This window comes from Polypterus senegalus, chromosome 13, assembly GCF_016835505.1.
Source record: "Polypterus senegalus isolate Bchr_013 chromosome 13, ASM1683550v1, whole genome shotgun sequence".
Lineage (NCBI taxonomy): Eukaryota > Metazoa > Chordata > Cladistia > Polypteriformes > Polypteridae > Polypterus > Polypterus senegalus.
The window spans coordinates 82281763-82335616 of NC_053166.1; the positions used below are offsets into that span (position 1 = coordinate 82281763).

General features: G+C 39.5%; 1 protein-coding gene across 1 annotated transcript; it reads right to left on the reverse strand.

Moving 5' to 3' along the window:
- Positions 1 to 12318: 12318 nt before the first annotated feature.
- LOC120542590 (U8 snoRNA-decapping enzyme-like) lies at positions 12319 to 34621 on the reverse strand. The gene is made up of 3 exons (XM_039775158.1): positions 34444 to 34621; positions 25677 to 25940; positions 12319 to 20770 (listed from the first exon to the last, which is right to left on the reverse strand). Exons 1-3 carry the CDS (start codon positions 34576 to 34578, stop codon positions 20591 to 20593), a joined length of 579 nt encoding a protein of 192 aa, XP_039631092.1. The 5' UTR covers positions 34579 to 34621; the 3' UTR covers positions 12319 to 20590.
- Between the last annotated feature and the right edge of the window lie 19233 nt (positions 34622 to 53854).

A 53854-nucleotide genomic window follows, 5' to 3' on the forward strand; every position in this document is an offset into this window, starting at 1 on the left:
AGCAGATGTGAATTCAGATCACTGCCTGGTAGGACTAAAGACAGACAGACAGTTACAGTACACAGAAACAAGAAATGTTTCTGGAATATTAGGGTGTCAAAAGGAGTAAAACAAGATGAAAGTACGCAACTTTATCAGGAGACATTTGCAAGCAGAAGAGGAGAGTTGGAGAGAGATTGAAGCGGAACCAATGGAAATAGAGTAGCAGTAGTCCAGGTAGTGGTAAGAATGAAAAACAGAGGGAAGAAGAGAAGAGATTGGTTTGAGACGGAATTTGAACAGTATGTAGCATGTGCGTCAAGAGGGTCATCATCCAGGTTCTTCCCAGGTATTTAATCGCACCGCGGGTCGAGAGGGGGCACTGCTGCTAACTGTGTCATCTTCCTTTGCCTCCACAGTACCGAGAAACTGCTCACTGAGTGCAACTGACTCCGCCCCTTCCGGCCCTTGGTCCATAAAAACCCAGCCTCTCAGAAGGAGGCGTCACTTGTTGATGAGAGAGCAGGAGACACAGAATTCCTTCGAGCTGTAATAAGAAGCCTTACTAGAAGCCTTGGTAGGCATTAGTTTATTATTAGAATGATGTTTGTAATTGCGCTGTTGAACTCAGTTTTATTTTGTTTTGGGAGTAAACGGGGACAGCCAGGTTGGCAACCCAACACTTCACGTAATTACGACCCATTATTACCTTGGATGACCACAACTCGTAAGACAAAGAAAAGAGGCAGCCTACAAAAAGAAGCAAGAGGGACAGTGGAAGATTACAGGCAGAAGAGAAGATTAGGGAACAGAATGTGAAGGAATAAATAAAGGGGCACACCGGAAGAGATCGAAAGAAATGCAAAAGTAAGAGAAGTATAAGAATTTAAACAAAAAAGGAAAAAAGGAAAAGACAGTACTTCAACCTAAAGTGATGTTTTACTATCATAAAGATGGCATTTTAATTGGAGACCAGTGTCAATATTTATTATGCGTCAAAAATTCAACCGGGATGTAAATTTGGTCCTAGTCTTAGGAGTCGGAGTAAAAGTAATTTATCAGTTTTCCTAATTTAGGAAACTACTCCAAACTTCATTAGAATTTAGGAGATTTCATGAGCTCTCCTAAATTACTAGAAGCTGCCAGAAGATTGCATCCAGGCCGAGACTGGCACACACATCCTGAGAAAGGGAGAATATTTTGGAAACCATAAAAAACAATACACTCATAAGATATCAATTTGGCAGAGATGGAGTAATATTTATAACAAATCTTGTACATTACAACCTTTTTTGGTGCACTGACCCACTTTTACCCCACATAAGTGTCTTGCCCCCTTGGTGAATCAACACACTACCATTATAAACAACAGCAACTAACAACCCGCCAATAGCAGCTCACGACCAAATGAAGGTAATGACAGCGAAATATCACACAGGTATACTGAACTTTACATTCCACAAACCCGTGGAACATTCGTGTTACATTTTACAAGCCCAGGAGAGTTCATGAAGTCGGGCACAGACTCCCAGGGCATTAGATAAATACAGCCTCACAGAAGATAAGGGGGAATCACAGAGAGGAGCACAGAACACCACACTACACTGGAAGAGTGAATGACTGCTATAGCTGTATCTAATTTCAGTATAACTGTTGCTTTTCTTCTAAAGCAGGGGTGTCAAACTGTGGGCCTGGAGGGCCGCAGTGGTTGCAGGTTTTCATTCGGACCCTTTTCCTAATCAGTGACCAGTGCTAATTCACTTCTTTTCCCTTCATTTTAATAGCCCTATTTTTAAGGATTCAGTCCTCTGAATTGATTTGTTGCTTTATTAAATGCCAGCCAAACAGAAATGAGACGTGAAACGAGCCAACAGATGACCAGCTAAATTGGGATTTCAAACTCCAACCAATCTCTTAATGAGAAGCCGATTCTTGTTGGTCATTGAACCCGTTATTTAATTCCATGGCTTGCTGCTACTCTCGTTCTGCCACAGCAGACATTTCCAAAAGTGATGATTTTCTGTTTTTTCTAAGAACACCGTCAAAATGTTTTGGTGATCTGAGAGATCAACCTTACCGAGACTTTCATCTTTGTACATTTTCAGATATTGTGCGGTGGGCACAGGTGAGCTGGTCACATGGCAGCTCTTTTCGTGTCACATTAAGGAAGAAGAGACAACTAGGGGGCCTGAGACAAGTTAATTAAAATTAAGGCAAAAGAAGTTAATTAGCAGTAAAGTCTAGTCACTAATTAAGAAGATGGTTAGAATGAAAACCTGCAGCCACTGTGGCCCTCCAGGACCGGAGTTCGACACCCATGTTTTAAAGGGACGGCTGTGGATCATTTACTCTTAAATAAATGTGCCTGTTACTGAGCTTTACTTTTATTTGGTGTGTACACCTCGGTCTTTTGCAGTAATTATGTGCAGCTCAGCACAATATCTTACCCTTCTATGAATTCCTTCTTCTTTTAATAATATTTTTATTAACATTATTACTATCTTTGCATTGAAGTCATAGTGTAAGTATTATGAAACTACAAAGCATCATCATGATTTCCAAGGAAACTTTATGTCATCATGGGTACCATATTGTGGCTCGATCTTTCCAAGGGGCCTGAGTTGCATCGAAAGCTTGCATATTGTAATTTTTTTTAGTTAGCCAATAAAAGGTGTCATTTTACTTGACTTCTCGCTACATTCATAATGGCTAACACGGTACAACACCCTAGTACTACACCCATGGGATTAATAAAGTTTATCTAATTTAATTCTCAAACGTGAACTGGACGCTTCATAAACACTTCTCATGTCTTACTCTGTCAAAATCAGGGCCCGTATTTATCAAGCGTCTCAGAATTACTCCAAGGGACTCCACTGATATTCACTCTAACTAGGATATGAATTTATCCCACCTCAGAGTAGGAAATAGGAAGCACTGCCTAATCTTCTTAGTCCCAGTCCCTGCTAAGAGTAGAATGAGTCTAGGAATTAAAGAGGTCATGATTGTATGGCACCACTTGCTACAAATTGACACTTTTTATGATGTTTTGTAGTTTTCGGATACTAACACTGAGGATTCATCACAAAGATAACAATAATATTAATAATAGTGTCACACGCATGCACATATGGGGACAGCTGAATGGTTTCCCCCAGAAAGCCAGAGGGTACTGTCGACTACTTCATTTTTTCCTTCTCTCTCCGCAGACAACCATGACACTTCTGATGTCACTTCCGGTTCACACCCTCCTGGAGCCGCCTCTTCCTGCCAAGAACCTTTATATCTGGAAGCAACGTCACCTTGATGAGTCTATCTTAGAGACTCACATCATTACGACGTTTCTTTTTTTCAATGCGCTATACCTTGTGTTTTGTATGAATATACGGTGTTAGCTTTCATGGTGCCCCAAAGATTTGTTATCTCTTTTTGTCCCTTACAATTGCCATCATCAAAAAAGAAGGAAGGACAATGCGCTAAGCTGAATGGAACTGTTGCTACTTTGCAACATCATAAATAATACTGCAATGAACACCGAGGTGGAAAGACTGGGATATTGACAACGAACGAGAGTAAAGCCTGATAATGAGCACATTTACTTAAAAATGAATGTTCCTTCCTTGCATCCAGAGCCTGTTGGGATAGACTCCAGCTTCCTCTCAAATTTGTTCAGGGTTTAGAAAATGGATGGGTGATCATCAGCCATACTCTCAGATGAGTCACCTTCACATTTTAATGTCAACAGGAAATGCCTCATAAAGTAACAGTTTTACGGAAACCAGCCACAGCTATCGTTGTGCTGCTTGTGAAGTCATGTTCACTCTTCAGTGTCCTGATCGCCTTCCAGTGTGCCATAACTCTCTTCTTGATCCCCTGAATTTTCTACAAGGCTCTATTTTTCCAGTGCCCTGCTTGTCTTCAGGTTAATATGCTGGCTACTACAATACAGTCTGCACCCATGACCACTTGTCCATTGATATTGTAATATGGCTTGAGATTCATACATCTATGCTTATCCACACTCGAGGCAATGATCTTTCTGTGCAGCTTGTTTTAACATTACCTCACAAGGAGTAGTGGGGAAAACTATAAAGTTGCATTATTACCTCACGTGTTGTAAGGGTGTTTAAAGTTTGGTGCACAATTCGAGAAACGCTTGGCTGTGACATACTGTACATAAATCATCATTATTGCAAAGCTGCATTTTACACATAATGTTACACTGGCAATTTGGCTGAAACAGCTTTGGTTCTCTGCATAGGTGGAGCGATCATGTAATAGATAGATAAGATAGAATTCTTTATTGTCATTATGCATACACATAACAAATTTTTTTGTTGGTAGGACTCTGCTTTAAAGCAGAATACTTAAAATACACAATGCACTATAAATAATAAAATAAACATAAGTAAAAAGTCCAGACTTTTCCTGAGATAGTACGCCTGCAGAGACCAGTAATCTGTGTGCGTGGGTCTGCAGGGGAGGAATACGAGTGTGTGTGTTTGATTACGAGGGAAAGTGCGTGTGCATGTCTACAGGGGGGCAGGCTAGGGGTAGATGTATGTGTGTGTATCAGCAGGGGCAGATGGACTTCACAACTCTGGGTAAAAAACTGTCTTTCAGTCTGCTGGTACGTGTTTTTATGTTTCTGTACCGCTTTCCTGAAGGCAGTGGTACAAAGTCCATTTCTCGGATGGGTGAGATCCGGAGCTATACATTTGGCCCTCTTCTGCACCCTTCAAGCATATAGAGTCCAGGTCTAGGAGAGGACTTCCTATGATCCCCTGTGCTGTTCTCACCACCTGTGCCAAGTCTTTCCTGTCCTGTGCTGTGCAGCTGCCATACCACACTGTCACACTGTGACAGAGAATGCTTTCTATAGAGGATCTGTAGAAGTTTGTGAGCAGCCGAGAGGAGAATCCAGCACGTCTCATCTTCCTGAAGAAGAAGACTCTTTGTTGGGCCTTCTTAACCAGGTGAGATGTGTTCAAAGACCAGGTCAGATCCAATGTGATGTGGATACCCTCCTCATGTATGAATATAGGAGCATGTTCTGTTTTTCTGGAAATTCCTACAGTCCACAATGACTTCTTTGGTCTTACTGGTGTTCAAGATGAGGTTGCTGGCTAAGTACCATAGTGCTAGGTGTTATATCTCCTCTCTGTGGTGAGTCTCATCATTGTCTGATATGAGACCCACCACGGTCATATCACCCGCAAACCTCGCAACCATATTTGTGGCATGGATGGCAGAGCAATCATGCATAAATAACGTGAGGAGTGCTGGACTGAGCACAAAACCCTGTGGTGTGCCTGTGTTCAAAACCAGTGTGGCTGATGTACGATCTCCAATTGTAACCACCTGAGGCCTGTTAGTGAGAAAGTCCCTGATCCAGAGACACAACGATGCGGACAGACCCAGATTATGAAGCTTTTGTATCAGCTTGTCCGGGATTATGGTGTTAAATGCTGAACTAAAATCAACGAATAGCATCTTAATGTAAGTGTTAGGGCACTGCAAAAGAGTCAGGGCTAAGTGAAGTACTATTGAGACGGCATCCTCTGTAGATCTGTGCCTCGTGTAGGCGAACTGATGGTTGTCAAATCCAGCAGGAAAGGCATCCTTGATGTACTTTAGGAGGATTCTCTCAAAGCACTTCATTATTACTGAGGTAAAAGCCACAGGGCGGTAATTATTAAGGCAGGTGACTGCTGATTTTTTAGGCACTGGCACAGTAGTGGGGGATTTGAGGCAGACAGGGACCATTGCAAGTTGTAGAGAAAGGTTGAAAATGTCCAGAAAGACTCCTGCCAATAGATCAGCACATATTTTCAGTGTCACCTTATCCGGTCCTGCAGCTCTGTTGGTGTTGATCCTCCTCAGGGTGGACCCCACTTGGTGTAGTTGCAGGACTAGAGGCTGTGACAGATATTATTCAAATCAATCTTTTATGAGTTCATTGTTGTTTAGTGTTTCCAACACATTCAGCTTTTCTTGGGATTTGCATGATGATACAGTATCTATCTGAACACCATCTTCTGCCAACTCTTAGCAAGTCAGGAGAGCTCACAAGCTCTCCTAAATTGCAGTGAAGTTAGGAGTAGCTTGTAAATTTAGAAAAACTGATAAAACGCTTTTACTCTTATTTATAATCAAACTCGCGTCACTCTATAAATTTTGAGGCAGGTAGTTGTTTTCCTACTCTGAGACACTTCATAAATACGGGCCCAGACTTTTAGCGAAATTCCTAGGAGTAACTCTGAGATGTTTGATAAATGCAGGCCAAAAATGAGGTTCTACAGTAAGAAGATGGAAAAAATAAATTTCTAGAATGCATTAGGTCTGATGGAGATGGAACAGGAGAATACTGAGGAAAGTGAAGAAGGGCAGGATGAGATGGGAATGGGGCAGCCCGAGAAGAACTGATAGCAACACCAATAAGAGAAGGAAGGTCCAAGGGCGGCTATTTAAAAGCCCAAGAATAACAAGGCACTTCAGTTTCAATGGGTGGCTGTAGATGGTTATGGTTTTGCTAACATTTTGCTTTTTCTTTTTCACTTCCATACTATTTCCTTGTTTTAAATGTTTACTGCATATTTTATCACTATTTTGAGGCATCATTTTGTTTTTGTAATGAGCAGTTCAATCTCTCAGCTTTATAGATCTGACAGGCTTCCGTCGCTATGTCCTACCACCAAGAGTCGTGTCAGGTGAATGACGTGATGCTATTTAAACTGGCACTGTGTATTATTTAGTTGTCCAAGTTTGTGGATCACTCTCAAAGACTTTAGCTTGCATATCTTAGATTTTGGGTTAATAACTTCTTGCTTTTTTTTTGTTTCACCTATTTGTTTTGGCAATGGGCAGTGGAAATTGATCTATCAAATAATTAATCTTCATGTTAACCAAAGTCTTTCACAATGTAAACCACCCTAAGGCACTTTACAGAGAAAACCAGCAACTTAAAGGAAGATTAAAAACGTGCAACATTAAAACAAAATGTATTTTTCTGAGCCTGCATACATGTAAGTAAGCATTGACTAATGAAAATGGCAAAGAAGAGAAGGTCAGTGAGTTGTTGTTCATGGTTTCAACTTGACTAATGATAAAAAATCACTGAAAAACCTAAATAATCTAAATACATTAATGCATCCACATATGACCAATAGGTGGCATTGCAGCACCCCAAACCCCTGACACAACCACCGAAACACAAGTCCTGGTTCAATAAAAACATTTCCCTTACAAAAGGCTTTTGACAGTAATACTGTATAATCACAACACAATTCTTCTCCTGCTCTTTTTCTCTCCTTCCATTCCTCCAGACGAGCTTTGTCCTTCTTCCACTCGACTCTGACTCCAGTTGAAGGTTGCCTTCTGCCTTACCTTGTGGAGCTCCTTTTATACTGGACCTGGGACGGTGACCCAGCATGACTTGTGGGGAGCCCTTCCAGGTTGTTTGAGAAGCAGGGTAGTACTCCCCAGGGTAGTAGCACCCTCATGTGGCACCCCAGACCCCAACAGGACTGCACTTTCAAACTCCATTTCCCATAAGCCCCAGCGGGTGTCCAAGCTGAGACAACCCCAGCGATCTACTGCCACCTAATGTATTGGGGACAGAAGACAACTCCAGCAATCCACTGCCACCTAGCGTATTGGGGATGAAAATGCTCCTGGCCTGCAGCTTCTTGGCAGGAGGTCATGCCATCGTCCAACCAGCAGGCCTTTCGGTCCTTCATGGCACCAACAATATAAGTGTGAAAAAGCTTCATTAAGAAACATGAAGGTGATCAGGTAATGTTGGAACTAATAGCTCTCTGTCAGTCTGATTCTGGAGTTTAACATGATGAGCCCACCTTCACTTCCCTTCTCCATTTTCTAGTGTTCATATTTTGAGCTTCATTTTTATCAGGCTACAAACTATTTGCAATTCTATCCTTCTTTTGTTCCCCTGGAACATATTATGGTACCAAGACAAAATACTGACAGAGACATTTATAAAGCTATAAAGATCTGTGGCATGCTGCTTGCTGTTCTTTTCCTCTCCTCCATCTGGCAAAGGGCTAAGATCTATCAAGACTAAGACTAGTGGATTTCATAGCAGGTCGTACCACAAGCTGTGACGTACTTGACCTGACCTTAATATTCTTCACTGCTAATTTTATAAATATGTCTCAGTGTGGTCTTGTTGAATTTATCAGTTTATTTAAGCTTTTGAAGAGTGAGAACTACTGCTATCTTTAAATTACGTATTTCTATAAATGTTTTACTGTTTTCACCAGGTCCGTGCAAAAATTGGGTCTATGGCAAAAAATATAGCTAGTTGGTTACATAATTCAATATATTTTGAAAGATTTTATGCATCTACATACAACATTCTTTTTTCACTTTGTATTGCATTGTGATCCCCATAAAAGGTGCTAAATAAAATACAGTAATGGCTCAAATGTTTGGTAAGATTTCTTAAAATAATTTCCTGTTTATATATTTTGAATATATAAAGTAACCGTCACAAATCCCATATATCTCAAAATGCAAATATATTTTAAAAAATAGGTACCATTAGAAATCACAAAGTGTATTTATAATACCTTCAGCTTGCACCAGGCAACCAACAAAAACAAAGTAAAGACTATTCAAAAAGAAGGAAATCAAGTAAAATGTTTATAGGCAAATAAAGAAATAAAAAATGATATAAATAGTAATACATTTTTTCAATGGTGCCACGGACTTTAACTTAAAAGTCGATCCATTCTTGAAGTAGAATAAATAGCAGAAATAGTATAGTCTGTTACAGAAACTAATACCCTAATTGTTGTTCTCCCATTTTGTGTGCATCATACATCTTGACAGGCAGCAACAGTAAAGCAATTAAAAGGAAACAATCAGTTCTTCTTGTCCCACTCAGTTACCATTCTAACTTTCTGGCAGCATTAGCTGTTCCCATCAGCTTCCCCAAACTCATTAGCAGTCTTCACTTCGGCTATGCAAACTGTAGCAGAAACACACCATTAGACCTGGGGAAATACTGTTGAGGCCTGCAAGTTCCAGACACAACTGTGCGGCTACACATCAAACTTTTTTTTTTTTTAAAGAGGAACCACGACTAAATTGACTTCTGTATTTTATTTTTAAAATATGCAGCACACAAACAACATTAACTGAACAACAGATGAAGGATCCTCTCTACCTAAAATCTACATTTTCTTCATACCTGTCACATACAATTTAATCAGTTTATACTTGGTGGCTAAATACTCTTTTTTTCTGTTCTTATTTTTGATATTACATTGGCATGCAAAAGTTTGGGCACCCTTGCTTAAAATGTCTGTCACTGTGAATGCTTAAGTGAGCAGAAGATTAAAGATGACACATTTCTTTTAATATTTTAAACAAGATTACACTTTTATTTTTATCATCCACAGGTAACAAATTTCAAAAAAAGATTAAAAGGGCCTAAAGCAAATGTTTGGGCACCCGAGATGGTCAGTACTTAGTAAGACCCCCTTTGGCAAGAATCACAGCTCGTAAACGCTTTATGTAGCCAGCTAAGAATTGGTCCTTGCAAAAGGGTTCTAATTCTGTAAGATTCTTGGGCCATCTTGCATGCACATCTCTTTTGAGATCTAGCCACAGATTTACAATGCTGTTTAGGTGAGGGGACTGTGACAGCTTGCTCCTCTCTAGGTATTCCATTGTAGATTTTGAGGTGCGTTTTGGATCATTATCTTGTTGTAGGACCCATCCTCGTTTTAACTTCAACTTTTTACAGATGTGTGATGTTTGCTTTCAGAATTTGCTGATATTTATTTGAATCCATTTTTCCCTCTACCAATAACATGTCCCCTGTGCCACTGGCTGCAACACAAGCCCAAAGCATGATTGACCCACCCCTATGCTTAATAGATGCAGACATGTTCCTTTCCTGGAATTTTGTATCCTTTTTTCTCCAAACATACCTTTGCATATTGTGGCCAAAAAGTTCTATTTTGACTTCATCAGTCCACAGGACTTGCTGCCAAAATGCATCAGGCTTGTTTCGATGTTCACTTGCAAATGTCAGGTGGTTACAACTGGAAAAGTTTCTTCAGCTGACTCTATCACGAAAGTCATATTTGTTCAGGTGTCGCTGCACAGTAGAACAGTGCACCACCACTCCAGAGTCTGCTAAATCTTCCTGAAGGTCTTTTGTCATCAAAAGGGGATTTATTTTTATTTGCCTTTCTAGCAATCCAACAAGCAGTTATTTCAAGATGTATTCTTGGTTTTCTCAGACATCAACCTGACCTTCACCGTTCTTGTTACCTGCCATTTCTTAACAGCATTAAAAACTGAGAAAACAACTGCTTGAAAATGCTTTGCTATCTTCTCGTAGCCTTCTCTTGCTTTGTGAGCATCAATTATTTTATTTTTTTCAGAGTGCTAGGCAACTGCTTAGAGGAGCCCATGGCCGTTGATTGTTGCAACAAGGTTTGAGGAGTCAAGGGAATTTATACAGCTTTGCAGTTTGCATCACTCGAGGTTTCTTAATGATGACTGTGAATAAGGCATAGCCCTAACAAGCTAATGAAGGTCTGAGACCTCAAATATCTTGGCGTGCCCAAACTTTTTCATGGTGCTCCTTTCATGTTTTAATAATTGTACAAAACAAAAAACAATACACTAATCCTGCATAAATTGCTGAAAAGAAATATGTCATCTTTAACTTTATGCCTTTTGGTGATCACTAAACTATTCACAGTAACAGATATTTTAAGCAAAGTTGTCCAAACTTTTATATACCACTGTGTAACAGGATATCCAGTTGGGAAGAGCCAATTGTCAGATCCAACAAGAAACATGTCAAGACGCAAAACGACAGAGGCAGTAACAGAGTGCTTCATTACATCAGTGTAGGAAGGAAGTAGCAACTAGGGAGTGCTGCCCCCAGAAGACCTCCCAGGTGACATGTGACAGCATGCAGACTATAGCATGAAAAGTTAGGACCATATTGCATACTTGTAAAGCCAGGTAAGACTATACTACCACTTAGAGGAACCATATGGTGCCTGAATGCCTGAAGCTGGATGGTCCTACAGGTCCTCTAGGTGTGCGTCCTCAAAGCAGAATTGGGCAGCCTCCTGACTACTGAGCTGATTCACAGTCCTTGCCCCAAAACTGACTCAGGGATGGGAACTTAAGCCAGCTTGAAGTAATATATTTGAATCCTGAATCAGAAATCAGGGTGTTCACCAGCAGACGGAATCAAGGTCAATTTGATTACGGAGAGTGAAGGTGAGAAAGAAGAATATATAAGGTAAATGAATGAGTTACCATACCTTAGAGCAGGGGTGGGCAAAGTCAGTCCCAGAGGGCCATGGCGGCTGCAGGTATTTGCTTCAAGCTGCAAACTTATTTAATTAGACACGAACCCTCCCCAATAACAGGTCTTGTTTAATTTCATGGCTTGCTAGTGTTTCCATTCTGCCATGTTAGGTCATCCTTATACTGCAGATTTTTTTTCCTTTCTAAGGAGTTCATCCAAATGACTTGAAGCCTGACACACAGGAGTAATTCTCAGTCCTTCACTTTTTTTTCTTTCAAATGATTTATTAAACCAGATTGTTCACGATGAATACACACAGGTGCTGGCTCCATTGTCATTTACATCTTATTTCTAATAAAGAGCCATTACAGCAGTGAAGGCAGCTGTTTAAGACTAAAATAAGCAACTATGAGTGGGGAATCTTAACAAGCAAGACAACTAGAATGAAGAATTAAAATGTTGCATGAGCAGTAAGTGAATTGACACTACTGTAATAAGTAACTATTCATTAAGACATTGGGTTAGAACACAAACCTGAAGCCACTGTGGTCCTCCAGGACCGTAATTGAGGACCCTCACTCTGAGGTGTTGGAATGGAAGGCCAAGTGGGCATTCACTTTTAGTTTTATTAAAACTTTGAGTACTCCCCTTTTCTTGTCTAATGTAAATATGTCCATGAAATATGTTGGAAAGTTTGAGGCCCCCTATCATTTCTATTCAGGAAACCATCCATTTGCAAAATACACAAGTCAAAGCTTTAACTGGAACATTGGAACAGCCTAGACAGGAACAGGCCATTCGGCCCAACAAGTCCCATCCACTTAATTCTTCTAAAAAAACATCAAGTCGAGTTTTGGAGGTCACTACTTGGTAGCTTAGTTCATTTGTCTATGGTTCTCTGTGTAAAGAAAAGCTTGCTAATGTTTGTGTGAAATTTGCCCTTAACAGGTTTCCAACTGTGTCCTCTTGTTCTTGATGAACTCATTTTAAAATAACAGTTTCGATCCACTGTACTAATTCCCATCATAATTTTAAACACTTTGTCTCCTCTTAATCTTTTTTTTTTTTGCTTCAACTGAAAGGTTGAGCTCTTTTAATCTTTCGTTATATTCATCATTCTACATTGTACTTCTGAAACTCAATTTTGGCCTTACCAGCACAAATTATAAAAGTGTTAAAACTTCAATTTAAAATGTCATTAATCAAATGCACAGATGTAAAAAGATGAAAGAGTGGAGTGTTATAGTTACAAATTATTTAATAAGTGAAAGGGTAAAATCTAGGGCTGGAGAAGACAGGCAGATTAAAGTAAAGGTCACAACCAGATATTTGGTTTGCTTTACAAATTTAAAAGATGCTGGTCTATGATTTAAACATTGTCAAGAAAAGTAAGCTTGCAGTATTTGCTAAACTATTACTCATCATACTCCCAAGTTCATTATAGCTAAAAAGCCAAGGACTGCAGTATATAAAGTAGACTATTGCAATGAAGCAAAGGAACAATAAATAATATAGGCCAACAGGAAAAACACTGCACTGGTCTTACTTAATATAGTGCTTTAATATAATGTTAACAACAATATTATCCTTCAAATGTCCACTTATTTTCCCCAAATGTAAGATCATTATCAATGGAGCACATTATATTGTTTACTTCCCAAAAGTAAACTATAAAATCAGGATGCATTGCAATTACTTTTCTACAACAGCAGCTCAAGCTGGATAAGTGATTTTACTCAATCTGTCCGAGCAGACATTGCCTGGCAGCCTTGTGGTTTAAACTCCAGTGCCTTGGCAACTAGGGACGCTCCGATCAGGTTTTTTAAGGCCAGTACTCATCACTGATTTCATGCTACTTGATCGGCCGATTCCAGTTTTTTTTTCCTTTAACCCATTAAAAAAATGTTTATACTAAGCTCCTGTATAACCAGATGCATAGAAGCCTTTTGTGCTATATTAAAGAGTAGGATTTTAATTAAACTATAGACCACAGGAGTTAACTGTTCATTTTTTATTAACAAAATTAAATTAACAAATTAGGCTTTTTGTTCAGTGACCACAATACTAAAATAAATAAACTTTCCTTAAAATAAATACTTTAACTAATAAAAGATGTACAAAAACAAGTATCCATAATACTTATGACATAAAAGAAAACAAAATCCATCCATCCATTATTCCTACCCACTATATCCTAACTACAGGGTCACGGGGTCTGCTGTTAATGTTTCTCATTAATTACAAGCTGTTATATTGTTTAATTTTTTTATGTAATGTGCCTATCTGAAGCAAAAGTTAATTTGAAAAAAAGTACTTTTCACCATGTCACTCTCTCTATATATCTACATTTGTATATGTTTTAATAATTTTAAATCATTATGATTATATTACAGCATTTTTCCTGTTAAAATATATAGTTACTATATTTATACAGGTGTGTTTTTTTCTTCAGTGTATCAGCTAGACATTCTTGAGGTGTTGTTATAAATTTGGATTACCATTTAAATTATGTAGTATTTGATTCTTACTAAAACTTATGCTGTATGACACAAAGCAACAAATAATAAACACAGTACAAATCTTTAAAAGAGCCACAAATGTATCAAATGTTCATAAATTGTTTATCAAGTAGACACAACACTAAAATTCTTCACATGTCTATAAGTAAAAGACACATTTGCTGTTAAGCTAACAAGCCTATTGGTTACTAAGCAACAATTTCAAATTCTTCTTTATATAATGCATTTTCCTATTAAAAATGTAAGCTGATGCACTTATAACAAGCACACAGTGCAAACTGAAACTAAAAAAGGTCTGAATTCATTAAAGTAACTTTTCTTGCCATTTGTCTAACTGCACAGTAGGACAATTCCTCCAATTCCTTTTTCTCAGTTGAGTTTATTACTCCACTTTCTTTAGTGTAAAGGCTAATATTCCAATCACTTCTCACTCTCTACAATAGTTAAGAGTCTTAGACAAGCCTCAGCTTACTGATCTGTGTATACACTGTTGGAGATTTGCTGCTAAAAAGGACAGCACTGGCTCAACTACTGTAACACCTTACACAAGGGAAGAGCAGGGTCTGAAACGATTCACACAGGGAGCTTTGTAGCTGCAACTTCAGCTGCACTTGCACATTTACTTTCCTGTCATTTGTTATTCAGATTTCACTAAAATGTATCAGTCAATCAATGCCCCAACCTTTTGGTTTATCTTAACATTAGAATAGATTTGAAAACATCAGGCCATTCACTTTAAAATCATTTTGCAAACCCACACACCTAATTTTACCAAAATAATATCAAGGGTATCAACATCATTCAAAACTTTGGCTTTAAAAGCAGCTATACTCCTAAAGGCACATTAATAATGAATGTCATCCCATATCTACTAAACCAACCATAAGCTACACTAACCTGACACAGAAAGGCAGAGACACGTAGTTGCCACACAGCACACATTTTATTCACATGGGGAAGCACTCTTTTTCTGCTCCCCACAACACAATACATAAAGCACTCATAGCACAGTCTAGCCCAATGGCCTCTCTTTTTCTCCACTTCCACTCCTCTACCCAGCAAGCTTTGTCTCCCGCCTCCTGACTGTGGCTCCAAGTATCCAATGAGCTTCTTTCAGCAACACTTCCGGCTGTGGTGGAAGTGCTGCTAAACAGGGCTCAGGCAAGATCCTGATGCCCCCTGGCAGTGGCCACGGGCCCCAGCAGGGTTGAGCTTCCTTGCTGCAAACCCATGGCCCCACTACAAGCCAGGGGGACTGGCTTCTAGTGTTCCGAGGGAGACAGTGTCCGGAATAAGCCCTCTCCCCTGGTCCTTCTGTGCCGAAGGTGTCCCAGTGGGGTAAGGGCCCCAGTGGTCCGTCACAAGATATGAGGAGAATACTCAGCCATATACCAAGTCCTATAGTGATCTGTGTTTGTGGAATATCATTCTACCAAATTTAAAACAATGGTATGCATTTAACTCTTTCAGGGATGAATATTTTTTCCAAAAAACCCAGTTTTCTGAAAAGCACCCAAAGCAATGGTTTCATACATAAATCAACATAAAACTGTGCTGCTGTTGGTGCAAGTTCGTCATCTCTGGCAGCAGTGGCTGCGCAGGGGCGCTTTGATGGCCAGCAGGAATGCCCGATGAGCCGGCTACCTGGCTGTCTTCGAAACAGCAGGTGCGCAGTGGTGTCAGTCGCATTGTGACACAATATGGTTTGTATCTCTTGTCACCCAGGCGAATGCTGCTGTGGGCGTATCAGCACCACGATCAGCTGGGGACTGATCAGCCAATGCTGGTACCTCACTTTCGGTTTTGATCTCCAGATCACTTGCATCAAATTCCAAGTCCGACAAGTCAGAGTCCGGTTCAGTGATAATATGTGAAGCATCCATGGAGTATTTTAATTTGCACATTTGCATTAGTCTCTCGCCAGAAGTCGATGCCATTTTAGAGGCTGTTTGCTCTTCGCTACTCATGCATGCACAGGGAATCAAGGTTAAATCAGCGATGCTACTTAACTTTCCTTCTAGCAAAGAGAGTAAAACTAAAACATAAGGGCGTGTTTTCTCACAGTTTAAAGCCGATTACCATCGTCTACCCCTGAATTTCGACAAAAGTCGACATCAGTCCTGAAAGAGTTAAATATAATTAGCAAACAGGACTGCATCAGAGATCGCAATTGTAGGAATTAAGTGACAAATGCCTAAAAAATGCAATTCAGTGTAGAGTTCAAGTTTCAAAGTACTGCAAATTAACAGCAAAATTCAGAACATAAATTATAAATTTGAGATAGGAAGTCAATTCAAAATGCAAGGTAAATGTTAGGCTCGCTTTTCCAAAATTTGTAAAAAAAAATAAATAAATAAAATAAACACACTGACATTACACAACTCTACAAAGCCTTAGAATAAATCTAAGCGATGGGATGGTTAAAGTCACAGTGTTACAAAATATATATGGCTTCTTATAAAACACCCAGAGAAAAGCAACCATCATTTTTGGTACTCTAGCTATAGTACTCTTGAGAGTTAATCTACAATCTGTATATTTTCAAAAGACAAGGATGCTGATTAGGTTTACTGTGAACTCTAAACTGGCCTGGCACGTGCGATTTTGGGAGTGTGTGAGCGAGTGTGCACTGTGATGTACCAGCAATCTGCCCAGTTGCGATTTCCTACCATACACATGAAGTTCAAGTCAAGATGAGCTCCAGCATTTTGAGCCCCTGGAGTTTGGTAAATAGGTGGCATTATAAATACAGAAGACATAAAGATGAAAATGGACAAACTGAAGACACTGACCAATTGAGTATCTGAAGACTACATCTACTGTAATAAAAAGAACAAAACTGAAAATAATACTAAAGCTTTGATAGACTTTGTGATCTCTTTATGACTGTGATCTATCATAGATTTTACGACAGAAGGCATAGCTGGGCTAACATCACAGGCGGGATAAACCTCCCATACCCTTTCCTGGCAAAGAGGCCAATATATTGGATAGACGGGGGTCTGCCTCCCAAGAGTACATTCTGCCCTTAACACCCTGGATGGCAGTATTAGTGGGCCATTATGCCCATTCCTGCACCTGCAAGGCATGTTTGGAATTGCGGTCCCATGGGGCATCCCTACTACAGTATGTTCCCTGGGTGCTGACAAGGGTAGCTGCTGGGAAAGGCTGTCCCTACTTTCAGGAACTTCCACCTAATCCAGGAGTATTTCCTCCTTATCACTGGAAGTATTTCTGGGTCTGGTGTTAAACAGGCAGACTCTGTCCACTGGGGAGTTCAGTGTTGGGAGGAGGTGGATGACACAGCATGGGAGGTTTATAAGGAGAAACCTGTTTGTTGTGCAGTCTAGAAGGAAGGAAACTGAAACCCTGTGGAGGTACTGTCTGAAATAAATGCCTTTTATTTTGATCCCAGGATTGTATTGTGAAGTTGTGTCTGGGGGTTTAGGGTGCTTCAACATCCCCTACAAGTCAGTTTGTATGTATAATAACAGTCTCCACTTCTGAACAGATCTGAATCGGCACTCAAGCATTACATTTTCATTGTTCATGGAAGAACTTTGAAAACAACAAAAGGAGAAAATTTACAAATCACAGTAGAAGTTCTAGACTGGGGGTTCACAAAGCAGTTCTGCATTTTCAAAAGAAGTAGAGTCATATTTCAAAATGCTTATAACTTGCCATTATAGTGCAGTGTAATAATGGAGCATCTGTATTTTAAAGTATTAATAACCAACACTGCTAACTGCAGCAACTTGAAAGGCACATCCAACTTAAGGCAAGCACTGCTGAATTGTCCAGCTCCAGTAATTTAATATATTCATTTCAAACTACCAGTGTCAATTCTCCCATGTTGCCTGTAGTGAAAACATGAACATCTAAGTTAAAATCTTCTAATCTGAACTCGTCCCCCTACTGAAAAATCACATCTTAGCAGTATGTAGCTGAGAATGGCAACCTGTCAAACAAGCAATCCAGGGCAGCAAATAACTTGAATGGCTTTAAAGAAGTGAGAGGAAAAAGCTCAAATCTAGCAAAACCACCCAAAACACACAGGAATTCATTATTTTCACATCAACTTTCCACAGGACATTCCTCTCTGGGCCTGCAGTATGATATGTGCTTGTATTAAAAAAATAAATAAATAAACATGGTAAAGAAAAAAAAATGCAGCTTTGCCACTGAAATTTCAGTGTAAAGAAAAAAGCGCCTTTGAATAGTACACAAGGATGGATGCTTCCTTCAAAACTATCTTATTATAGACTCCACGTCATACCTTGAGAAGAACTGTGCTCTGAATGGTGCTATACTAAAATACAGAATAATTGACAGGAAAGAGGCTTATGCTTTACTGATGTTAAAAAGTTGCAAAGGCATGTCCCCAGTGAAGCAATCTGTGATGGGGAACCATTTGTGATGGGGAACACCTCAGCTCCATTAGTAATGCACTGCTGAAACACATGCTAAACAAAGGCCACATTAGAATAAAGTTTTAAAAGTGCTACATTGCAACTTAAAAGAAAACAGACCAACTAATTATCAAATACAGCATTGTAAGCAGACTCAACTTGAATGTGAAATACCAACTGAAGGATAGCAATATTACACAATTTTGCATCATGTTGCATTCATGAGACCTTGCTTCATTTTAAGCTTCTGTTAAAAAGACAACAGTTTTTCAGCACTTTTGAATTGGTCTGAAGACAAGTTCAGAGAATGATGAAAAACAAAAGTGCAAGATTTTGCCAACAAGTGAACCACATGTCTCACTTGCCAATTCAGTACCACATACAAATTTTACAACCGTAAGGTTTAAAGTATTGACCTTAGAGTGCATCATTTGCCCCCACTTTTGAAATCTGACCTGTCCCTAGTTTAAAAATGTTCTATGTTATACTGCTTCTAAAACTGAAACATTTCTTTTAATTATTACTTCATTTAGGGGGCCTCCTTCAGTCTGAATATTTCAAAAGTGCTTGCTAATTAATCGAGTGCTAATTACTACAGGTTTACTTATTTATGTGAAGTTTCTTTGACAGAAATGACTATTCTTTGCTGCAGGCACATCTTTTAATACATTTTGGTAAGTTTTGTCAGTTCTTGTTTTATTGAATGGTCATTGGTAGTTGGTTATGATTGGTTGCATTTTACATTAAACAGATTATACTTAATAGTGGCAGTTGCCTAATTTGCTTATACTTATTCCATGATCATTTTCAGGACTTTTCATGACACATTGATTTCATAAACATTCACCAGTTACTACTATTTTCCTGTGATACCAGAAGTACAAACATTTTTTATTGTGTTTAATTTATACATAAAATGAGTTCAGTGGCAGAATCAAGTGACAAAAGTTCATTATTGCTAAGAAGCTGTGGGCACACCCCAAGTACCAGACAGAATGCTGCACTGTATGAATTAAGTGGTGGAATTACACAGGCTGATTCAGAAATAACTTGTTCACATCTTCCAACATGCTGTCAACTAATGCGATGTCTGATGTTTCCTATTCAAGATGGTGAATCGCACCAAATGGGAAGTAGCTAAGCTGGTATTGTCGCAAGTTAAGACATTGTATGAAAAAGCGAACATGCAGATGATAACACAATGAAAAGCATATGAAAAAATGATAAAACTTCTGGATGACAATGCCAAGCTAAGGGCAATACCAAAAGTTCATCGTGTGTTGCCAGCTTTAACAAATAGAGTACAAGTAATGGACTCTCAGTGGGACAAATATTGGAACTGTGGCCTGCCAATGCAGAAAAGATTATAAAAAATCTGGACAACTTAGACTTTTTGCAGTCTATGAAGAGTGATAGCACAGCAATATTTGGTGCACGTGATGTGTTGTTGGCCAAAAAAATCCAGCACAAACAGGCCCGACAATCTCGATATGATGCTTTTGTCGCAAAAAACATAAAAAGCAGGAATCATCTGACATTGCTTATGACACTGACGTTCCCACTGACAGCTGCAGCAAGGATGTTAATGACAAAACACCAAAAAAGTCAATGTCAGTGCAGCAAACTGCTGAACATGATCGTTGTCAGACACCAAACTTAAGAAAATGCAAGCATGTTGACTGATGATAACAAACATATATTGTACTGTTACAGTGTTTTCTTGTCTCTTTAATCTTTGATTAATGCCAGTGAACACCTATTACTGATTTTGAGAGAAAAGTGTTAATGTATGCAGTTATTTTGTTCATAGATCAAAAAAATGGTGTATTTCGTTGTTATTTTATTGCTAAGCACTCTGAGTAGTGAGAAAAGCACTATATAAATGCAAAGAATTATTAAAGAGTTATTCTAAATTTTCCTAGCTATTTTAACTTTATGTAGATGGGGGCCCACATAGGCATGACCATATTTTCACCTTATTTTGCACCTTACATCTATATTGGTGCTAGAACAAAATTAGCAATAGCTTATGTTGCAATTTTTTAAATCATGGGGCAGATGATGCACACTAATAGACCTCTTTCTCTTTCTACTTCTAAGTAATAAATAATACAAATATAGGACTCTGCATGATCAAATGAATAAAGTTAAATATATATATATTCTCTAAAAAATGTAATCAGTCATCTTTGCTCAACTTCCTGTAATTTATCGTTGCTGTAATTATTTTGTATACTAAACATTTTGATTTTTTTTGCTTGGGATTTCCCTCACATATATAGAGACCACAGGCTACTAGGTATAACGTCCTCTAATAAAATGATTACAAGTGCCAATATCACGATATAATAGGTACATCGTAGGTGTGTGTCTGTGTTTTATCTGCTGCTTGATTTGAGAGCTCTTTTTAATTGCTCTTCTTTCACTATACCCAAGGATTTCAAAGCATCCACCAACTGACTGCGGGCATTTCCAATGAAATTATTGCACAGGAAGGAAGGCAGGCCACCTTTTCCATCATGTAGAAAAAAGAGAGGGACCCGGACAAGACCCATTGTCTGAGGAAAAAAGAAGAGAAATTATGAGTAGAAAAAAAGAAGGTACGCCCACTCTTTTAACATCACCATCTCATCATACTATACCAACTTTAACTTGAACGTTATGAGCAGACAACACAGGCACCAAGGATTTCTCTTGGTGTTATACTGAGACACATATCAAAATAAATACAATTATCAACAAAGTACACAATACATGATACAATCCCAAAATTATATACAGTAGTAATGAATAACAATATATTCCACAAAACACTTAATAACAGCTCTATAAAACGGAATCGGCACTGATTGGGAAAGGTTTATCTTTTCACGTTAATGGGGAATGCTGAGCTTTTGTGATAAGAGGAATTGTGTGTTCTTCCCAGTTCAGACTGTGAGTGATAGTGGTGTCAGGAAATTTAAATGATTCCACCATATTGACAGTCACAATTAGATTTCTACTGTTTTCAGAGTACTCAAGTTGAGACTGTTGAGGGTGCACCTGTCTCCCATATGGCACCTTGTCTACCAGCCTTGAAAACTCTACCCAGATTTATTGGTTTATTTTGCTGTGTTAGTGTATGCTCTGTTTTGTAGTTTACTACTTTATCTGTCCTGAATTTATAAAGTGCATCCGGAAAGTATTCACAGCGCATCACTTTTTCCACATTTTATGTTACAGCCTTATTCAAAAATGGATTAAATTAATTTTTTTCCTCAGAATTCTACACACAACACCCCATAATGACAACATGAAAAAAGTTTACTTGTGGTTTTTGCAAATTTATTAAAAATAAAAAAATAGAGAAATCACATGTACATAAGTATTCACAGCCTGTGCCATGAAGCTCAAAATTGAGCTCATCCTTGAGATGTTTCTGCAGCTTAATTGGAGTCCACCTGTGGTAAATTCAGTTGATTGGACATGATTTGGAAAGGCACACACCTGTCTATATAAGGTCCCACAGTTGACAGTTCATGTCAGAGCACAAACCAAGCATGAAGTCAAAGGAATTGTCTGTAGACCTCCGAGACAGGATTGTCTCGAGGCACAAATCTGGGGAAGGTTACAGAAAAATTTCTGCGCTTTGAAGGTCCCAATGAGCACAGTGGCCTCCATCATCCATAAGTGGAAGAAGTTCGAAACGACCAGGACTCTTACTAGAGCTGGCCGGCCGTCTAAACTGAGCAATCGAGGGGGAAGGGCATTAGTCAGGGAGGTGACCAAGAACCCGATGGTCACTCTGTCAGAGCTCCAGAGGTCCTCTGTGGAGAGAGGAGAAACTTCCAGAAGGATAACCATCTCTGCAGCAATCCACAAATCAGGCCTGTATAGTAGAGTGGCAAGACAGAAGTCACTCCTTAGTAAAAGGCACATGGCAGTCTGCCTGGAGTTTGCCAAAAGGCAACTGAAGGATTCTCAGACCATGAGAAACAAAATTCTCTGGTCTGATGAGACAAAGATTGAACTCTTTGGTGTGAATGGCAGGCATCACGTTTGGAGGAAACCAGGCACCACTCATCACCAGGCCAATACCATCCCTACAGTGAAGCATGGTGGTGGCAGCATCATGCTGTGGGGATGTTTTTCAGCGGCAGGTACTGGGAGACTAATAAGGATAAAGGGAAAGACGACTGCAGCAATGTACAGAGACATCCTGGATGAAAACCTGCTCCAGAGCGCTCTTGACCTCAAACTGGGGCGATGGTTCATCTTTTAGCAGGACAACGACCCTAAGCACACAGCCAAAATATCAAAGGAGTGGCTTCAGGACAACTCTGTGAATGTCCTTGAGTGGCCCAGCCAGAGCCCAGATTTGAATCCGCTTGAACATCTCTGGTGATATCTTAAAATGGCTGTGCACCGACGCTTCCCATCCAACCTGGTGGAGCTTGAGAGGTGCTGCAAAGAGGAATGGGCAAAACTGGCCAAGGATAGGTGTGCCAAGCTTGTGGCATTATATTCAAAAAGACTTGAGGCTGTAATTGCTGTCAAAGGTGCATCGACAAAGTATTGAGCAAAGGCTGTGAATACTTATCTACATGTGATTTCTCAGTTTTTTTATTTTTAATAAATTTGCAAAAATCTCAAGTAAACGTTTTTCACGTTGTCATTATGGAGTGTTGTGTGTAGAATTCTTAGGAAAAAAATGAATTTCATCCATTTTTGAATAAGGCTGTAACATAACAAAATGTGGAAAAAGTGATGCGCTGTGAATACTTTCCGGATGCACCGTATATGTAGCTCCTTTTGATTTTTGCCATTACATATACTTCTCAGATCCTCCTATACTGCCGGTGATGTGTTTCTTATATTTGCTGTATTTGTTTCTTTTCCATCCATCCATCCATTATCCAACCCGCTATATCCTAACACAGGGTCACGGGGGTCTGCTGGAGCCAATCCCAGCCAACAGAGGGCGCAAGGCAGGAACAAATCCTGGGCAGGGCGCCAGTCCACCGCAGTGACATATTCTAAAATTGTTAATCGTTTAAAGTGCCCCATGGTGTTCCATGCTGTTAATAACACTATAAAAAATAAGGACAGATTGATTGAATGGTTTTATTTTACTTTATCCAGTACAGGATTCCAGTGAGGTAACTCTGACAGATACGGGAAATTAAAAGCACCAGCAACTTCAAACATGCTCGACATGAAGATGGCAATCCATCTCCGTCTGCTGCCGTATTAATATTCTCTATAAAAAAGGTTAGCTTGTTTCAAAAAGCAGTGCCTCCAGGATGTCATTGTAGTCAGTTCTAAGTTAGTGATTTATTGATGCCAGTCAATGATTTGGGTTAGGCTTAGGGTTATTTCTGAATTCAGACTGTTAGCCAGTATTAGTTAAAAAATTGCATTACAGCACGTCTTTGCCACCTGACTATGCAAGGAAGATCATTTACTTCTGTTCAAGGAACAACCCATATCTAACAGACATATATGTGTGGATGACAGTGAATATGTCTGAGGACCAGCAAATCATAACGGACTTTCGTATCATTTCTACGTCATCACAAACTGACTACCTGCAATAACTCTGTCAAAGAGATATTAAGTAAATGATGTAATCTGTCCAAACTTAAGAAAATATGCTTGTAGTTTTCACAGGATCTGCAATTTCATATTGCAAGATGCTTCCACATTTACAAATGATGCAAAGTATCAAGGTGACCATGGAAATCATTTGCAGACATGAAAAAATGAGTATGGCCGCAACATTGAGACAAAATTTGCAAACTCATTCCTCCCTCATCTTATAGTGGCAAGAGTGTTGTCTGGCCAACCTTTCTCATTAGTTCTTTATTGCTTAAATATATCTAAAATTAAAATAGCAAACAATAGCTGATGGCCTCTCTTTCTGAACACCTCAGTGCAATATGCTGCAATGCAAATGAGAATCACACATCAGATTTTTAATGTGCAAAAGACATTTCTCTCTATTATAAAAAAAAATCTTGGGAGGGAGACGAGGGAAACGAGACGTGATCTTCTCGAATGATACTTTGATGTCCCGCGAGAGACACTTTAACGTCAAGTGAGACAAAGCAGTGAGACAAAAGGACAACTGCTGTACAGGCTTTTAAATGATCGATATGCAGCATGACAAATGGAACACGTACCTTAGCAACAGCAGCACAATGTGAGCAGCTGATCCGTCTGCATCTCCTTAGCATGCGTTCAGCTACCCCCCTTCACAACGCGAGCTGCAGAGATGCAAAGTGGCTGGAGCGCAGCACGCACGGGGGTGGGTTCAAGCGAAGCGATCAAGACGCGATCAACTCGGAGAGACACTTTGACATCATGCAAGACTAGACATTACAACCTTAGGAAGCAAGACCTGTGAGATGGTGACTTTTGCATGACATGCCCTACTTACAAACAATTTAAAACAAGTCGACGGACATCTAACCTAGCAGTTGTTGGAATGCTTTTGGCAGACACACTTCATGTGCTCCCAGCTCTTAAAACAACGACAAGCAACAAGCAGAATACGCAGCTTGCCAGCAGCAAGCCAGCAAATGATCCGAGCGCATCTCCTTAGCGTGCATTGAGCCCCTCATCCCCCACCCCACTCACAACGTGAGTGGCAGAGACGCGAAGTGACAAAAGGACAGCTGCTGTACAGGCTTTTAAATGATCGATGCGCAGCACGACAAGCAGAACACGGACCTTGCCAGCAGCAGCAGCAAGACAGCAGCTGATCCAACCGCATCTCCTTGGCGTGTGTTCAGCCCCCCCACTTCACAACACGAGCAGCGTTATATGTCAAGTCCGGGGCCAGAAATAAAGGACAAATATTGTTTTTCCAAAAGTTTTAAAGTAAAAGTGAAAATAATGTATATGTAACAATTCCCATGAAAATAATCTATTTAAATTGTGTATCAGGTGAACCAAACCCAGGGGTGGGTGAGCAAAACCCCCTAGTAAAGAAAAAGAATCTGTTTAAATTTGGTTGAAAAGCAACCAAATTACAGAGTAAGTTCATCTGTTTGCACATACTTGCCTCTAAAATCACCGGGTATGGCGCTTAATTTCTACAATCAGAAGCCTCTTCATGCCCTATTGCTTTTAATCTATATGTTGTAGTCAGAATGGACCCACCACTGAGCTACACGGGCTAGGATGAATAAAGCCATCACGTGGCATAGATTGAGGAGAACTCAAAAAAACTTTAAATGTCCTCATGAAACAAGGGATTATTTTAATCAGTGATATAACTCAGTGAAAATAAGATACAACTGTAGCCCCCAACAATAAGCATTGCCATCACAGTCAAACATACAGCATGGTGAATACCATATTTTTAAAGGATAAATATAATGGAACACAGTGTTCTTTGCTTTTTATCAGCTGCAATTTAATACACACTCCCTCATTACTCATCAGAAAAAAATCAGCATCAGTTGTACGAAGAAAATGTACCTCAAGTCCAAATTCCTTTCCCTGAACAGCTGCAGCTTCTACTGCCCGAAGCTCCGCCAGAGTTAGCCTTTTCGTATAGAAATGTGTCACCAAATGAAAGGGTTCTTCCCATATATGGCAGTACATGTGGTCAGACTCTGCAAAATCAAGGGTATAGTCCAGCTCTTCAGACAACTCTCGTTTCAAACCTTCCTCCAAAGTGTGATCACAAAGGTCGACAAACCCTCCTGGAAACCCCAACTGACCATCAAAACGCATCTGCATCTGAAAGTGGAAAAAATAAATAAATAACTGGATGACAGACAAACAGGCTGACAGTAAGTGGAAACACACTATAAATCAGCCTTCATAGGTGTATAGGGCTATAATGAGGTTTTAAAAAATTTACTGGTATTAGGTTGGCACAGTGATTAATTAACACTGCTTCCTCACTGCTCCGCTACATCGTCCTCGGTTCATGGCATTTCAGAGGAGTATTCCAGTTTTTTTTTCACATCCCTGAAAGATATGCAATTTTTTTTAACTGGGCACTTCCAAAGCAGCAGAGTGTAGGTATGGGTAAGAGTTTGTTCAGGGGTGGTTCTTGCAATGGACTGCTCTGGCACTCTATGCAGGACTGCTTCCTGTCATGCATCCTTACAGCCCTGAAACAGATCAGGTGGGTTTGAAAATATTAGGTTTATGTGAGATTAAAAGAATGGCAAATTAGGTATATGTCACTCAAGCTGCTCACAGCTTGCTTACCTGGGTTCAATGTTGGCTGTGAATGCCGGAGACAACAAAATAGGAGTACGTAACAGTGCTCTGTCTGATGGAGCAAGGTATAAAATGAACAGCTTATTCTATGAAAATTACACCAACTGTACAAGTAATTTGCATACCTGAAAGGGGAAACAGCACATTGTCTGTACTACAGTTTGCAGCTACTGCTATTTAGTGAGTTGCACTGTTATTTGAAAAAAAATCATACTTTCAATCACAAGACCCTGAATGCAAATCCATTACTCTGATATAATGGCTGCTGTATACCATGTTTCTGTTTAAAAGAATAAACAATCAACTAAACTAATTGTTAAAAGGAAAAAAAACAATTGCATGATTTAAGTAGTCATTGCTCATTTCACTATTAAGTTTAAAATGGACAGGAAGTTCCAATACACATATAAATAAAATGTACAAAACTAACAGGAAATAATAAGTGTCAGTATACAAATCCTTGCATTTTGGAAGCCGCAGATACAACACAGAAGAGATCAATTATCAGTATCTGAAAAGAGCTGCTTATCAATGCATTCCTAACAGAAAGAAAATATGTGCAAAACTGTGTCTCCTGCAAAGCACTTGTGAAGAAGTGACATTAATTACCATCAACGACAGGATAAAATATTTTAAATACAGAGAATCACAGCATAACAAATTAAATACAAAAAAATAGAAATTCACAAGATTACCAGAGAACAGAAAAGAGAGTTATATCATAGAAACAGCAAAAACATTCAATCAAACTGCTTGAGAAAATAAATATATATATATATATTTTTTTTTTGTTTGAAAAAATATAATTATAAAAAAACTACTTTAAAAATAAAAATTAATTAAACAATGAAGACTCATGGCGGCACGGTGGCGTAGTGGTAGCTTCCCGGGTCCTCCCTACTTGGAGTTTGCATGTTCTCCCCGTGGGTTTCCTCTGGGCACTCCAGTTTCCTCCCACAGTCCAAAGACATGGAGGTTAGGTGGATTGGTGATTCTAAATTGGCACTAGTGTGTGCTGGGTGTGTTTGTGTGTGTCCTGCGGTGGGTTGGCACCCTGCCCTGGATTGGTTTCTGCCTTGTTGGCTGGGATTGGCTCCAGCAGACCCTGTGTTCGGATTCAGCGGGTTGGAAAATGGATGGATGAAGACTCACTAATGTTGTTGTACCAACTCTATTTAATTTGCAATCTATTTATTCATAAATTTCCAATGTTTTGTTCATATACAAAAAATAGCTGGAGCTGATTTGTGCATTACTTCTTCAAACTTTCAACATATCAGTTTTAGATTTGATCTCACTCATCCTCCCACCAGGTTTCAGATTACTGTAGCATGTGGTTCAGCATTTCTGCTGGACTCCTCCAAATAATAGTTGGGCTGCTTTCTAATATACAGGGGTGGGCAAAAGTAGGTTTACAATTGTTTGTATGGAAAAAGACATGCATGTTATGATTATTACCGGTAACTGTATTGACTCAAAAGAACGTCACAATGGCACAATGCACAAAGGTACAATCTAGTATGTTATGTGCTCAAATTGCAAGCCTTCATTACTTACACATTCTTGTAGTCTACTTGCTACAATCAAGCGCACTTTAATAAGAAGAAGAAAACAAATAATAAGACACCCAATACCAATAAAAAATACAATAATTGATAAATAATAATGCAAGAATAAACTCTGCGTTTTGTGTACTCACTGCTGTAAATCTACTTTTGCACACCCCTGTATCCTGCATTTGAGTGAGCGACTTGAAGCAGTTCAATTTATCATTTGTCACATCTAACAGTTTTAGAACTGACATAGAAAATGCACCAAATAATGGTCATGAAAATCACAGAGAAGAGTAAAGTGTGATTAGCTGCTTGCATGATAAATGGCACCTTGTATAACTCTGCAATAAACACAAAAGCTGTCCCTGTTTGATATGTACTGCAAATTATACTATGCAATGAAAATAATTCTTTTTAGCTCTTTTAGAGATTTCTAAAATTTTCTGGTGTGTGAAATTAGTATAGTAATATGGTGCAGGCAAACCTTGATGACAAAATAAAATAAAATTAACTCCAAAGTCAAGGTGATTATGCACATTTCAGTTCCATCTGGGGAATTATCTGGACTTTCCAAAAGATATAATCATTATCCTGTGTGAGTATCCTGACTAGGCCAGAACTCTCTCCTCTGGATCTAATGGAGTTGATACTCTGCTTCAAATATGTAAGAGCCATTAAATATTAGACCTGTCACAACCAGCCTAGCTTCACTTTACATTCATCAGATAAACAGCTTCGGTCAGTCAAGACCAACAAGACCAGGACCAACCCATATACTGTGATATAAATGAATGGCGTATCTTTATCTTAAGAGTCTTTTACAGTTTTTGGATGAACATGTTTAAGTGTGTATGTTTTTTAATTGGTTGTTTGGGGACTGTTATGGAACAATGATTTCTATTTACTTTGTATTGCATATTTGTGTTGATGTTTTGCTGTTATCAACGCCTCTGAATCAAATTTAACTGATGTTGTTATAGCAGTAAAGTACAGAGCTAACCTAACAATCTGCTCTGAGAGCTCCATCTGGTGGCATTTGCTAGTACTGCAGTCACTAGCCCAAATTTCTAACAAAAGGGCCAAGTGTCTTAGCACAACCCATAGTACCTGCTCTCACCTTTCTGTCTAAACTCCTCGATGCAGGAACTTGGCCTTCTAACAATTCCTAATAGCCTCTTCCTTACCTACTTTTGGTGAGAAATAAATAACTTTCAGAACAACCAATAGCCAGCCATACCACCTGCACCTCGGAAAAGGTAATCTACCTGAAGCTAAGCATGTTTGGCCCTGCAAGTACTTGGATAGGAGACCATAAAAGAAAAAGCGTAGGTTGCTGCTGGAAGAAGTGTTGGTGAGGCCATCAGAGGGTGTATTACCAAACGTCTGTGTGTGGATCCCAATCCCTCAGTGCAGTGACAAAGTCACTGTGCTGTAAAAATTGGTGCAATCTCTCAGATAAGACATAAATCCAAGGTCCTGACTCTCTGCGGTTATACAAAATCCCTGGGCATCTTTCAGGATAGAGTAGTGTGATTTTGATGTCCTGGGTAAACTGCCTATCACAGCCTTGACCATTCTTGCCCCCAAATCAATCCCCGTGTCTGGCTTTCTCTTTCATCCCCTCACCACCTAACAGTGAATGCGTGTTGAGCATACTGGCACAAAATGGCTGTTGTTGCATCATACAGGTAAAGCACTTTGAGTAGCAAGAAAAGCACTTTATTAACACATTATTATTAATAATAATATTTAAACAAATGAAACATGCTAACATTTGTGGCCTGCTTAAATGCAGTATACTTGACAGGAGCAGTTCAAGTGTGACAAGTGCGAGTTCCTCTTTTAAGGTATAGAGCCTGCCAAACCTGCTTCCTGCCAAGTGTTAGCTCAATGCAACTTCCACCCTGGCCAAACCCTGCCAGCTTAAGCAACCTCTTTCATAAATATAAATATATATATATATATATATATATATATATATATATATATATATATATAGTAGTGACACATAAATAGCTGTGGCATGCACAGCGATCATCAAAGTGTAAATAGCTCTTTGAATGAAAAGTGGCATGGTGAAAAAAATATAATATCATGATATAAGTATTTCCAACAGTAAATGCTAAAGTTCCTATAAAGTGTGCATTCTTTCCACTTTAAATGATGTTTAAAGACATGGCTGTACACTGCGTAACAACACTATCTCATGGACCCATCTTATTTAATTCGATTCCAGCCATCAAATGTGGTCATCAGTGCACAGTTTGCACATTCTCCCTGTATTCATGTGGGTTTTCCATCAGGTACTCTAATTTTCCTCGTACATCCCTAAAGACACGCCAGTTATCCTGACAGGTGAATTCCAAATCGGCCTGGTTGAGTGTGTGAGTGATCCTGGCATTGTCCTGCCTTGGTTCCAGCACTGCAGATATACACTCCAGCATACCACTACTCTAAACTGGATACATCTAGCACTGGATATTAGATAATTAAAAACTCACCTTTAAAATTATTCACGGACCATGATATAAAAAATTGAAATGAATTTAGGTAATAAAACTATTTTATACATTATATATGACATGTGATGGCAGCATTCTTATTTTATATGTTGTATTTCTGTTTATAATCTCATATGTGGAGACAGAGCTTCAATTTTTCAATCAAGCCCATGAGCAATTCTTAGAAGTGTACACGGTAATTGATTCCTTACCATACAGGCCCTTAAAATGGAAAGCTGTAACATGATAAAAACAAATTTTAAATACTACTACTACTGGAAAACTTTTAAAATCTGTCATAAATACAGTAACTGCCTGTGACGATGTGGGTTCTGGCTCCACACTCCCATTGCTATTTGGAAGCCTTAAACTCAACACCGTCAGTAATGTTACCGATGAGCTAGTCAGTGAAGGCAATAATTGAGCATCTGAGCAAGGGGATGGTTAAAAGTGAAACAGTGCTTTTATTTAAAACAGTCAACAAAACAGGTGTTCAAATAAATAGTGCAGTAATTTAAAGTTCTTCATTAAATAAATAAATCCATAAAATGAAAACGTGGAGGTTAAAACAATAAGAAAAACAATCCTTTTAAAACTAAGGTTAAAATGATCAGGAAGCAGTCTTAAAACAACAGCAACTCTGGTGCTTCTTTTCTGTATGCGTCTCACCTGCTTATCCCGTTCGGGCTTAGCAACAGGTATTAAAACGCTCTCTGCAGCTGCTTTCCTCTACACACACACCCAAGAGACTGGAGACCTCCCGATCCCTGGCTTTGGTTTGGCTCTCATTCCAATCCCCGAGACTTAGTTTCCATCCAATGGCCAGGACGCACACATTGGGGACTCCACCACCAAGTCTCCCGACTTCCGCTGCCTTTCCACGGTCTTCTGCGGCTCGTCGCTTTCCTCTGGTCACTCCCGCTACGTGGTCGCTCAGCGGGAGCAACATCAACTCAAACACCTGGGTGTCGGCCTAACACCCAGTTTACATGCAGCTACCCATGAGCGCTCGTTCGCTCACCACACGCTCCGAGTGTCTGTCTCTCCTGCACCGCCTGCTTCCTCACTCGCTCCCTACAACCTCCATCCTCTTCCTTTCTCTCCTCTCATTCCTCTTTCATCTCTCTCTCGACCGACTCGCGCTTGAAGAGGGACCATGACAGCTGTAACCTATTAAACCACGGGAGCAATCATGGATGTGGGCAGTTCCTCACCTGTGCACTCGGTGAGAAACGCCCACATCCCGAAGCCCCGCTGCTCGCCATGGCCCAACGCCCTCTCGCAATGCCGCCGCGAGAGCAGGGATTATTTATTTAAAAATGAATGGCCTTTGCTCAGTGAGCTGTGGACCCGCTATACCACACTGCCTCTGTACTACAGCTGACTGGAACACGTGTCCTCTATCAGTTTTTTTCTTTTATAGGTAGCTGGGCACTGATGCTTATTCAGACTACATATTTAGTGTGCATGAAAAACAAGGAGGGAAGTAACAAGTCACAGCTATGCACATTCACCCCCGGTATTAAATCAAGGCTAAAGTGCAAGAGGTCACTGGAATAACTAACCATGGGTGAAGGACTTCTTAAAATTAAAATAACTTTTATCTCTAAAGTAAAACTAGCATGATTATTTTTACCTCAATAAAATACCAACAATGATTAGAAATATAGATATTAGCAGATTTGGCAAATGGAAAAATGATTTTTAAAACAACAAAAAGTTACATAAACTGACATCATTGTGCAGTGCCTCAGGGATCCAGAATCCTGTGTTTGAAATCAGCAGTCTCCATGGAGTTGGGACATTTTTCTTGTGCATGATTGGATATTCGATGTGTACTTCGTTTTCGTGCAACTATCCAAACATGTGATTGTTGCGTTCACTTGCGATTGGCCCCATGTGTGTAACTGAGCTCTACAACGGACTGCCTCACAATGCGGGGTTGGGATAGACTCCAGTCCCCTGTGGCCCTCCCTGAACTGGACTCTGCATATCTAACAGTGTTATGAGGTTCCATTTACATCACATACATAACTAATAACATAAACAAATGTTTCTTTTTGAGATGCTTTTTAGGACATAAATCATACTTAACTGTGCATACACGCCAGTGAAACACATACACTATATATTAAGGTGTATACACTCAGAAGTGACACACATATTGTACATCATATACTCTACAGTGAAATGAACGAATATACTTGATTCTGAAACCCTCAACAACAAGGACCATATGCTGAAACACATGTAGTCAAATGTGAAAGGCATGCCATTCACAATAAAACATTGTGACTGCATTTTGGAAAATATATCATTCATACTGAATGCAAGAAGAGATAGCTGTTTTCCAGAAAAGTATTAGACCGTTTCTGCCTTGCATGCAATATCAAGTGTTCCCCACTGTGGGACGTGGGATTGGGCCGGGATAGGTACTAGACAATACCCTCCTCACCCACCGTGTTCAGTCATCCTCAGCATAGAGAGGGTCCTCACTGCAGGATGGGGGCAGAGTCAGATGTTGACGGGGTTGTCTGAGTGTTATCATTTAGTGTTCACATTAACCATTTATGCTAAATGCTAAGCACACTATCTATGTTACTGGTGTGTGTGTGTGGCATATGAACGAGACCTGCTGAGACCACTGTGTGCAGGCCGCAAATTTAGGCATAAGCCACAGACTTAAAAGAAGTTATTACTTGCGAATGTGATTACAAAAGTACACCTCTGATGTCATCCCTTTCTTATATGCTGTCACTTGGCACTGTGCAACAAGGAGAGAATTACTGAAAATGGGTAGCATCTGACATCTGACCCCACCCCATCCTGCTTCCCACAACATGGGGTAGTTGCCTGGCAGCAGGACATGGGATGGGGTGGGGTTTAAAGTGGAACATGACATAGGGTGGAGAATGGTGTGGGAGGAGTCAAATATCACACCCCTCCCCTATTCTGTAATTCTCCCCTTGCTGCAGGATATATAGAAGGTATAACTGTTGATGTTCAAGTACTTATTTGATTAATTATGCACGAATGTGCCCCCTGTGCATGGTGGTCTGTGCAAATTACTATCACACATCATATACGCCCCTATTACATAATATTTACTAAAACAAACATGAGAAAGTGGTCTCTTTGGAGAACAAAAAAAATTTAAAAAGCTCCCACTATCAAAACAGTTAACACAATGAGAAGCAATTAGTACATTTACGAATTTATTTAAAAAATCAGAAAGTGCTTGTTTACAATAAGTTTACAATAAGTAAACAAATGAAAAAGTCAAGTTTTTCTGTCATTTGAATATTGATAATAGCTTTTGTGCACTTTCATTTTGGATTTGTAAATTTAATTATGAAAAACGAATGGCATTTTTCTTGGGAAATATATAACAGTACAGTTAAAGCGCTAAAAAATGCAATTTTTATGGTTCGTCTGCTCAACTCAGCCTTACTGTCAAACTCTGCCCATGAAATTAATATTTAGCATTTTTAAAATTATGATGGTACACATACACAACAATGCTTGGAATGGTGGAGAACTGGTTAGAATTACTGAGGTGCAGCTTCAAAGACTAGAGTCTCAGTTCCATGCCGGTCACTTGACCCAACCTGATACCGCAAGGTACCACAGAAAGCAAAACGCCAACAGAATAAATGGAGTTTCAGCACTTCCAAAGACCAGCAACACAAAAGTTAAGACTGGATACACGCTGGTCAATACCATACCTTTTGTAAAGAGCCTTGCGATGCTATGTAGTCTTAATGTTGCTACGTGAAATATATATCCATTTAGTAATATCAAAGGAAGAGGAATAAGAATGTTTACAAATATCCTAAATTAACACCTCCTTGTAAACGTATAACTTAACTTTATCGAGAAATGTTCATATGAATCCAAATGGCTTCTTGGCTTAAATATCTTAAGCAGATACACAAAAATAATAGCTTTTTTTCTCACCAAAACAGCGTATTTTACAGGAATATAGCTGAATAGTTTCTCATCCGACGGCGCGTATAGCATAGCATGACACGCGTGTTTGACAGCACTAGGTAACTGGAGCGATTTTTCTCGAGATATAAGTTTGCAACTCATTGCTTGTGATGTGTTTCAAAAACGTCACCGGATTATTCTAAACTTTTCGTTCTGTTTCATCCGCTTCTGAGGATAAAAACGCTTCCTAAGTCTCGACTAATCACATCACTCAATTTAACTTCCGTGTTTTTCTGAGACACCAATCAGCAAAGTCGGGGTGGGGAAGAAAGCGAGAGAAAGAAAGAGAGGGAGGGGGAGCGCGTGTGCACTTGTGCGCATGCAAAACAAACAAGATCTGCAACCGTGTTGTTAAGCAGCACTTGGGCTTTAATTAACTTAAACTGCAATTGTTTTGAAATGCATTTCAACGGATAATAAATCATATTAGAAAGCAGGGGCGGATCTACCGTTAAGGTGTTCCAGGTGCACACCTAGGGGCTTTTGCATCTTGCACATAAATGTATTCAGTGAGCAAATTATTAGGATCAAAATACAAACTCCGGGTAGGGCCGGCTTTTGTTCTCAAAAGAGCCATTCTCAAATGAACCCAGTCGAAACTACTGAGATATTTATTTCCCTGTTCTTGGGTACTTCACACTGTTCCACTCCATTCAAATTACTGTGATAGTGCCGATGTGTCACCCGTTCTATGACTGCACTCGGGTCTTGATTTAGGATCCTGATGTGGCTCATTGTGTCGGGGGTGCAGCAACGCGCTGTATCAGTGCATACTCCTAACCTCCTCCTGGAGTTTCATGTGAACATTAACTAGAGCAAGTTACATGTGTCTGCAGGATTTTATGCATTGTGCGGCTGGCATCTGGTTGACTAATTAGATAATCGTATGGATAATCAGGTGTTCAGGAATTCCTCATAATTTGCTCAGTGAGTGTGTATATATATATATATACAATCACATTCATTGCATTAGTAGTCTGAGTCTCGATCTGATTGTATGGGTGGTTACCTACCAGGTAACGCATGTAGTTGGTCTGCCAGTCTGCAAACATCTGCCACGGGCCCTCTCAGTTGCGAGAAGCAGATCATAAGAATGTTTACTGTCAAATAATGCAAAGAGTACATGACACGTGCTTCGCCCTTATTTGGGCTCATCAGGCGTACAGATGATGATATACATATATACACACATATATATACATACATATATACATATCATATATACAGTGGGTATAGAAAAGAATCCCCTTCGAAATATTTCCATTTTTTTTTTGCTTTACGGCCTTCAATGAAAACACACAAACCAATATTTTTTCCAGCTTTACTTACTCAATGCAATCTGTAACATCAAATCCAAGTGAAAGATATCTTCAAATCTTTCCACAGATTTTAGATGGGATTTAGGTCTGGGCTCTGACTGGGTCACATGAGGACATTCACTTTTTTCTCCTTCAGCCACTGTGTGGTGAATTTTGCTGTGTGCTTCGAGTCATTGTCATGTTGAACTTTCTTTTTCTGGACTTTCTGGCAGAGGGTAGCAGGTTTTCCTCAAGAATTTGACGGTATTTTGCCCTGCAGCAAGGAAACACCCCCACAACAGGATTCTGCCACCTCCATGCTTTACTGTACATATGGTGTGTTGTGGATGATGAGCTGCATTGGATTTCCACCAAGTGTACTGTTTGGTATTGAGGCCAAATAGTTCAACTCTGGTCCCATCTGACCGTAAGACAGTTTTCCACTTGGCATCAGAACCTTCAACATGCATTCTGGCAAAGCTCAAACAAGTCTTAATGTGGCCTTTCTTGAGAAGTGGCTTTTTCCTTGTGACCCTCCCGAACAAGCCACAATTGTGGAGCGCTTGTGAAATTGTTGTCCCATGCACACAATGACCACTCTTTGCCATAAAGTCCTGTAAGTCCTTCAAAGTGGCCATTGGCCTCTTGGTAGCCTCTCTTACCAGTTTCCTCCTTGCTCTTCCATCCAGTTTGGAGGGACAGCCGGATCAACGGAGGGCCCTAGTAGTACCAAACACTTGCCACTTCTTTATTATGGACTTTACTGTGCTCCTTGGAATTGAAGCCTTTGAGATTTTTTTGTATCCATTTCCTGCCTTATGTCTGTCCACAACTCTATCCCAAAGATCTTTTGAAAGTGGCTTGCCACCCAGAGTCAGTTGTTTGCTGTCATTTGCACTACCAAGCAAGGGAATGGGCCAGGAACAGCAGTTTTTATGCTTCACTAATCATACTGATTACAAATGATCACAAGTGGAAGCCAGTAACCATGGTCTGCACTGGAAATGGTGGTTACTTACACCTGATTGAGTTTACAAGTATTGTTTAGGAGGAGTGTGTGATCCCTTATTAATCTCAGTATTTCTTGTTTTATATATTTTTAAATTCTTCTGAACTGTAACTGTGATATCTTTCACTTGGATGTTATAGATTGCATTGAGTAAGTAAAGCTGGAAAAAATATTAGTTTGTGTGTTTTCATTTAAGGCTGTAAAGCAAAAAAAAAAACGGGGAATATTTTGAAGGGGATGATTCTTTTCTATACCCACTGTATATATCTACATATAACATAGTATACTATCAAATACTACAAAGAGTACGCAACATGTGTTTTGCCCTTATTTGGGCTCATCAGGAGTACACACTGCACTGCACCCCTCACGGGGATCAAACCTCAGATGTCAGCGTCAGAGGCGAAGCCTCTTTACACTGCGCCATGGCGTGGGGTTCGTTTATTTGACAATCTGGAGATCAGAGAAATTACATTCATAGCTTTCGTAGTCTGAGTCCTGATTTGATTGTATGGGTGGCAGTGGAGTGTGTACGCTTGATGAGCCCAAATAAGAGCAAAACACGTGTCAAAAATAATTTGCATTATTTGACAGTAAACTATGTAACATTCCATGATCTGCTTCTCACAACTGAGAGGGCCTGTGGTGGATGTTTGCCAACTGGCAGACCATCCACATGTGTTACGTGGTAGGTAACCACCGTGGCAACACGAATTGGACAATCGATTTAAACTTTAAAGCCAAGCAATATCTACATACCTCTGTCATATTACCTATGTCCATATATTCAATCTCTTTTCGCTGCTCCGATATTTTACCAAATAATAATTTCCATTTGATAGTGCTACTGCGATCTTTACTATCAGTGTTTTGAGACTTTCGAATTTTAGTACTTTCAGAATCTCTAACCTGCTCTGCATGTGTATCGCGCCAACATTTTTGGACTTATTTACAACGTTCTACTTTGTCTTCTACTCTTTGTCTTTTATTTCCGCCCCCGCTTGCACCTTATAAGAGCTGAGAGCACAGGAACTGTGTCTGACAATAGCATTCACACGAATGAGACGCGAGTGGACCATGGGCGGGGTTAAATCTCCTGGCACAAAGTCTTGTCTCGCGGTACTTGAAATTATCTCTCTGAAAAAGTCTAGTCTCGTCCAAGGATTTTTTATATAATATAGAGATATATATATATATATATATATATATATATGCATATCTACATACACTTCATCACTTCATTCATTCAAGACTTTGTATGGCAGATGGCAGTAAAATGTTTTTGTGCACAGTACCTGCCAATGGCAATTACCAGATGATCGGGATGCTCCCGACTGCATCAGCATTTTTTATCATTTCATGCAAAAATCTCTATAATCAGAAGCTCATTCCACTATTAATTAAGCTGTATACTGTGTTCCCAATGTAATTTTGAAAGGACTTTAAATTGAGTGTTGGTAACTCTTCTAAATGCGAGATGCACCTTTCCCAGGGCTCTGTGGTGTACACATTTCATATTACAGAGAGACTCCAGCTTCCCTGCCACCCTCACTAGATGAGAAAATGGATGGAAGGATGTTTTCCATTCACAGAGTTATGTTACAGGGACCACCTTTTATCCAAACCAACTTACAAATCACTATGGTACAATGTTTTGCCTGTTTCTGTAAATGCCACATTCAGGCTCTATATAGCATGGTGAGAACTACCCAGTGAGTCACCAGTGGGCATCTTGCTTAGACTCCAATGTCATTCATTACATGGTGCTTGTTTTCAATTCATTTAATTCAAACAGACAAAGTGAAAAGTACTACAGTGGAATGAAAGTCACTGTATTGGTGCCCATTTTTGAGTAGATTGCAGACTTCTAATCAATTCATGGATCAAGTTTATTGTAAAAAGAGATTTAGTGCCACAGACCTAGTTTGTGGTCAATTTCTCAGTATTTCTTTAAAATGCAACCATTTGTAGTCGCTTAAATTTTATACAATTACTTTACATTTTATTCCAGCTTCACAGTTAAAGTCAAGTGAAATAGTTAACACCCATGAAATGTTTCTTCTTTTTAACATATGTGGACATATTTACATTTTATCATCATTTAACCAGTATCTTATGATAAAATGGATGTGTTTGGAAAAAAATATATCACTTTTTCCACAGATTAATCATTGTTTCATTGAGTACACTCTTTTCCTAAAACTATGTAGCAATCTCTGACATCAACTGGGAGAAAAGAATTGTGAAGAACCTTTCAGCTGTGTGATGTCTGAGGGGCAGCATCTGAATTGGATTTAGATCAGGACTTGGCCAATGCAGAATCTTCCATTTCTTAATTTTCAGACATTCCTTGTGGGTTTTACTGGTCATGCTGTGAGTCACTGAGATGCTGCAGGGCCCACTTTCAGTTGAGCTTCAGTCTTCTGACAGATGGTCTAACGTTATCATCAAGCACTCTCCGACACAAGGAAGAATTCATACAGATATTTTTTTTGTAATATACATTTTTGTTTAATTTCAGAAAAGCAGAATATTACAATGACATACTACTCAATCAAACAAATAGCAACATAGTGTGGCGGACAGCCAGGACGCCCTGACTATAGAAGGACCGGAGGAGAGAGCATTTCCAGGGCAGTTTCTCCCCCCAGATCAACAGTGGGCAGTCCCCTTGGTTTCCAGTGGGGCCACAGGTCATGAGCATAGAAGCTCAACCCTGTTGGGGCCTGAAGCCGCCACCCCGGGGCACGTGGATGTTTTCAGGGCCCTATTTGGCAGCACTTCCGCCACACTCGGAAGTGCTGCCAGAAGAAGCTTGTTGGGCACCTAGAGTCCTTCCGTGTGCCCTATAAAAAGGGACCAGTTACCAACATCTAACGGTCAGACTCAGGAAGAAGAGAACAAAGCGTGTGTGGAGGACTGAAGCAGCAGCAAAGGGACTGTGTTTTTAGGGCTTTGCTGTACTGTGTTGGTTTGGGGAGCAAGGGAAAGCGCTTCCCAGTGGAAAATAAAGGTGTGCATTGTGTTCTGTACTTGTGTCCTGCCTGTCTGGGTCGGGGTTAGGGGCTGTACGCACCCAGGCATCACAACAGATACATCCATTTACTTGAAACTAAATGCAAAGAAAAAAGAAATACAAAAGGGGAAAAAATCAAAAAACAATTCAACCAGAAAAAAGGAGAAAAAGATGAGAGATGCGAGAATAAAAAAAAAGAAATCCTGACTTTTTAAATATAGTGGAAAAATTAAGAAGAGAGTTAATCACAGGCACAGACAGCATGCTTAAGCTTTTCAGTTGAATTATGGAATGCTTGGCGTATATAGAACTATGAATGTATTTTATATATGGCTGAATTCCACTCCTTTTTTCACTCTTCCCTGGGATCTTTGAAGGGTAGATTCTTTAAAATATTTTTTATATATTTTGGAAATGCTGTCAAAGTCTTGGAAAGTTGGATAGGTTTCTTTTAATAACATTTCTAATTTGAACGTAGGAAAAGAGTGTGCAGCTACAAAGTTACATTTGGAGTGTAATTGTTCATAAGATGCAAATATGTTGTCTATATAAAGTTTTCTATGTGTCTTAATTTCTAGAGTAACAGATAATAGCGTCTCTTCCTGCACAGTGGGTTATATGATTGTGGCCTGCTTCAGGTCCTGAAGCAGCAAAGCATCCACAAACCATAACATTTCCACCACCATGCTTTACATCATGGGTTTGAATTTACAATAGACGGTGTGAAAACTGAAACCTTATGAGAAGGATTTTGTGTCAAGTCCAATACAACTCCTATCAACAGCCAGATGGTGTGCAGAAGCCTTTAAGAAAGCTAACAGAATGTTAGATTATACAGTCATATGAAAAAGTTTGGAAAAAGTCTTAATTTTTTGGATTTTTGTTTATCATTGGCTGAGCTTTCAAAGTAACAACTTCCTTTTAATATATGACATGCCTTATGAAAACCGTAGTATTTCAGCAGTGACATTAATTTTATCGGATTAACAGAAAATATGCAATATGCATCATAACAAAATTAAATAGGTGCATAAATTTGGGCACCCCAACAGAGATATTACATCAATACTTAGTTGAGCCTCCTTTTGCAAATATAACAGCCTCTAGACGCCTCCTATAGCCTTTGATGAGTGTCTGGATTCTGGATGAAGGTATTTTTGACCATTCTTCCATACAAAATCTCTCCAGTTCAGTTAAATTTGATGGCTGCCGAGCATGGACAGCCTGCTCCAAATCATCTCATAGATTTTCGATGATATTCAAGTCAGGGGATGGTGATGGCCATTTCAGAACATTGTACTTCTCCCTCTGCATGAATGCCTTTGTAGATTTTGAAATGTGTTTTGGGTCATTGTCTTGTTGGAATATCCAACCCCTGCGTAACTTCAACTTTGTGACTGATGCTTGAACATTATCCTGAAGAATTTGTTGATATTGGGTTGAATTCATCCAACCCTCGACTTTAACAAGGGCCCCCATCCCTAAACTAGCCACACAGCCCCACAGCATGATGGAACCTCCACCAAATTTGACAGTAGGTAGCAGGTGTTTTTTCTTGGAATGTGGTGTTTTTCTTCTGCCACACAAAGTGCTTTTTGTTATGACCAAATAACTCAATTTGTATCTCATCAGTCTGTGTTCCAAAATTAATCTGGCTTGTCAAAATGAGCATTTGCATACAACAAGTGACTCTGTTTGTGGCATGAGTGCAGAAAGGGCTTCTTTCTCATCACCCTGCCATACAGATGTTCTTTGTGCAAATTGTGCTTAATTGCAGAATGATGTTACAGATACACCATCTGCAGCAAGATATTCTTGCAGGTCTTTGGAGGTGATCTGTGGGTTGTCTGTAACCATTTTCACAATCCTGCACATATGCCGCTCCTGTATTTTTCTTGGCCTGCCAGACCTGGGTTTAACAGCAACTGTGCCTGTGGCCTTCCATTTCCTGATTACATTCCTTACAGTTGAAACTGACAGTTTAAACCTCTGAGATAGCTTTTTGTAGCCTTCCCTTAAACCATGATACTGAACAATCTTTGTTTTCAGATGTTTTGAGAGTTGCTTTGAGGATCCCATGCTGTCACTCTTCAGAGGAAAGTCAAAGGGAAGCACAACTTGCAACTGACCACCTTAAATACATTTTCTCATGACTGGACACATCTGTCTATGAAGCTCAAGGCTTAACGAGTTAATCTGACCAATTTGGTGTTGCATGTAATCAATACTGAGCAGTTACATGCATTCAAATCAGCAAAATTACAAGGGTACCCAAATTTTTGCACAGCCAGTTTTTCACATTTGATTTAATTTCATACAACTAAATACTGCTTTACTAAAAATCTTTGTTCGGAAAACACCCCAGTACTCAGATGTTCCTAGGAAATGAAAGGCATACCACGGTTATCTTTTTTGTTGAAAGTAGAATAAATTATTATGCAGGCTGAGAGGGGTTCCCAAACTTTTTCATATGACTGTATATCATAAACAAACATCTCCAACTGTCTGACCTGTTGACAACTCCAATGATGCCAAGTTTCACAGGAATGACACGGCCCATTAAAACATCCATGGCATCAGTCCCAGCATCCATCAAATCCAACTTTGTTACTACTGCTAGTGTCCGACGACCTAGAGGTATAGAAGTAAAAAGGCTTTAATTTTTGTTCACTTGCAGGTCACAAAGACATTAAGTATCAACACTTTTACTATGATCTCTCTACAATATGATGTAAGGCATCTGTTTGTTTCTACCACTCACTAAAAGAGGATTACCACTGTTATCTTTTTTGTTGAAAGTAGAGTAAATTATTATGCAGGTGTCCAAACTTTTTCATATGACTGTACAGCACGATCTGTAGAGTACAAGTCTAAGGAGGTTATGCTGGAGCTTTATAATGCACTGGTGAGGCCTCATCTGAAATATGGTGCATGTTTTGATCTTCAGGCTATAATAAGTACATAGCAGCGATAGAAAAATTCATTATAAGAGCAACTAGGCTGATTCCAGGGCTACAGGGGAAGATTTATGAATCTATGAAGATTTATGAGCTGAACAATTTTAAGTTTAAGAATAAGAAGATTAAGATGAGACAGTGTTGAAGTGTTTAAAATAATAAAGGGAATTAGTAGAGCGAATTGAAACTGCTACTTTAAAATTAGTTCATCCAGAACACAGGGGATACAGTTAAAAATTTGTTAAGGATAAATTTCACGCACACATTAGGAAGATTTTCTTTTTTTTATAAATAAGTAAAATTTATTATATTTTTATTAATTTTATTGCAATCCATACAATTCAAGTTTTTACAAAAAGAAAAATTGAGTAAAGGACAAATCGATCCCCACCCTGAGAGAGAGAGCAAGCCAAACGTGTAAAATTTAAGGCTTGTAAAATACCTAAATTAATAAATTCTCTGTGCTTTATGAACTTATTTTAAAATATTACTGATCAGATCTTGCCATGTTTTGAAAAAAGTCTGTACGGATCATCTAACTGAGTATTTGATTTTTTCCAATTTCAAATAATATAACACATCGGTTTCCCACTGACTTGAAAGAGGAGAGTTTGGGTTCTTCCAGTTTATCAGAATAAGTCTGCGTGCCAAAAGTGTAGTGAATGCAATCACAATTTGTTTGTCTTTCTCCACTTTAAACCCATCTGGAAGAACCCCAAACACAGCTGTTAATGGGTTAGGGTGATTGTGAGGCTGTCTGAAAGGTAATTAAAAATTTCGGTCCAGAATAATGTTAATTTAGTGCAGGCCCAGAACATGTGACCCAATGAGGCTGGGACTTGATTACAGCGTTCGCAGGTTGGATCATGCCCTGGAAACATTTTGAGAGTTTTAGTCGAGACAGATGTGCTCGATATATAATTTTGAGTTGTATAATTGTATGCTTTGCATATGGAGCTTGAGTGAATTCTCTGCATTGCTACTTTCCACTCCTTTTCTGATATATTAATTGAGAGATCTTTTCCCAGTGTCCTCTTGGATCTTTGAAAGGAGGGATTGTAAAATGATTTTATATATTGTAGAGATGGAGTCTAAGTCCTTGAGATTGAGCAATATTTTTCCAGCATGGATGAGGGTGCAAGATGAGGAAAATCTGGAAGGTTCTGTTTAACAAAGTTCCTGATTTGAAGATAGTGAAAGAAATGTGTAGCTGGAATGTTAAATTTGGAATGTAATTGTTCATAGGATGCAAAGACGTTGTCTATATAAAGATCTCTAAGCAAGTTAATTCCAAATTTTTCCAGATATTAAAACTGCATATGTTTGTGAAGGTTGAAAGAGGTGGTTCTCTTGCAGAGGTGCCACAGATAGAAGCTTCTCCGTCTTAAAATGCTTTCTACATTGGTTCCAGATTCTAAGTGAGTGGAGCACAATTGGGTTATTAGTATATTGCCGATAACGTGTGTTTATTGGAGCACAGAGCAAGGAATACAAAGAAGTACTGCAGGATTTTACTTCTATTGCGGTCCAAGCCTGTGTATGTTCTTCTATTTGTGTCCAGGTTCTTATCGCCTGTATATTTGCTGCCCAGTAATAAAACTGGAAGTTAGGTAGAGCCATGCCTTCTGCCTTTTGTCTTTGTAGGGTCGCTCTTTGATGCGTGGATGTTTTGAATTCCAAATAAATGAGGTTATTGTTGAATCTAATTGCTTAAAGAATGATTTATTAATGTATATTGGATGTTTTGAAATAAAAAGGAGCTTAGGAAGAATATTCATCTTAACAGTGTTAATTCTTCCAGCTAGTGTGAGATGAAGGGTTGACCATCTATGCAAGTCTTGTTTAATTTTTTCCATGCAGACGCGAAATTTTGTTGATAAAGAGCTTTATGTTTACTTGTGATGTTTACCCTAGGTATTTAAACTGTTCTGCAATGATAAAAGGTAGGGTATCTAATCTAATATTATATGCTTGAGAATTCACTGGAAAGAGTACACTTTTATTCAGATTAATTCTGAGACCAGAGATCTTTTGAAATTCTGTGAGTGCTGCTAAGACTGCAGGCACAGAATTTTCTGCGTCCGATATATACAGTACCATCATCTGCATATAATGAGATTTTCTGTTCCAGTCCTTCTCTGCTAATCCCCTTTATCTGATCAGTATTTCAACAATGTATTGCCAGTGGTTCAATGGCAATTGCAAACAGCAGTGGTGACAAGGAGCATCCTTGTCTAGTGCCACGTTCTAGTTTAAAGTAGTCTGAGCAAATGTTGTTGATGCAAACTGAAGCTTCTGGGTTAGTATACAGTAATTTAATCCATGCACAAATGTTCGGGCCAAACCCAAACTTCTCCAATGTAGTAAAAGGTATTTCCATTCAATCATGTCAATGCTTTTTCTGCATCCAATGATAATAATATTTCTGGGGTGTTTGATTTAGTTGGTGAGTATATTACATTAAACAGGCGTCAAGATTTGAAGATAAGTGTCGGCCCCTAATAAATCCAGTTTGGTCTTGTGATATTACGAGGGAGCACTTTCTCCATCCTTCTAGCTATGATTTTAGAGAGTATTTTAACGTCATTATTCAGAAGTGAAATTGGTCTGTATGATGCACATTGTAATAAGTCCTTATTTTGTTTTGGAAAAACAGTGATTAGTGCTTGGCAAAGGTTTGAGGAAGAGATTGGTTATCTCTGGCTTCTGTAAATGTTGCTAATAGGAGGGAGCTAGCTGAGCGGAGAATTTCTTGTAAAATTCTGCAGGGTAGCCATCAGGGCCTGCTGCTTTCCCCTTGGAGTGACTTTATAGCATCTAGTAATTCTGATAATGCCAGAGGTTTATCAAGTTCCTCCACACTAAAAGTGTCTATTTGTGGTATCTGTAATGTATCCAGAAATGCATTAGATTGTGTATTGTCTTCTTTAAACTCAGTAGTATATAGGGATTTATAGTAGTCTCTGAAAGTGTGCATTATATTTTTGTGTTCATGATTTTATCTCCGCTCATTGGTGATTACGAGATTGCTATGCACTTCTTGCTTGTGAATTTGTTGAGCTAAAAGCTTATTAGCTTTCTCTCCATGTTCATAGTAATGATGTCTGGATTTGTAAATTAGTTGTTCAGTTTCTTTAGTTGTCAAGAGGTTTAATTCTGAATGTAGAGCCTGCCTTTTCCTATGTAGAGTCTCGCTTGGTAGTCTGGCATGTTCTTCATCTATTTTAATAATTTCGATTTTTATCTCTGCTACTTTCTTGGTTATTTATTTCTGTGGGAAAGATATGAGATAATCTGTCCTCTTAAGAAGGCCTTAAGAGTTTCCCAGAGTATTCCTGCAGAGATCTCAGGATGTATTTGTCTCTAGAAAGAATTTGATTTGTTTGGATATAAATTCTGTACAATTCTCTCAGCTAATAGAAGCGGTTGAGCGCCATCTGGGGTGAGTGTATGGGGCTTAGTAATTTAGCTCCAAGATCATAGGTGCATGGTCAGAAATAACAATAGCATCGTATTTGCAAGATTTAATCTTAGGCAAGAAGTTATTGTCTATAAAGAAGTAATCAATCCTTGAGTAGCAATGATGTACTGGTGAGTAGAAAGAATATGTTCTTGAATTTGGGTTTAAAACCTCCAGGGTCTGATAAGTTGTGATCAGTTATAAACTTTGTAATTATCTTTGCGGTGTTAGATGCGTTCCCCTGTGGAGAAGTCCTATCTAAAAGAGGATTTAGAACACAATTAAAGTCCCCAGCCATTATAACTTTATGAGTGTTCAGATTGGGAATGGATGCAAATAAATTTTGTATAAATTCCTTATCATCAACATTAGGTGCATAAACATTTATCAAAATCATTTTACAGTTAGATAAGTCTCCCATGACCATTACATATCTCCCTTCAGGATCCAATACTACATCTGATGCTACAAATGGTACTGTTCTATGTATGAGAATTCCCACACCTCTAGTTTTCTTTGTAAAACTAGAATGGAACATTTGGCCAGTCCAGTCTTTTTGCAGCCGGAACTGATCCTTGCTTAGTAAGTGGGTCTCCTGTAAAAATACTATTTTAGCATTTAGACCTGTTAGGTGAGAGAGTACTTTCTTTCTCTTTAATTCGTGATTCAGGCCTTTAACATTCCACCTTAAAAGTTAACTGTCCCATCATGGAGACACTGATTCTGAGTTTTTGATGTCATTTTATAGTCTTAACTGGAAGTGAGACAGCTTGGCCTTAATTTCCTATTTCCCCTAGAGTTGTTGCCATGCAGCTTATTATTACGTTGGTAGTTATAATTATAAAGATTGAGGATAGATTAGGTATAGATCAAGCCTGCTCTCTTTCTCTCCCCCCTTAACCCCCCAAGTGAGGCTAGAACCCACTTCACACAGTCCCAGTCCTCTGACATACCCAGAGACAGAGCACATCCAAAGCAAAACAAGCCCCCACGCAGCGGCGCTTTAGGGTTAAAAAATAGAGATATCTATTACCAATATAGTCTAAAAAAATTTTGCACTTAAAATATACAGTATATATAGGCTTCAGCAATCTTAGTGCATTAAGATAATACACCCAGATAATAAACCCGGGATGGTGTTAAAATGTGTCCAGAATAAGCATAAGTCTTAATGCAATAATAGCAATAACAATAAACCAAGGGTATGATATTGAACAGTCTCATTTAGGGTAGAGAGAAAATAATTAGAAAAAAAAAAAAAAAAAAAGTAATTAAGCACAATAAAACAGATAGCGCCCTTGTAATAATGAGAATATATGATGATAAAAACCTGTATTTTAAACAATAGATCAGACAGTAGATTATTAATCCTTGCATATCATTAACGCCATGACTCACTATTATGTATCAGAATAGTCCCGGCATCAGCTTTCTTAATTCCTTTTCTGCTTCTTCCTTGCTAGCGAAGACATAGAATTGACCTTGCCATTCCACTTTCAGTTTTGCTGGATACAAGAGGCTGTATTTGACGTTGGCTTGCCGTAACCGCTGTTTAATGTTGTAGAAGGCTGCGCGTTTAGTAGCTGTTGCTGGAGAGAAGTCAGGGAAGATACGAATGTGGTTATTTTCATATATAATCTCTTGCTTTTCTGAGGAGTGCCATCACCTCTAGCTTAAATGATAATCTGTCAAAGCGAATAATAAAAGATCTGGGTCTAACGGTATTTGATCGCGCATACACGTAAGCCACTGCTATCTCAGATTCTGCTTTAAAGTCCTCCCGATTATTTTAGAAAAAAGTTCAGCTGCGAATTTCACAGGGTTTGTACTTTCTCGATTCTCAGGCAGCCCTTCAATTCTGACATTATACCTTCTGCTTCCATCTTCCAAAGCAGCCAGTCTGTCTCCGAGTTTTTGCATTCGAGCTGACATTTACTGCTTTTTCTTCGGCACTGGCAGCTAAATTTTCGGCTATTTCAATCCGAGTCGTGAATGTCTCCTTGAGATCCTCCTGCTGATCAGTAAACATGCTCAGTTTAACCAAGTTCTCCTGAATGTTGTCAGGGATGCCAGGGGCCATGACCCGGCCGGGACGCCAGGAGGGACCGGAAGAGGGTCAGAGCCCTGCCTGGATCACGTGGGGTTTGCCTTCCGGGTTGCTTTGGGGGCCACGGGTCGAGGGCATGGAAGCCCTTCCCTGTAGGGGCCCGTGGTCACCGCCAGGAGGCGCCCCAATGCCTTGGGGACTTGTTTCCCCAGCACTCCCGCCACACCAGGAAGTGCTGGGGAAGATTTATGACGGCGCCCGGAGAGCAGCCGGAGGACAGCCGGCACTTCCGCCACACTTGGGCGTGGCCAGAAGATTGCCGGGAACACCTGGGGCTCATCCGGGTCCTCCATAAAAGGGGCCGTCTCCCTTCATTCAGGGCTGGAGTCGGGTGGAAGTAGGACGAAGCAAGAGGAGTGTGGAGGCGGCCCGAAGAAAGGCATTGTGGCCAGGACTGAGAGTGAAGGACTGTTTTGGGGTTTGTGCACGTGACTGGGTCTTAGTGACCTATTGTTGTGTAAATATTGTAAATAAACGTGTGGTGGTGTTTAAAACCAAGATGTCCGCCTGTCTGTGCCCGGGTGGCGTTCACAATGTGCTCTTCAAGTTTACCCAGCAGCTGTCGCAGCTCCAGTTGCAGCCTTTTATTTGCCTTTACCCTTGCTTTCTCATTTGCCTTCTCACTTTTCTTTATCTCTTGCATGAGCTCAGCGAACATCACCTTCAGTTCAGACAGTTCAACTGTGCTTTCTTGCACCGTAGGTGAAGCAGCAGGCTCTATTGTAGCCGGTGTCCCCGCTGTTCCCAGCTCACGTGGAGTAATTGAAACCGTGGACTGCAAGGCCTTTTCCAGTTTCAGGTAATCTTCTCCAATCGGCGAGCTATCGAGGCCTGCTTCACTCGCGCTCATACATTCGCTCCCCATTTCGCTCTCAGCCGGCAACGATGTGGTGGACCGAGGTCCAGAGGAGTCTGGTCTTTCGCCCATTTGATCCAGGTCAGTCTCTGAAAGGCTGTATCTTGAACTAGGGCTTGCCGATCTTAGCTTGGATGCAGGAAGATTTTCTTTACAAAGAGGATAAAAGAACACTTGGAATAATCTACCAAATAGTATGGTAGATGATAGACTTTAGGGACTGTCAGGGATGCCAGGGGCGACAACCCGGCCAGGACGCTTTGAGGGAACGGAAGAGGGCGTGCGCCCACCTTGGATCACGTGGGGGCCCCCCACCCTGGTTGCTTTGTGGGCCACAGGTTGAGGGCTTGGAAGCCCAACCCTGTAGGGGCCTGTGGTCACCACCAGGGGGCGCCCCAATGCCTTGGGAACCCTGGAACTCAGCACTTCCGCCACACCAGGAAGTGCTGGGAGTGGAGAGAAGCAGGGACACCCAGAGTGCTTCCAGGAGTACAGCCGGCACTTCCGCCACATGGGGGCGTGTCGGCGGGCGATTGCCAGGGAGCACCTGGAGTATATCCGGGTGAAGATAAAAGGGGCCGAGGCTGGAGTCGGGTGGAAGCAGGATGAGCGAGAGTGGAGGCGGCCTGAAGAAAGGCAATGTGTGGGAGAGGCCTGGACTGTGGGGACTTGGGGTTTGTGTGCACTGATCTTTATTGTAGTAATAGTTGTGTAAATAAACGTGTGGTGGTGGAAAACAACATGTCTGCCTGTCTGTGCCCGGGTTCCATTCATAGAACCTTCAAAATCAATGATATTTTGAAAGAATTAAGTGGGTAGGACTGGTGAGCTTCATTGGGACGAATGGCCCGTTCTCGTCTAGACTGTTCTAATGCTTTACAGTTGGTATCAGGTTCTTCTGGTCAAATACGGCCGTGGCTTTTACCAAAAATGTCTTCTGGTAATATAGCCAAGTAATTCTGTGCCTTGCCTGTCCACAGCACATTATTCCAGAAGTCCTGATTTTTGTTTAAAAGTGCAATATTGAGTCTGCTTTGATGTTCTTTCTGAACAGCAAAGGTATGTGGCTCCTGGCACACTTATGCTGTAGATCTAATTTGAAGCACCTTGACATCAACAGAGACAAGAGCCTCCTGTAAGTCCCATGATGAAATTCCAGGTTTCTTAGAGACTTCTTCCAGCATCTTGTGTTTTACTCTTTGGCTGAACTTTCTGGATCAGCCTGGCCTGCTCAAGTTGAATGTTGTTTCAAATCTTTTCCACTTTTGGATAAGGGTGGAATGGTTAATTTCCAATTGTTTGGAGATCTTTTTAAATGCCTCCTTGGACTCATTGACCTCTGTAACCTTTTTTCTGAAGGCCACAGACAGCTCTCTTGATCTACACATGGTGTTATCACACTCTTTAACAATAAAGAGAACACCAAACCAAATGTTTGAGGTCTAAACAAGATAAGTCTCTCCGAAATCCTTTCTAAAAACGTTCATTTGCACCAGATTCTAATTTTAGGTATTTGCTGCAGTGGCAAATGTAGGAGCATACTTACTTTTTCCACATGTGAAATTTGCTTTTATGTTTGTTAAATTATACAGTGGACTACAAAACATAAATGTGGTATAATATCTGTTGTATCACCTTTATCTATTAGGTAATGTTTAAATTAAGATTACATCTTGATATTTCTATATATGTTAAAAATGAACACATTTTACTGGGTGTACTTACTTTTTCATCCGTTTGTAAGTTACTGATTTACAGGTTTATTATTGCCATATTACAGAGTACAGTGATATTCTTACTTGTTCATCAACACTCCCTGGCACCATAATTAGTAAATATACCAAACCTTTCTCAAAACTGTCTCCCTTACCTGAAAAAGGACAAAACATAGTTTACATTAACAAGCAAAATAAGGACACATGCATATATTATACATATTAGGGTGCGCTTCTCTTGAAGCAGAGGACCTTCTATCACTCTTGATTTCTCTAAAACTGCTGCTACCATGTTTTACTATGCTGTAACTTTCCTCGGCTCATCAGATTACACTGTTACAAGAGAGCATTATTCTTTATTTGTAATTGTAAGTTCTTTCCAAGTGTTTGCCAGTATAACATTATTTCTTCATACTACTGTTTAGAAATGTTATTGTACTCACAGTGTACTAGATATTGTGCAGTGATACAGCACATACTATGAACAGTGCATTATTTGTTACAAAGATTGACCGATTTACTAAGTATATTTCACAAAAAATAAAACAAACATTCAAATATGCTTCTATCCCAGTATAACCTGTGTGTCAGAGATGGTCCTCCTCGGTGGGTCTCATCAGCAGAATATTCAGTCTTTAATTCATAAGTTGGCTCCACCTGTCCAGTTTCAGATCTGTTTAAAAAAATTCAGGGTCATCGGGACTTATACCACCTGGTGAAAGACAGGACCCAACCTGGTTCATTTTATTGAATTTATTCATTATTAAGATTTTAAGAAGTGTCTAGAGACTCAAGTTTTGCACAATAAACAAAGTTTTAAGGCATTTTGTCAACATAATTCTATTGAAAACAGTCTATGTGCTTGTTACAGGGTGTCAGTCCATTTAAATTATTTAACAAATTAACTCTGCAGAAAAGGTATAAATTAATTATCAATAACAGGTTTATGTATTCACTTTAAATTACCTACAGTAAATAATTAGGCTAGTATACAAGTCAGCCAAATGGCACATTTTCCTCTGGGCATTAAATGTCGAGTCAGTCACAGAGCACAAGCCTAAAATAATCAGTTATGGGAAAATATTTTAATAAAGAAATTCAAAAAGATTAAATAAAACTGATTTAGGCATGAGATGTAAATGTAAATGTATGACATTGTATGACACGGATCATCAACATATGGTGTAACATTTGTTAAAAGACAGCCTAATTGTAGGAGTCATACAGTATTTGGTCTATATTGATACCATCTCATTGAGTGACAGTTAAAAATCTTCTTTTCAATAAACATGTAGATGCAAACCACAGTAGGATCTTAAATAGTTACTGACCTAAATGTGCATAGGACTTCAGGACCAGGACCAAATACTGCCCTACAGTACAAAAGGCAACAGGTGACAAGATGGCACACATTGCTTTATAAAAATAAAAAAAAAGTATGCTTTTGTCAGACATTCAGAAGTCCCCTTCAAAGTTCATATGCAAATCTAAACTGTAGCTTCACTTCCGGTTTTGAAATGAAAATGTAAAATATTTTAAATAAAGAAATTATCTACTTTACAAACACTATAAAAACTACAATTTCTGAAGTATGACATTTGTGAAAGGTAAGTCTCAAAACAGGTGTATTAACCCAGAAGAGTATGTGTACACCAACATAACATCTCTGGGAACCATGCTTCAATTCTCAGTCTGGTACCAACCTATCTATGCAGACTTTACACGTTCCTCCCATGACTTCTTTCTCCAGGGACCCCGATTTCCTCCCACATCCTAAAGGTCTAAGAATATGTTAGATTAGGGTTATTGGCTACTCTAAATTGGCAATGCATGTCCATTCCAATATTGATTCTCACCTTACACCTAGTGCTGCAGGTATTGACTCCAGTCTACAGGACATTGAACTGAATTGTTCTGGGTACTACTGGCTTGGATAGACAAATAAAGAGATTGTGTGTTACGACAGACTCTCGTCCCTTCTGGGGTGGTTCTTCCTGCCTTGCACCCAATACTGCTAGGATTAAGTCCGGTTCCTTGTAACCTTGTATTTAACTCAGTCCTTTAAGAACATTGATGGTTAGAGTTAAAATATCGATAGATGAATAAATAACCCGGTGACCTCATTGGTAGGTAGGTGGGAAAATGCACTGCGCCTTCATTTTTATTTGAAAAATAAATTTTAGTACATGCCAGATGACCACACATTTTCTGATCATTACAGTAGAGTTCCCAGAACACAAATCATTAAAGCATGTTTGAAATAGTCCAAAAAGGGAAGAAAAAAAATTTTGCAGCAGGTAAGCTTTATACCTCATTCTTTTTGCGCAGCCAGACAGAGCAGCCAGCACAACTTCAAATAAAAATAAAGTTGACTGCTTGCCTACAGAATAGAAGGAACTGTTCATCAGTGTTACAATTCCTTGTAAAGCTATGATTCAATAATATTAATGTTACCATCTGGTTGTGAAAATATTTTAGAGGTAATGCACTGCCAGGAGAAAGCAGGTAATAAAACAGACAGCATATTCACCTCAAAGCACCTGCACCTTGATTTGCTTCCAAACTAGGGTGTCTTCTGTGTAATAGCTTGCATATTTCCCCTTGCTTTAAATGGGTTTCATCCCAAAGATCAGATATGTAGCCATACTGATTGGTGACTCTAAACTGGCCAGCTAAGAGTGACAGCATAAATGAGGGTACCTTACTGTGGACTGGTGTCCCACACAGGGGAGCATGTGGTTCCAGAGCCAATGTTGCTGGAATATGGTCGGACTTCCCATAACAGATCCTTTAATGGGGAAAAAAATGAAAGGATAAGACTGAACTAAAACTAAAGTAATGGCTCTTATCAGACTGGAGGGGAGACAGAGTTTGTTAGTAGGATAAAAGTAAAAATTAAAAACACTTCACAACGTAAAGCAAACAGATGACTTTAATATATTGTTTTAGACATTTAGTTT

Bases quoted from the DNA above. Each gene is read 5' to 3' on its own strand.
- LOC120542590 (XM_039775158.1), bottom strand. From the start codon at position 34,578: ATGAGTTGCAAACTTATATCTCGAGAAAAATCGCTCCAGTTACCTAGT. The intron at 25,941-34,443 runs GTGAGAAAAAAA...TTCCACTTTCAG, and splicing joins CTGTAAAATACGCTGTTTTG to ATGCAGATGCGTTTTGATGG. The intron at 20,771-25,676 runs GTACATTTTCTT...TTTTTTCCTCAG, and splicing joins GAAAGGAATTTGGACTTGAG to ACAATGGGTCTTGTCCGGGT.